We start from the raw sequence: 72,089 nt of genomic DNA on the forward strand, positions 1-72,089 counted from the left end.
AGCTGGCACTAAGACGGCGTTCCAAAGGATCGAGCTGCTGTAACACGACACGTCCGACACAATGAGCAGCGTAGACAAACCTGTCAGGTGAGTGCAGGTGTGTTTAAATGCAGCACAGAGGAAGGTCAGCGTGTGACCTGACGTCCCTCCTCGCTGCCTTCAGACGTGCTTCCCGAGTCTGAGAAACTTCAGGTGTGAAGCCATCGCTGTTCTTCACTCTGTCCTCTGTGACAAAAATAAATTAGAGATAAACAGTTTTTTCGTGTTGCTCTCAGTCGTCCTTGCAGCCTGTTGGTGGTTTCTCTTTTTACCCCTGACCGACCGCAAACACACCTACACCTCTGTGGGGACGTTAAGTGGGACAGATGTGCGGTGACACCGCTTGTGTCCCCCGTGAGGGATGACATCACTATCACCAAGGCTCTGTGTGTGTGTGTGTGTGTGTGTGTGTGTGTGTGTGTGTGTGTGTGTGTGTGTTTCACAGTATTACTTTCTTGGGTCTGGAACCATGTGTGTCTCTATTGTGTTTCCAAGCTGTGCTTTGGAGTCCTGCAGTGCAGCTGCAGGTGGCACAAAGACCACTGCTGCCCTCTTAGCATAACAACTGTAAATGGGGGTGGGGGCACATTTAGCCTTTGAAACCGCTAGCCTGAAGTTTCTTTGTTTTCTGCACAAAATGCAGCTGCTCAGACATGATCGGACTGATGGCACGTCACAGATGGAAAGCAGAAAGCTTCCAGAACCACAGGACTGCAGATTCATCAGTTTATGGATATTAGAGCCGACACTCAGACATGCTCACTGAAATCATACAAAAGGCGAACGTAGAGATAACAGCTGAACTTGAGTTAGGACTGTGGGAGGATGTGGTAACCTGAGGTTTGCTCCTTGTGCACGTGGCAGGTGTTCTGTGAGTGACGCTGACATGAAGCTTCACAACCTTCCATCCACCGTCACATTCAGCAGCTGTGGCGTTCCTGCCTGCTCTGTGCGCTACAGCGTTCTGGCGGATTCCTGCCATCGATGTCTCGCCAGATTCTGCAGTGAATTTTTCACCTATAGGCGCCACCCACTCCTCTCCTCCTGCTGCTGTTATCCCTTTTCTACCTGCAGCAGGTCTTTTTGTCCCCTGTAACTGCTGCTTATTGCAGTATTGACGCTTGGCTGACTGGATGAATGTACTGGGGCACAGAGTGTGTTTGTGCGTGGCACAGTTTTTAATTTGATATATCTAACTTAAACAATATGCATAATGTGCAGGTTAAAAGTTTTGCCTTCAGTCACGTGAAGGTAAAATGCTGCATTTTATTTAAAGAATAAATGGAAGTTAAATCTTGTTTTTCTGGTCTTGTGTGATCGTCTTTGCACACTCACATGTTCTAATCGAATCTTTTTCTCAGCCACATGTTTGTTATGTGACACTTTCAGTGTTGTGAGCTGGAGCTGAAGAGAAACAGGACAGGAGATCAAATCGCTGTGCAGTCCCACATGAACTGAATAAATCTGGTCAGCACAGCTGTCGATGACTCCATGAGTCCATTCACAGCATTTTTTCTCTTTTTTGCAGGATTTCAATAATTGTATTTATCTGTCGTCTTTAAAATTCACCCCAGTAAAAAGTTGACTTGTAAAAATGCTCCAAAATGAACACCCTGCTTCGTGAACGAGGACCTCCACCTCACACTCTGTTTCTTTACCTCTTCTCTTCGTTCCACGTCTTCATCACGGTGCCATCATTTCTGCAAACTGTTAAACTTTTAATATAATGTTGCTCCTCCTGTAAATGCAGCAAGTTCCACTTGCATTAAAAAAGTTTGTCCTGCGGGATTCATCTGACAGAACTTTGTAAACACGTTGTAAACAAGAGCGTCGTGTATTTTATGGTTTTGTGTCAGCACAAAATGATCTGCAGCAATAAAGAGCATCAAACCAGAGTTTCTTCTTCATAAAGACATGAAGAAGAAACCCGTGAAGCGTCTGCGGGAAAATAAAGGAGCAGAATGAAAGGCAGCAGAACTCTAAATAATAAGCGTTAAGCTGAGAGTCGCTGCAGTTTTAGGAAATTTCACGTCTGAGCAACATTTCCATCGTACAGCTGTTTGATTTACTGTTCGCGTGCAGAAATTAGTCATGCAGCTTTAACTCCGGGAAAAAAGTAAACTTAAAAAAACGCGTCCACTCCAAGTTAAGAGATTCTCTTAGTTTGTCTTTAAAAGTCTTCAGACACCGAGGATCAAGTGGATGGCGGCTTTTTTATTTGATACGAGATCGTTGGCGTCTCAGTGACTCCTGCTCCGTTAAAGGAGATTTAATGTTTCTTAGCGTTGGCGTCCATTTGCTTAACTTTCCACCTGCAGAGAGGATTATGGGAATTTAGCCACTCTGAACGATTGTGAGCACTTGCAATTAGTCCAGCAAACTAACAGCATGTCACCCGGACTCATTCTGATTGACTGGAGGATTGAATGACCTCTGCTGTTTGACCACCAAAGCATGTGACCGCTGATGCAACAGCGCTCTTTGCCACAGAGCTTTTATTTGGAGATCTTTTCCTTACCTGAGGTAAAGAGCAGAGAACAGCACAAACATATTTTTACACTCTCCCAAAGTGTCAGCAGACAGCTACCGCAGGCAGGCAGCGACACATGTGCTCCTCCCTGTAAAATCTGGGCCATCGCCTGGTACCCGTGTGGCCCCTGTGTGGCAGCAGTGGCCCCTGTCACGCATGAAGAACGACCTGTCAGCGAGCGCACTGGGAAACACTGGCCCAGTTGTGAACGACTGCATGAACAGCAGAGAGGGAAGATGAAGGAGCTCGCGACTCCGTACTCGCAGACAGCAAAACATCTGCATTCAGGCTCACACCTGCTCAAGGAGCCGGTTCATCACTCACATCATCACAGTTCTGAGGATTATTAGAGTTTGATGTGAGTTACGCTCCGTTTTTCTCTTCAGTCAAAGACATTCAAAATCTATGAACGTGTAGTTTTGGGTGAATAAGATGCAAAGATTTTCCTTGGACAGAGACCTTATTTCTCCCACATTAGCTCCTCTTCATCGGCTCCCGGTTAAATCTTTTTCATAGCTTCTCATTTAAGTCCTGTCCGATCAGACCCGTCATATCTCACGTCAGGCACTCGGTGAGTGGACTCAAAGGCAGGGTGTTTATTAACAGGTAGATGATTTTAGTGAAACCCAGCCTGGTGAGGGAACATCCGGGAGGGGGAAGGGTCCAGGGGAGCATGGGGAGTCCAGACATGGGGGAATCCAACTCGAAGCTAGGAGCCTGGGTTTCGCTACCAAACGTACCAGCGATGACTGACAGTCTACCCAAGTGTTAAGTAGGAGCCTTGATTGCTCCCCCTCCACAGGTGGTGAACTTGCCACAGCTGAGTTGGGTGGAGACTCAGATGGAGTCCTGCCCACGGATGATCTTGAACACAAACAGAGAGACAGAGGAGCCAGGGTCCGGACACCTTTGTACTCTAATGTCATCCTAACAGAACTCTTGTTTCCCAGACTTCAGGCTTATTTGTGGTTCTGATAGTCGACTGGGTGGCAGCGCCTTCAGCTTTAGGCTCGTCTCCTCCAGCAACACAGACTTCTGCTCATAGTTGGAGTCATTGGGATTCCCTTTCATATTGTTATTGGCCTGATTAACATAAGTGCTTGTGACTGGGCGTTCAGTCATTTTACTGTGAGCCAGTAATTAAATAGTTTTGGAGACATGAGATTCTTCAGCAGGTGCTGGAAAGAAGATAAGATGCCGTGTGCCGTCACCCAGAGGTTTCTAAGCGACTGTGCTTTTTCTACTGGCTGACTGTTGATGGCGAGAGGCTGGAAGTGTTAGTTCGTTTACTTGATGGTTTTCTGAATGGTGTTCCAGCCGCCAAGGCCAAGTCATCCCTGAGGTCATGCCTTAAAAATGTCATTCAGGCTGCAGGATGTGTTGTTGGTGTAAACAGAGGGGAGAATAGTGGATGAAGCTCAACTTTGGGGGAGTCCTGTGGTTAAAAATCAACTTAGTGGATTTAAAAACCATTTCCAGCCTCCAGCTGTGGCCTTCAGAAAACTCTTAATCCCTGAAATCAGTGTCAGGCTGACCCACCGCTCGCCATGCAGCAAGATGTCTGTATTTATGCTACTAAAAGCAGAAGAGGAGCTCATGTAAATGTTTAGTTGGGGGATATACTGAATTTGATCGTCTGCCCCATGTTGCACCTTGTTGATTAACCCAAGTGGATCCATTCATGCATGGACATCATGCTGCAGAGGTAATTATAAGTTATTTATTTATTAAAATAAAGTGTCCACTTACCCTGTCCAACAATCAGTGTAACTTGCCTGTTGTAAAAGTTGTTAGCGTGTGTCTTTTATGGAACTGGGATTATTGTTAGTCCTCCCACAGCCTTAGAATAAAGCCGGAGTCCTGAAAAGCCCTGAAACTGGGGAAAGCCCAGTTTACCCGAGCAGAGCCGGCTTTGAGCCCATTGTTGTGGACTGACGCTGCTCAAAATGGTCACCAGCTCCTGACCTGTGGTGGGAGTTTGGTGAATGGGACTGGGGAGGGCTGAGCTGGTGGTTGGACTACAGCTTTTAAACTGGCTAAAGAAACCACTGAGGTGGTCTGCAGAGGAGGCGGGGGTGCATACTACTCCATATTTTGCAAAAATCTCCTAGAAGAACAAACTGGCTGGTTGACAGCTCAGTCGGCTGTTATTATGCCCCCAGTGTGTCCAAACGCTACAGTAAAATCAGGTCCAGGTAAATAAACCAGTCACAGTGCTTACAGCAATCATTTTGTCTCGGTGTGAAATCTGTTGACCACATGTTTCCCTCAATCTAAGCCAGTGATGTGAAACTCCTCCAGATGAAAGACTACGTCCTCAGGGGCTCCCATCTCAGAAGAGACCGGTCGAACCTCGTGGGAGTAGAAAGTGTTCAGCCAAGTTCTGTAGTGATCGAGCGTTTGATGGCAGGTTAATGCCGATGGCTGTCCGCGCCTTTAGGCCCCGCCTCCTTTTCTTTATGCTGAGTCAGAATAAATCCACAGATTATTTAGGAGGAGGGACGTGTGCGCTGCCTCCAGCTGGTAGTAGCAAAGCTCCAACAGGTAGTCCTGCAGTCAGGTGAGCTTTCCTCAGCTAGCTGTGGTTATCTTGATAATTAAAACACCATAGCTGTAGCTGCACAAACAGTCATAAAGAAAAGACAACTACAAAAACATGCAACGAGATGCCAAAAAATGCAGACACAGACTGAGCTGCAGTCACACTGGTGAAGCGGCGCCCCCCAGCAGGGAGCAGCTTCACATGCTGTAACTCCCTCAGAGTGTGATTAGGGAAAATAAACACCAATGAGAAAGCTGACATATGGTTGCTGACGTTCTCGTGCACAGTTGGTGTCTTACGAGCAGCCATCGTCTGCGGACTCCAGTCGATGTCGGGTTTGTACAGCAGCTGACGGACCGTTTAGGTCTTCAAATCACTGACTGACTACATGAGATGAGATTATTGCTTGTCAACAGAAAGACTGAGAGATGAAATTTTAAAACTATTAAATATGAAACTAAACACAGCACAGTGCAGATTTCTTGAGCCTTCACTTCTTTATATTTTGCTTCCAAGGATCCAGACTTTAGTTCTCCAGCTTTCTGAGAGAAAGCTTTCCTTTGGACATTGGTTCAGTTGTTGTTGAGCCACAAAGCAACAATCTAAATTTAACCTTTTTGTTCAGGAGGTCACTGGGAGTCTCTGTAAAGCACGGTGGAGGCTCTGTCATGGTTTGGGCTGCATTGTGTCTGGTGTGGGGGTGTTTGTTAAAATTGAAATTAAGAACAGAAATGGCTTTTTCAGCACAACAATGATCCCAAAAACACTGCCAGTGTACCTGGATTGAAAAACACACAGTGGAACAGCACAACATTATCATGGACTGACCTCTCCAGAGCTGGGACGTCAGCGTTGTTGAAACAGTGTGGGAACATCCAAAGAAGAGCTTTGAATGTCCTTCAAGAAGCCTGGAGAACTACTCCAGGTCTGAAGAAGTTGACAGGTACACTTGCACTGCTTGCACTACCCCGGATCCAACGCCACCTCCAACGCTTACCTCCCCTCTGATGTGGACATCGGGTCAGTTGGATGCGCAGTCGATTGCAGCGGTCCCAGATCAGATGTACACACTGGGACTCTTTCCCATGTTGCTGTCTGTGTTTATTGTGCTATGGTGTGTTGATATCTGTGCATTCCTGTATTATCCTTCTGTGTTACACATTTCGATGTTTTTTTCCTCGCTACCTGGCCTGACCTGTCTCCCCAATGTGATGTTTGTGTATTGTATGTACGGTCGGCAAGGTCTGTCATCTCGGTTGTGGGCAAAAGACCTGCAACTGACAAATAAAGGCTATCTCATCTCATCTCTCATCATCTCATCTCATCTCATGAACAATCACAAACAGTAAAAAGGATGGAAATACTGTGACTCATCCATTGGTTACACGTAGTGAAGCAGTGTCAGAAAGCCTTTCACTGTCATTACCTTGATGCTTTTAAGTCAGACACGATGAGCCGAGGACATCGCAAACTCACCAATGACTATACCTTGGATAACCCTTCTGTCTATAATATTAGCTCTACTGTACAAAATGAACCACACATTCAAATTTAAACTTAGCGACCAACCCAAAAAGTCACCGGTGTTTACTAAAATCACGAGGGAGTTTATTTATTTTATAAAAATTATGTTAGAAAATATATTTATCATTTTTAGCTTATGCTGCATCTCTTTGTTCTTGATCTATCTTATCACACAGGAGTCACCCCCTGCTGGCCAATAACAAGAATGCAGATTTAAGGCACTTTCCTGTTGCAGCTACATCCACCTTGTACTCTGTCTGTAGTCGGGTTGACCTTATTAAGTCATGTCAGTATTTTGCTGTTAGATAGCTGCTGTTTGCTACTTAGATCACACACCCCTACTAGAGCACTAAGATCATCTTCCCAGTCACTCTTGGTACTGCCGAGATCCCGGCTGAAGACTAGAGGTGACCGCGCGTTTGCCTCGGCTGCACTCGATTTATGGAATAACCTCCCCATCGCTATAATCTGATTGCATCCATTCCTTCAAATCGCGGTTAAAAACCCACTTATTTAGCCTCGCCTTTTCTACCAGTTAACGCTTGCTTGATAGTTAGGTTAACGCTTATTCTTATCTTCGGCTTATTCTTAATTACTTTTAATTCATTTTCAATTTTTTTTGACTGTTTTATCCTCTACACTTAGCCTTCTTTTATGCTTTTATATGCGATTCTTTTGCCTTCGTGTGTTTTAATGCCATTCAACCTGTTAGCACGTTTTGGTACCCTGCCATAGCCCTCATCCTTCCCTGTTACTTCACCTTACACTCTTGCATGTTAAGCACCACTGGTTTTTAAATGTGCTATATAAATAAAGTTTGTTGTTGTTGTTTGTCCATGATAGACAGGCCGACACACATAGAAATATATTAGAAATGTTAGAAGTGTTTAAGGTGTTAAATTTGCTGCACGGTGCACTCCTTTCTGTTTCTCACTCTTTGTATGTATGTCACTCTGTCATTCTTCTTTCTCTCTCTTTGACCTGTCCCTCTCCTCTCATATGCTCTGCTGTCCTGAGAGAGCGGCGTGCGATCGTTGAGGGATGAGGTGTGGGCCTCTGGGTCACAGAACCATTATAGACCTGCTCAAAGTTAATGAAGTACACTCGCACACAAATGTGCATGCATGCACACACAAGAAGAACACATGTGCGTTTCTGAAACATGCAACACATGCGGCGCACACGCAGCGAGCGTGTTCAGAGGCATGTGCACGAACGCACACCATTAATCATTTTTTGCAGAGTGCCGAGGGTGTTGATCGGCACCGTGCACAGAGGCCGGGGATTCAGCCACATATGGCTCGGATAAAGTGACTGGCGTAAGTCACTGCTAATGTAACAGCTTCTTTGTAGTCTGTCTGCTGGCAGTCATAAAACCTGGCAGGGAGGGAAAGCAAGCAAGACCTGATTTACTCTGAGAGCCAGTCGCTGGTCAAAGTGTCAAAGTTTCAGTGTTTTAATGAGGAGGTGCCTCCGTACACCGGTGTGCTCCTGCCACGGCTCCAGGAGAAAATGAAGAGGGTGAGAACTTCACCACATCGCAGCTACTATACTGACGGTCATGGTGGGGAAACGATGGGCAGCAAAGTCTGCATCCCACAAAATGTTGAATCAAACACCATCTAGAAAGTCATTATTACACAATGGAGCAATAAAATATGTCCTTGGTGTATTTTGTCCAATGATCTAAACTGAAAGTGTCTGTTTTCATTACAGAAACACCCTTCGACTATCACAGGAAGATGATTGGTTGTTGTAGTTATTAGAATTAGTCTGTGTGCTAAATGGTCTGCCAATCATTTTAGAGCAGGTACAAAGCTCAGAGTTACACTTGAACACTTTTCTCCATCCTGGGCGGACTCTGAATCATTCTCGGTTTCCTGTTTTCCTTCTCTGCTTTCCCCCTCAGCACATTATCCACTTTCCAGGAAAAAAAGAAAGAAAATCCTTGTAGTCTTCAAACTGGGAAATAGTTTGTTACATGTTTGGTAAGTCAAAATTACAGAGGGCTATCCAAGCTGGCAAAGTAGTACTTACTGTAGATTCAGTTCAAATCATTTTTATTTATACAGCGCCCAATCACAACAACACTCAGCTCAAGGCGCTTTATTTTGTAAGGTAAAGACCCTTCAGTAATACAGCGAAAACCCCAACAATCAGATGACCCCCTATGAGAAAGCACTTGGAAACAGTGGGAAGGAAAAACTCCCTTGTAACAGGAAGAAACCTCCGGCAGAACCAGGTTCTCAGAGATCGGTTGGGGCTGAGGGGAAAAAGACAGATGACAACCCAACGATCAAAGATGGACATCGCCAAGAGGCCGTGGTAAACTGGTTTTTGAAGTCTTGTTTTAAAGTGATTAGGTAGAGGACCAATAAAGGCGTCCACGGCCCTCTTGGGGACATTCCCATACGGCTTAAAATCTGGGACTCTCCACCACTTGCTGCTCTTAGTACTGTAGAAGCTCCTCTGATGAAACGTCTTCAAGAAACTTAAAGAAGTCCAGACGCTTTTCTTTCCAAGCTCCTCAGGCCACGATGACCTGGATGATTGAGAACCTTCACAGACCTAAATTTTAGTTGTTTCTTTCATTCTTTTTTCCTTTTTTTGGTGCAGAAGTTACCATATTTACACAAGAGGGTGGAGGTAGTTATCAACTAGCAATGGCTAGCTTGGTTGGCAAGTCTATAGGAACCAAAAAGCACAGTTTAAACCTGGGACTGACTCACTGCTGGAGCCTCTGGTGGACATTAGAGGAACTGCAGCTTCTGGGACGCATTAGCCTTCTCTCTATCCCTGTACATTCTTCTTTGTGTAAATTTGTGCACTTACTCATTTCAAAACAAAGCATGGAAGGTCACAGTCCTCTGTCATTAGTGCAAACGCCAAAGTAAATCTTAATCTCAGCATGCCCTCTATGCCATCTATTGATCCAGTCACTAAATCTTTAAAGACATGAATCAAATGGTTTGCAAGGGGACATGGGAAGACTCTGGGTGTTGATGTCAGTTCAGCTTTGTGGCAGGCTTCTGTGTTTATCTGATAGCACATCTGTGATCAATAAAGAGCCAGTGTGCTAAGCCTGATGGGCCCAGGAAGGAAGTGTCACTGAACATCAGCCTGCCCAAGCCTTATCATAAGTAAGTTAGCATAGTTCCACACTTCATCTTCAGCTGCATCTTCACTGCTTATATAGGAGAAAAATGTGCTAATGAGTTTGAAGTGACAGACACTGGCAGATACATTTCATGAGTTCAGCCTGTAGAACAGCAGCAGAAGGAACCGTGTTCCTCGGTTCGGTCGGCGAGTCTTTTTTAATTGGGTCTTGCTGAAACGGTGGAACAAGATCACACCAGTGTATGTGTGTGAACTGCAGCATGGGCCAGTCATCCACAGCCCAGTCTCACACTGAAATGTGTAATACATACACACTTTTAATTGTCCTCACGCTGCCTACTGGCTCTAAAACTTTGTCAACTGAATTGTATCTACTTTATGTGTCTGCCTTTATAAAGCTATTATTAGCATGTACTTAGTTAAACACAGCCGTGTTGATGTGCTCAGAGACTATAGACTTAGATATCCTGTCAGTTTTTAGACTACATGCCTTGTTGGTTGTTGACAGCTTTAACAAAATGCACCACATGGAAAACTTCTTTGATATGAAATTAATTTAAAATTAACTGACTGCAAACACTACTGATAAATTAGATCGGCCACCCTTTGTTTGACTGGGCAAGTCTAAAGTTGTTTGCAAACAATGGATCAGTCCTGGGAAGCTGTTAACACCGAGGTGCTTCCTCATTAATCTATGATTGCATCACCAGTTGGAATTTTAGCAAAAGGCAGCATGTCGACTAAAATGATGGATTCTGTCAGTGTGGCATGAACAAAACACCCTCTGAGGGAAATGTGTCGCTAGACCAGGATTATAGGACTTCATAATTTGGGCTTTGATGTGGAATTGAATGTTAAAAATAAAAATGAAAATCTTGGTTATGCTAGTTGTTGAAGCCGTGGATCAGAGCACCAGGACCTAGGAATGTTCCTTGTACCTTAAGCTGCGTTTGGAGTGCAGTGATGTGGAGGCTGTCGGTCAGTCTATGTTCTTACGCACACCTATGGCCACCAGCTTTGACGTTGCAGATGCAAGTGGTGAAAATGAGGTTCCTTTGACCTTCGACTTTCTCTCTCGTAGAGAAAGGATGAGAAGCTCGGTCATTCGAGTGGGACTCTTAGGAGAGCTGCTGTTCCTCCACATCGAAAGGAGCCAGTTGAGGGGGTTCGGGTATCTGATTAGGATGCTTCTTTGAAGCTTGGCTCAGTCTCCTAATCTGCAAACCAAACCCGGATAAGCAGCAGAAAATAGATGGATGGATTCTGGTTATGCCCAGCCAAGAAAACACATGACTAGAAGCTGAAGCTTTGGCGGCTTAATGAGCATTCCTCCAACACATCATCCACCCTAATGTACTTTGGAAAAACTGTTGCCCAATGTAAGCAGAAATATTCCCTGCGTGGCTCAGTGTGACGAACCATTCCCACCACAGCAAAAACCTAGAAGATGCTTTTAATTTAGGCCCACTGCCAGACCCTTATGGCGGTTAATTGGCCCACTCCCACTAACACTTTACTCAGTAAATATTAGCACAAAGTGGGGACTGAATGCTGGAGCGACACCATAAAAAGCAGCTGGCCTCCTGTCCAGCCGTACGCTGGCGTGGTTGTAAACTGTAACCTCACTTTGATGATTCGGTCTGAACCTCGTTTCACTTACTGGGGACAGAAACTTCATCAGCATCGAGTGTTGCATGGTGGGACACGCTGAGTGACGAGCTTCACACCACCAACAAAGACAGACTAACATGGATCCTGATGATCTTTAGATTTGGTTAAAGCGCCTCTCCTTTAGCTGACCTTTATCAGGCCATACCTGGAAACTCAGTCATGAAGATTTACACCGCCTCTCTTGTTGAGTGTTTTCATGCAGTGCACTTCCACATGTAAACTGCGAGGAGCTGCTGATGAGAATATGGTTTCTATTATAGTGGCCATTATAGCCGTGTCTGGCCTTCATTTGGTCCCTCAAACCAGGCTTACGTGATGCTCCAGTGCAACTGGAACCACAAATGCTTTCAATTACCTGCGCAGAGAGGTGCGCATTTCAGTAACTTAGTGTTTTATAAGCTGGAAAAAATGTCTCATTTTACGCTGTGAGACAGTCCAGGTGAGGAGAGTTCACAGGTCGTGTCAGTCGACTTTTATGTTGGACTGTGATTTGAAACCTTGCAAACTTTAAGACATCCTGACTTTAAATGAAACATTTAAAGAGTGAAACATTATAGAAGCTAGTTTGAATAAACTGATGGTGAAGCTGTGATAAGATAAGATAAGATAAGATAAGATAAGATAAGATAAGATAAGATAAGATAAGATAAGATAAGATAAGATAAGATAAGATAAGATAAGATAAGATAAGATTAGATTTATTAGTCCCACATGTGGGAAATTTGTTTTGTTACAGCAGAAAGTGGACAGTGCAAAGTTACATGGCAAAAACTAGAAAACACTGGAGGATAAGATGATAAGAATACGATACTGTACACAACTGTAAACAATAGAATAGAATACAATAAAATACTATATACAATAGAATAAAATAGAATACAAATGCTATATACAGCTCAGATAGATATTTACAGATGTGACAGATACAGTAACAAACATCTGTATGTGTGCTGCACATCCATACACTGCTTATGACTGCGTGTGTGTTGCTCGGGTGAAAATGACAAAGAAATAAGTTGCCACATGTAACATCTCTTTTCTCCCACGTACTCTTCTGAGGAACCAAGAGGGCAGAAAATGAGACAAAATGTTCCCTTTTTCAGCACTTCACACACACACACACACACACACACACACACACACACACACACACACACACACACACACACACACACACACACACACACACAGGTTATGAATGCAGACTGAGTGTATGATATGTTGGTGGCTCTCGTTCACTCTCATCAGCCTCCTCCCTTGCCTGCCTTCCTCCTTCCCTTCCTCCCCCTCTGGAGAATGGCCGTGGATTGTCATTCACTAACAGTAATGAGGTGGAGGGGAGCCGCTGAAGTGCTGAGAGCTGACAGCAGAGAGGCAGAAGGCAGGGATTAAAGTCAACTCAATGGCACACTGTGCTGGAGATACAGCGGGGAGGGAAGGAGGCGGGAGGAGTCAGACGGAGAGGGGTTTGGGGGTGGAAAGGAGAAGCAGGGAGGAGAGCTTAAGTAAAGGTGATCGGAAACATGGTGAAGGAACAGCTGTAATTAACTAATAATTAGGTTTTCGTTATATAAATACGGCACCAGTCAAGTCATCTCAAGGTGCTTTCGACTGTAAAGACCCTACAGTGTTACAGCGAGAACCCAACAATCAGACGATCCCTGTGAGCAGCACTTGCTGATGGTGCGAAGGAAGAACTCCTTTTCAACAGGAAGTGTTAGGATGTGAGTGGGCCATGTGACATCAGGACGTCACATGATAGGGTTAGGCTAGGTTTCATAATGGGCTCACCGGAAACCTTGGCTGATTTTGACCCACGGGCATTTTCACACCTTGGCTCGTGTGATTAGGTGGAGGATCAATAGGGGGTCCACGGCCCTCTTTGGGACACTCCCGTAGGCCTGGGACTCTCCACCACTCGCTGCTCTTAGAACTGAAGAAGCTTCTCCGATGAAACGTCTTCAAGGAAACTTAGAGAAGTCCAGACGCTTTTCTTTCCGAGCTCCTTAGACCAGCGGTCCCCAACCTTTTTTTGCGCCACGGACCGGTTTATGCCCGACTATATTTTCACGGACCGGCCTTTAAGGTGTCGCGGATAAATACAACAAAATAAAACTAGTACTGGTTCCGAATAAAAGAAGATTTATTCATAACACACGTGAAAAGACCCAGGAAAACCGAGTTAACGATAAAAACGATAACAAAATAACGTTGAAAACCGATAAAAACCCTGAAAACTATACATTTCACACCTGAGCCTCAACTCTTGCGGCCCGGTACCAAACGACTCACGGACCGGTACCGGTCCGAGGCCCGGGGGTTGGGGACCGCTGCCTTAGACTACGATGACCTGAATGACTGACAGACAAGACAAAAGATGACATGAACAGTTCGTTTTGGATGAACAGATTCTTCAGACTGACAAGAAACTACAGCGTCACTCTGAGACAGGAAGTTTAGTTAAACTATAATTATCAGATATAAAAGGCAGAATTTAATATGGCAAATTTTAGACATGCTGGTTCTCAATGACTTCCTCAGGCGAGGAGGGAGGGTCGTTCTAAAGGAACCCTCAGAGGCTTTTTGTAAAACGTAAAGGAAGGTTTGTAATTGGCTAAAACACTCGGACTTACTGCAACCTGTGGTATATCTGAAAGTGGCTTTCAGGCCAGAAGAAGCCCTTGCTAATATATCATGCGGTCATCGTGGAAAGAATGTGCTGCTGCACATTTCTTTCATCCACAGTTCATACTGAAGCAGCACAGAACGTACCAAGGAAACATTTTGCTTTGATTCCATCTTTTGTTCAAACCACAATAACCAGTTTAACGTGGCTAACACCGACAAACACAGCTGGCCTCAAAGACTGGAAAGAACCTCATGATGATTAAACACAATAAAAACAGGAGTGAGATTTGTCCAGTCATCCTATCCTACTGTATGACAAGCGTTTCCCACTAACACTCATCATAAGCCATTAGAAAGCTGCTGCTGTAGCAGGTTATTTTTCATACAGTCCGTCGCCCCTCACCGCTCTCCCCTCGGCTCCCCTCTGATTGAATTAGTCTTTCTCCTGGCATTTAGCAGCTCACAGCGGGATCAGCTCAGTGATTGAAGAAGCTATTTATCTACCTATTACATACAGGCTTTTTAAAAACCTGTTTATACAAGTAAGTTCATCAAGGCAGTGACATTTACAATTTTACCCCGACACGTTTGAAATGATTGGAAACCACCAAAAATCTCCCAGAGCCATCTTCCAAGAGGCTTTTTCACTCAGTCACGGATAGTGCAGGTAAGCTGGTGTCATTATTTAATCAATATTCCTCCCAGAAAACTGCCTTTCTGTTGGGGGAGGGAGTGCGCGTGATTGCTGTTATTTCAACTTAAGAGCAGAAAGAAGAAAAGACTTTGATTTGCGCTCCCTCAAAACATGCTGTCAGCTTTTGTGGCTGAACGCCGCTGGTGTGTCAGCAGAGGGCGGACAGGCAAATGTTTGGCGTGGCAAGAGATTTGCGGGCTGGAGCCGGTTGATGGGATGGTCTGGCGAGGAGGCAGCTTCATGATGGAAGCCAGGTGTGCCAGCCAAGGAAAAGGCAGGAAGTGGAGGTCACCGAGCCCACGTTGCCATGCAAACCACACAAAACACACAAACAGAGAAGACGAGAGGGCGAGCGTGGAAACATGGCAGCGTTGACCCCGTCTTCAGAGGCGAAGGCTTCAAATGAATTCATCTAAAGTTGCGTTCATTTGCATCACTAGTTCTGGTGAAGTCTCAGCTGAATTAAAAGCATTAATGCAAAACTTTGGAGCACGATGATAATTTACTGTAGGCTGAGTTAATCATCCCCTCAGTTTGCTACCCGACCACAGTGGGAATGCCACATTAGCACTGGCACGGAAAAGACTTTTCCCGGTGCAATCAGATCCATGAATTATTAATTATATCGAGTCGACATCGTGATCTTCTGCTAGCTGAGGTAAGCAGAGTGCCTGCTATTAGTCTAACACAGGCCAAATGGATGACCACGTTTGAGTAAACACAATAAAAAAAAGAACTTTTGTAAATTTACAAACCCTCGTATGATCCGAATGTGAATCACTCTCCTGCTCTGCTTTGGTGAGGGAGACAGGAAGCAGCAGCAGAGAGAACAGAGTGATAACCAGCTTCCATTTGGGAGGCTAGGTGGGGGTGTAAAAGCCTCTGGTACGAAGCTAATGGTCCAGCAACAGCACTTTAGCCATCTCTCTTGACCACATAAAGCACCGGAGCCCTGCGTAGGTGGACACGCTTTAGGTCAGTGTGTTTTTGCAGCAGGAGATCCCCCACCCTGCTGCTTCTCAGTCAGAGAGATTTTGATGACCATTAAACTGCTTCCTGTTTTATGCTAACATGTTTCCATAGGTTTCCTGTTAGGATGCTGTCATCTTTATGTTCATTACACTGGAACATTTACCTGTATGACATGTGTTAAATGGCATTTTAGTGTAAATTTTAGTCTTTAGTTTTGGGGGTGTTGTCACAGGGTCACTGAAGGCCCTAAAATCCAGCCTTTCCCTCTCTGTGTGTGTGTGTGTGTGTGTGTGTGTGTGTGTGTGTGTGTGTGTGTGTGTGTGTGTATCAAGTATCAACACATTTCACTGAGTGTTAATAGAAGCTGCCGATAGTTCCATGACAAGAATCAACAACGAACTTCTCTCATTAACATTTAAAAATGAAGCGAGGCATCATAAAAGCTAAATATATAGTCGCAACAATAAAGGCCCGACTGAAGAGTGACACCGAAACCAGCCTGCTGCTCACATGCTTTCAACACATCAGGTCATAATGCAGATGAATGCAACCATTACCATCACTAAATCTTTGGAGTTGAGACAGCATTTTCTGTCATATTTCAGGGCAGCGTATAGAACAAAGTGACTGAGTGTACATCAGAAGTTATCCGGTTGTTCAGTCTGACGTCACTAGCCGTGTCTGGGTCTAAACTCCGCTGCAGGTCCATATATCAAACGATCACTATGGCATTACTGAGAGTTGAAAAACTGTCTAAAGTCTTTCATCTTTAATAAAATGATCAGCGTTCTGCTCTACCAGGTGTAACAATTGAGTTTAACATCCAGGCATCCATGAAAACGGAATTTATGACATTTAACGGAGTTAGAAGTTAGCAGGAAGTTAGCTCGCTAGCTTCTATCTAAATACAATATAGCATGTCCTGACTGCGGGGTTTTGGAAACAATGTAATCGCATGGCAGGATGCTGTAAACGGACCAAACTTCAGCCAGGAGAACAACTGAGATAATCCATCCACAATACGAGGTTAGTCATTCATATACTGCTGCATGGGCTGGGCTGTAGCTACATCCTAAGGTTTTAAAACTGAGCTTAAATAAATGATTAGCGGTAATAAAAGCCGAGGGAGGTCAACAGTGATCACTGACTGTTTTAGGAGCTTTTTGAGATTAAATAGAAGAAAATACAAAACATTAAACATGTTAACAACACAAAAGCCATATTAAACGCAGACTACTTTAGGCCCGGAAGTAGGATTCGTCACGTCATCACTTAATAATCAGATAGAGGGTGGTCTCTCCCAGTGCAAAAACCTAGAAACTCTTCTAATGGTCGTCAAACCATAGCTGTGTGGATATAGACTGAGATGGATGTCACATTCTGCGGCATCAACTTTAGCATTTTAACCACTGTGAGGTTTTTCTGGAACCACAAGTGTGCATTTCTTTATGAGAGGGAGGAAGTTACCAGCTAGCTAGCTTGACTTTGACCTGCTAATCAGTGCGGAGTAAACTCCAATTAAACTGTATTTTCACTCAGAAAAACTGGAGCTCAGACTTCTTGGATGATGTGTTACAACGCTTCACCTCACAGCAGCCATCTTATTGGTCAAATAATCTCATTAAAATTTCTTCAAAAGGCTCCAACAGCACAAACTTGATCCAGAGGTCCAGTTCAAGGTCTCCAGTTAGCTGAGGGGAAGCTAGCAGACAGCTAGAAGCTACAGCCGCTACATACATGTGATCCTCTGTGGAGGCGCCTTGACTGTGGTTGAACTTTCCAAGGACGTGTTAAGAGCGCTAAAGTGTAAAGAAAGTTGTTCCCTGGATGAATCAGAGTTTATCTCCAAACCATGACCTGAAAAATAATTCTGTGTGACTCCAGTCAGTAGAGAGGATCTTAACTGTAAACCTGTAACTTTGACCTGATGTATACGTAGTGTAAAAACATTTTCCACCAAGGGGTTCACAGAAAGTGTGTCGGGTTTCCTCCTGCTTCTTCCTCCAGCCTTGCTTGGTGCTGAGATGTTGAGCTTGACTTTGGATCCGTCTTTAAAACTTGTCTTACACGTAGAGCGTGCTCTTTAGGGAAAAACATTGTTAATGGTCTGTCAGCCTCTGTTTGTACACAGTTCATGAAATACGCTTATTCAAACACATTCATCACCAATGTCACTTACGCACTAAAATGCTCACTTGTTTCCTTGTTCCGCTCGAATGTAAAAATCATAAATAAAAGAAAGTAAATCACTCCGTCCTCGTGAGTGTGTTTGGATGCGGGGCGATGATGACGTTAAGGGCTTGATAGGTGGCATCTCTGAAATAACTGGGTCACATTAACTATATATGATGTTCATTTTCTGCAGTACAGGAGCCCATAGCACTTGTAACTGGGCTTTTGTATTGAACTAAGTGGGCCAAACACTACGGTAGCTTTCTGTAACAGATTACAGACGTGCAACACAACTCAATGTAAAACCACATAATGGTAATAAGAGAGGAGACCTGCTGTCCTCTAACAAAGTAACACCAAACAGTTATTAGAATCACAAACATATGTATTTGCTCTGAATATGACAACCAGAGCATCCACGTCGTGTTTCAGCGAGGAGCCGGCTGCAGGACGCCATATTCCCAACAGGAAACCTGTTTTTCCTGTTTTTCATTTACATGGCCAAAGTGGCCTGATGGCAATTTGTGAAATAAATGCTACCTTTAATTTATTAGAACATGAATTTCCCAACATTATTTTTTGCTCTTTGCTCATTTACTGATGCTATATCAATATTTTCTAAGTCTTTCCAGTCTGTTTCAGGGGTAAACCTGTTCAGGGCTGGCTGTCAAGAGCTGCGAAGGGAGATCTTATATTTATTTAAGCAGACCCAGAAGAAGACAACACGAGGAGACAGAACGACGCTAAACAAAACGCGAGCTGCCTAGTCAGGCTGAGGCACAAAGGTGCAAAAATAGACAAACCAAGGCTAAATCTAAACTGGGAAAAACTAACTTAACAGCAAAGCACTGGGACTGTGGAAAAAAAAACTAGGAGAGAGACGATCAGATGAACAAAGGCAGACTGAGGACTTAAATACACAGAAGGGCAATGAGGGAAGTGGAAACACAGGGGGAACACAGCTGATACAAATCAACGTGACGGCACCGGGAAAGCAAAACTAAACACACTGAACAAGGACCACAAGACTTATCAAAATAAAACAGGAAACACAGAGATGTAGACTGAGACACGAGCTTGACACAGAAGAAAGGCAGAAGAAAGAGAGAGCGAGGGAACACGAGAGAGGCATCCTGAAGAGACATCAGGGAAACAGAAATGTAAGTCAACAATAAGGAGAACTCAATAGTCAAAAAATAGAAAATCCAAATATTACAACACAAAAAACACCATAAACTCAAAAGGCTGGATCAAATGACCCAGAACTACGACACTGGTCTCTCGCCCATTTCCCACAGCAGGGTCTGATGAGCGACTGATGAGCAAACACCCAAATCACATCTTTGGTGATTCTTCATCCAGACATCTGCATGTGCATCCTTCCAGGGCATGTCTTCATAAAAGTCTACACCTTTTTGAGATCTTGTTTAAACAAGACCACCTTTACTGTGGAGCTCGATGCAATGATGAAGTTATTGTTAATTAAAGTTAATTATTTTTTACTGAGAAACGTTCGACGAGAAACGAGATAATTTTATGTTATTCACACGGGACGGTAAGCTCAGGCTACACAGTGTAGTCAGCGCTGCTGTGCTGCAGTCAACAGTGATGGACTGGTGCACTGCTGCAGGACAGTTTATTAACCTCTGTCTCTCTTCCACAGCATGTTTTTATCCTGTCTTCCTTCTCTCACCCCAACCAATCACAGCAGATGGCCCCGCCCCTCCCTGAGCCTGGTTCTGCTGGAGGTTTCTTCCTGTTAAAAGGGAGTTTTTCCTTCCCACTGTCGCCAAAGTGCTGCTCATAGGGGGTCATATGATTGGTGTCTTTTTATCTGTATGTATTATTGTAGGGTCTACCTTGCAATATAAAGCACCGCGAGGCGACTGTTGTTGTGATTTGGTGCTGTATAAATAAAACTGAATTTAAAAAAATCAAACCTGACAACCTGCGGTCGCTGCTAGGTGTGGTCATGGGTAGCACAGGATTGTGTTTAAAATCTGCAGGAGAATTTTAGAGCCTTTTTTGGGGGAAAATTCAGAAAACTTGAGGTGGTTTTAATAAGATTTGAGTGGTGATTTTAAACATGCTTATTATAGTTAATTTAGATAATTTTAAGTACCTGCCCACATAAAATCTGGAGGCATTTCAAGAGTGTGTGCTGCTCTTTAGTCTCACTGACAAACTCCACATTTCTATTAGCTTTATACTGGCTAAGGGTTGGAGAGCCCCACTGCACCACTACCTCAGAACTTACCAGGGGATAAAGTTGGATTTGGCAGCGTGGAGAAATAAGTCACCTCCTCGTCTGTAGCAGTAGTTAGATGCTGAAGCACCGACTCTTCTCCTGGAAATGATGTGTTGATGGGGTAGGCAGGCCTTGGTGTCTTGGATGTCTTTATTTTCTTATTAGTGACGAGGAACCTCCATGCTGTCACAGAATATGAAGTCATTTGATGTTAACGTGGATTAAAGTTCCTATTAGATATAATTGCTCATAAGCTGACGGTTCCAGGAGGTTACTCTGGATCTTACTGCTCCCACACTTCTCCCATACCGACTTCAACTTAGACTTTGGACCGCGGTGTGAGTCACTGTAGTGACTCTGATTCTCTGAGGACCACCAAAGTAATAACAAATTAAAGTGTATATTTATTCCTGCAAACAGTGTAATTAACATTTAAATGATGAAAGCCTGCAGCGATTGCCTGTGTTTGAAAAGAAGTTCACAGAGAGCCTAAAAATCCCCCAGATCAATGCAACTCCACAAACAACAGTGTGCCATTTACAGCACAGCTGCAAGTGGTGAAACCCCCGCGAGTGTCAGGGCTGGGGCGGCAGTCGTGTGGAGGGTGAGAAAGGAGGATCCAATAGCAGACAATGGCGGAGGTGCAAGTGGGTTTTATTTACAGTGCAGAAAACCAAGGTGTGGACAGAACCGAACATAAACCTAAACTGGGAACACTAATGCAAAATGGAGGACACGAGGCGAGGGGCAGAGAGACACGAAGAAACATGGAACAGAGCAGACTACACGAGAGGATCACAGAGAAACGCAGACGACGCCACGAGGAGCACAGGCAGACACCAACTATAAATACACACACCAGGTAATCAGGAAATGGCACACAGGAGGGGACACAGCTGGAACTAATGGGCATAACGAGGCAGACCTACAAAGTAAAACAGGAAACCCTAGACACATGGAACCAGACAAGACATTGAACTAAACAGACAGATTCACAAACAGATGGGGTGACATCATAGACAGAGGCACAGACGCAGACTCAAAGGCAGACTGAATATAACACATAGAACTCAAACCATCATCATCATCATACTAGAAAGTGAATACAAACTAAAAGCGCTGGGTCACTGACCCAGGACCATGACAGTACCCCCCCCCTCAAGGGCTGGCTCCAGGCAGCCCAACAGAAACACAAAACCCGCCCAAAACAAAACAGAAAACGACCCAACCAGGGTGGGTGGAGGGGGCCCAGGACGGAGGGACAGAGTCCAAAAAGGCCCAGATGGCCAAGTTCAGGAGGCCGACCATGCGAACGGCAGCGGGGCAGGTCCGGATGCCGGCCACGCAGTAGGCAGTGGCGCGGAAACAGTTCTGGGGGCCGGCTGTGCGGACGGCAACAGCGGCGTGGAAACAAGTCCGGAGGCCGGCCACGCGGAAGGCAGTGGCGGCGTTCAGGAGGACGTTCAGGAGGGCGTCCACGGTGGGGGAGATGCCCAACAAGCGGCCTGGCAGATGACCGACGATGTGGAGGTGGTAGTAGGGGACCCGAAGGCTGCGTGGCCCCTGCAGCCCCAGGCGAAGCGGAGGCTGGACCAGACGAGGCGGAAGCGGAGGCTGGACCAGATGAAGTTGGACCAGGCGAGGCTGACGAGGATGCGGAGGCCGGACCAGGCGAGGCTGACGAGGATGCGGAGGCCGGACCAGGCGATGCTGGACCGGACGAAGCAGCTGATGAAGCGGTGGCTGGACCGGACGAAGCAGCTGATGAAGCGGTGGCTGGACCGGACGAAGCAGCTGATGAAGCGGTGGCTGGACCAGGCGATGCTGAAGCGGTGGCTGGACCAGGCGATGCTGAAGCAGATGCTGAAGCAGATGCTGGACCAGGCGATGCTGAAGCAGATGCTGGACCAGGCGATGCTGAAGCAGATGCTGGACCAGATGCTGGACCAGATGCTGGACCAGATGCTGGACCAGGCGAGAGTAATGAGACTGCAGCTGGTGATGAGACTGCAGCTGGTGATGAGACTGCAGCTGAGGGCTGGACGGGCTCCTCGGGCCCCCCAGCTGACCAGGCAGAAGGCTGGACGGGCTCCTCGGGCCCCCCAGCTGACGAGGCAGATGGCTGGACGGGCTCCTCGGGCCCCCCAGCAAAAACAGTCTCAGAACCAGTGGGCACTGGAGCCCCTGGCACACACAGAACAGAACCAGCAGGTGCGGAGACCTCTGGCAGAGACTGAACAGAACCAGCAGGCACACGGGCCTCTGGCAGGAACGCAACAGAACCAGCAGGCACACGGGCTTCTGGCAGGAACGCAACAGAACCAGCAGGCGCGGGGACCTCTGGCAGAGACAGATCAGAACCAGCAGGCACACGGGCCTCTGGCAGGAACGCAACAGAACCAGCAGGCACACGGGCCACTGGCAGGGACAGATCAGAACCAGCAGGCGCGGGGACCTCTGGCAGGGACAGAACAGAACCAGCAGGCGCGGGGACCTCTGGCAGGGACAGAACAGAACCAGCAGGCACACGGGCTTCTGGCAGGAACAGATCAGAACCAGTAGGCACACGGGCCTCTGGCAGGAACAGATCGGATTGTGGCTGCGCGGAGCACCGACCCTGCTCAGGCAGCGACAGCCGGGTGCAGTCCTGAGCTGGGTTCTTAGCCTCCAGGGGTCCAGAGTCAGCTGAGGGCTGTAACTTAGCTTCTGGTGAGGCCCTGGAGCAAGTAACAGTCTCTAAACTAGCCAGCTGTTGAGGGACTATTGCATTTTTAACGTGCTTGACTCTCTGCGAATAATGCGTACTAGAAAAAGAGTCCAAAATGGGAGGCACAGGCACAGCCTCCCGTACAGAGGGAGTCGGTGAAGACGGAGACGGCATAGATGACCGGGCTAGCGGGGATGCCGGGGGCCGAGTTGAATGCTGTAGTGCATCTACACGAGCTTGCGGCAGTGCATCTACACGAGCTTGCGGCAGTGCATCTACACGAGCTTGCGGCAGTGCATCTACACGAGCTGGCGGCTGTGCAGCTAAACAAGGCAAAGACAGCCGAGCAGGAGAATGAACAGGCAACAAACAGTTCTCATTGTCATCTGCCGCACCAAACAAAGCCCCTGAATAAACTGTCCCACAGTCCAAAACAGACAAGGGGTCCTTCCCACTAACCACAGCCGGTGGCTCTGAAGTCCTGATGTCCGGCTGCGGGGTGACGCGCTGACGCCGCGATCGTCGCCTCCTCCCTGCCGACGGCTCCGACGGGCTGGGCAAAGTCTCCTCCAGCGGGCCGGGTAACTCCTCCGGCGGGCGAAGCTGACGTGGCCGTTCCGGGGCGGCTGTGGCCCGCTGCTGCTGGACAAAGCCTGTGGATCCCCGAGCTTGCACCACCCCCCGGGCTTTATGCAGGTCGCAAACGAAGGCTGAAACTCCCTTAAGCTGGCAGAGGTAGGGATTTCCCTCCAGGATTGCCTCGATGGCGTTTAACCCCACCACTTTTGCCCGTGCATTGGTGGTGTGGGTTACCCAGTCCATCAGGCGTTGGATGCGTGCGAGGTCACTCTCTCCGGACAAAGCTGCTGGATCCATCTTGTGGTGGCGTCGTACTGTCAGGGCTGGGGCGGCAGTCGTGTGGAGGGTGAGAAAGGAGGATCCAATAGCAGACAATGGCGGAGGTGCAAGTGGGTTTTATTTACAGTGCAGAAAACCAAGGTGTGGACAGAACCGAACATAAACCTAAACTGGGAACACTAATGCAAAATGGAGGACACGAGGCGAGGGGCAGAGAGACACGAAGAAACATGGAACAGAGCAGACTACACGAGAGGATCACAGAGAAACGCAGACGACGCCACGAGGAGCACAGGCAGACACCAACTATAAATACACACACCAGGTAATCAGGAAATGGCACACAGGAGGGGACACAGCTGGAACTAATGGGCATAACGAGGCAGACCTACAAAGTAAAACAGGAAACCCTAGACACATGGAACCAGACAAGACATTGAACTAAACAGACAGATTCACAAACAGATGGGGTGACATCATAGACAGAGGCACAGACGCAGACTCAAAGGCAGACTGAATATAACACATAGAACTCAAACCATCATCATCATCATACTAGAAAGTGAATACAAACTAAAAGCGCTGGGTCACTGACCCAGGACCATGACAGCGAGCATCCAATGCATCTGCAACTCTTATCTCAACAGAGGGAGAGAAGGCCTTCCTAACCATCAATAGCCATCTGAGAGAGGCTGTGTCCAAAGCTGTAGAGCGCTCTTGTGTCAGTTCTCAGACAGGCCTTTGTTTGGGTGTTTGGCCAAATGAAATATTTATTTTCCAATTGCAACAGTCATTTTTAGACTGAGGCAATAGATCTTGCAAGCTGGAATTCCCAGGCAAGCAGTAAAACATCTGGCGTGGTGGAGGAGCCGCCTCGATGGGAGAAAAAAAAAGAAACTCAGGAGATTGGAAATTTATTGGACGGCTTTGATGCCATTTGTCATGGCGTTAGTCAGATCTCTGGTCCTTTCAGCGTCGTCTATCAGACCCCAAAGTTTGGCCTTTTGCTGAGAATCGTTCGACGCTGATGTGATGGACGTGAGGCACTTTGGTTCCTATTAGTCGCTGATCAATACGGCACCGACTGTTTTTCAGAAGCTCCAACTGGAATTGATTTTGTGGAGACATTTACCGGATTTACTGCTGATATGCTTTGAATACATTTTCTTCTTTTTTGTCCCCTAATTCTTCCACTGCATTTCAGATCTTTAAATCTCTCAGACTAGAGGATTTTCCACCCTGATGAATGACTTCAGGAAACACCGATTACTGGAAATTAATGTGGAAATGGATAAAACTGAAGCATGGTTGTTTTTTTTTTTATGAAATAGACTTTTAACCTCCCTCCTCTTTACTAACAAAAAACTTTATTGTATCCAGGCATGCATGAAGTTTTTATATCCAGCATCAAAACTGCTTCCAAAGACTCAAAGTGAAAGCTTTACAGCCAGTCTGGTTTTAAAATCAGAACTCGCCACATTCGAAGCGCTACAAGCTTGATCAGCAAGACAGGAGCTAACTAGTGCATTAATCATCTTCAGGCACTACATGTTCCCCAAAGCTCAGCGCTCTGCTTGGATATGTTGCCTCTGGTGTGATAGAAAGACACATAAACAGTGTTTTTAATGGTTAATAATAACTGAACCTCCTGCTTAGTTAGCTTGGCAAAAGTCGCTTACATTAATATCATAATAAAATAATTCTAACACACAGCATACAGACTTTATTTAAACACAAATTCAAATTCTGATGAATTCAAACCACTTGAAAATGTTTCAACCATGGGTTGCTTTCCCCCCACATGTACAAAGAAGAATGAGTATAATCAGGGGTTAAAGTGGATTCAGCAGGTGGAGGAAACCTAAACATGCCTGTAGTGGTGTAGCAGTAAGAAAAAAGTCACTCAGAAATAAGTCACAATCATTTAATGTGAGTTTCAGTACGGGGGTGGTGGGACTCCAGGCCTCGAGGGCTGGCGTCCTGCAGGTTTAGATGTTTGATCCAACACAGCTGATTTCAATCAGTCAATAAATGACCTCCTCAACATGTCTTGAAGTTCTCCAGAGGCCTGGTAATGAACTAATCATTGGATTCAGGTGTGTTGGCCCAGGGTGAGATCTAAAACCTGCAGAACACCGGCCCCCGAAACCTGGAGTTCCCCACCCCTGGTTTCAGTAGATTTTGTGTCCAGGCTGTTATCAGCTGCGCTGCTCTTTGTGGTTTTAACTGAATTCATCAAGATATCTGTTACAAGAAACATCAAGGCTGATTTAAAATCCTTACAGCTGGTAGCGCATTTCATCACCTTAGATTTAATCCGATCTCTGCTTTTCTTCATGTAGCCTAACGCTGACCATGAACGCCACAGCTGCTCCGCACGAGTCCAACACAGAGCTTCGCGGTAAATTTGACTGACCTGCAGATGTTAGATAACAAGGCTTTAGTATATCTCAGCTTGTTTTACAGGACATCAGCACTTCAGCAACACATCATTACATTGTACATGTAACTGGCAGCCCAGAAATGTCACTGAACAGTGAATCTCTCTCCTGTCCCATTTTTCCTCCATCTTTGAGCAAACTTCTCTCACATTCTGTGAAACACAGCAGCTGGACCTTCAGCTCTGACACACTGTGTGACAAACAGTTTGTGTGTTTGCTGGTATTTGTTGAACTGTTAGAAACGCTGCATTTGAAATGACTTGACAAAATGTCACTCCCTTTATGCTCGCTCCTCTTCGTTAGCGCTAGCTAGATGCTGAAGCAAGACAACAGCAACGTATCAGCATCTGCACCCCAAACGCTGATGCTGATCATTCTGGTCCATTTTAAACTCTGAGTATCAATCATGTTTACATTTTGTGTTTTTTTTGCCTAATTCATATTATTGTGTGCAATAAGCATCAGTGATGGATACACTGCATTTTATGAGCTATTCTCTCCATCTAGACCAGGGGTGTCAAACTCAAATACACAGTGGGCCAAAATTCAAAACTGGAACAAAGTCGCGGGCTAACATTAATATTTATTGAAAAAAAAAAATCTTCCTCTAGATATAAGAATGAATCTTTTCTTATGGACTCAAACAAGTTTTGCTGAAAAACTGAATATGGAACAAGCTGTCAGGACTCTGTGTGCAGGCAGGCAGAGATGAGGATCCAAATGCAGGACTCAGAAAACAGAATGCAACTCAAAAACCTCAGCTTTATTGCTGGCAAGAAAACAAAACATGAAGTGAGGACTGAACACTGAGACCAAAAACACACAGGTATAATCTGATGGTACGACGCGACACTGAGCACAGGAAAACACAGGGCTAATATACACAGGGTGGTAATCAGGGAATGGGCAACAGGAGGGAGACACAGCTGGGAGAGATCAGGGTACGAGACGGGGGGAACCAAGCTGCACACACTAACATAAGACAGACTTTCACAATAAAACAGGAAACATGAATTACTAAACAAGCACGCAGACTTGACACTGAGAGACAGACAGACAGAATGACACATGGAACGTGAACTAAACTAAACGTGAGATATAACCGAGAACAAATCCTTAAGCAGGGATAAACAGAAACAAGAAACTAATAATAATCTTCATCATTACTACGAGAATAAGAAAACAATCCATGAAGCCGAATTAAACCGAAATATAATAAACTCAACATACTGGGTCCAACGGACCCAGAACCGTGACACAAGCAAAGCTTAATACTAAACAATATATATATTAGCTGTATAATACCAGTAGGCCAGCTCTAATAGTAATTTGGTATGGCTTCGCGGGACAAATGTAATTAGGCTGCGGGCCAAATTTGGCCCGCGGGCCAGAGTTTGACACCTATGATCTAGACTCAGATCAATCTGATGTTTGAAGGTGAGCAGCGAGAGGAAATAATGACTCCCCTCAAATGTTTTACCCAAAGTAATGAGCAGAGTTTGAAATATGACAAATAAATACTCAAGTACAAGTACAGATACCTTGAAGTGCAGTAATGCAGCGTCTGGACTTTGTTACGCCTGAAGTTAATATGACGGATGAAGATAAGCTTTAGTTTGCTGAAATAAATCTTTCTGCTTTTCACAACACCTTCCTTCACAATAAAAGCCTCATTTAGAAATGACTATTTTTAGCACCTCCTGGATATGAAATGATAATTTATTACCTTCTAATCATTTCCAGTTATTAGACATGAGAAACAGACGCTGAATCCACGGTGCCGTGTGAAGGTGAAGATTTTAAAGTGGACGTTTTCTTCGTGTTACTCAGCAGATGATCTGGAATCCAGATTAATGCATTTTAAATATGAATCTGACATCATTGACTGTTGATTTGATTTTCTTAGCTCTTTGGGACTAACACTTCAATAATAGCTGGGTTTCAGTGGGAATGGTCTAAATGTGAAAAATTTAATTCCTCACTATCTCACAAGGTGTGGTGGCTGATATTGTGAGGTTACACAGGCAGCTGGAGCCTATTTGATTGTTTTTAATGCACTGATCTGACCAATAACGTGGCTGCTGTGCAGTTAGTGGATTTCTATAACGAGCCCTGCAGGTTAAGATCAGATCCTCTGCAGACTCCATGAGGATGCAGGTCTGAAATCTCCTCACACACCATCGTTGATTTGTCTCTCGTCTGAACTCCTCTGTTCCCCTTTCATTTGGCATCCGACAGTCCAGCATCAGCTTCGTCTGGGTGTCACCGCTGATCAGAGCAGCGCAGTGAGCGTCAGTGTGCGAGCGTCCTCCTGCTCCACCTCGACATTAACCCAAGCCGACAGCTGCCTGGCCTGCTCCTCCCTGACAGCGCCAGGGCAGATGTTCCCGGGCCGAGACCCCTCCTCCCTGTGTCTGTGCAGCAGAGGTGTGGATGTCATTAGGAAGCTGTGATAATAAAGCCCAGGCTAACAGGTGTGAGACCGGCAGCAGTTGCCATGGGGCTTGTTTGCCCTGCTTGACCCGCCCACACACTCAGAAGAGGGCAGCATCAGGAGCGCTAAATGATTCTGCAGCACGGTGTCAAACACGAGTCCCGGGGCCAGAAGTGGCACACCAAGGGTCCGGATTGACCCGGAGGACAACTCTGCAAAGACTGAAACAGCAGCACTGCTGTGGTGAAGCTTGCATTACTCCAAGCAGGGCCTGATAAACTTCATTATTTAAATAAAAGATGTCATTTCTGAGTAATTTTTGCTCCCACAAAAATCTGCATGAAGCCTAAAAACACATTCGGGTCTCATAATGAAGGTGACACAAGCTGCTAAGTATGAATTAGTGTGTTGACGCTAATAATGGATTTCATTTAAAGTCTTTCATCATATGTGAGAGCTGCTCAGTCTGCTTTATTATGACTTCCTACTGCTTTGTACTTTCCTTATAGGAGAAGGAGAAGCATGGGGGTGCCGAGTCCTTCCTGTGGTTGTGTAAGTGGATCAAACTGAAGCCAGTGATAAATAATAAAACATACAGGAGTCTCTGGAGACGTGAAAAAGGGTCCGGAGCCACAGGTTCGAGCCCCCGGACTACACAGGAGTTCAACTTTTACACATTTAAAATACTTTTAGATCTAGAAAATCATTTAAATCATAAATGTAAAACATTAACACTGCAGGTGAGGAGGTCGAACGGGTCATCTAATAATGGTAAGGATTCGTGGTTCGATCCCTGGCTGCTGCTGAAGTGTGATTGTTAGAACAAAGTGCTTGACTGGACGCACGAGGGACCACTTCATTTCTGTTTTCTGTCAAAAATCATTTAGGAAGAAATAAAACTTTGGTTCTCTTGCAGAGTTTAAATTCAGGTTCATGATTTCAGCTTTTTAAAAATCGTGGCTCTGACTGCAGTGTTGCTCTGTGCTGGATCGTATTGAATCTTTATTTTGAGCATGTTAAAACAGAATAACAACAACGAAAGAGAAAAAAAGAGACAAACAAACAAAACAATAATAATTCTAAATAACTTACATGTTCAAACAGGAGCAGGAAGAAGCACGAGCTTCACCCCTCTTTCCACTATTTAGTAACTAATAGTCAACACTTCCTGTTTATGCCCTCTTCATCTTGTTGTTACATACAGTACAATCACTGCTGTGGAAGCAGTGGGTGATACACCCAATCAGAGCCCAGCCTCCTCCCATACTGTGGTCTGTTCCACAGCTTCACTCCACACACAGAGATGGAAAAACTTTTTTAGATGTTTTAAATTTAATTCCCCCTCGAATTGTATCAATGTTCCTTTTAAGAAAACCATTTTGGATGTTTTAAGATTCATCACAGATTTACTTTGACTTTATATGATTATTGCTATATTATTATTTTCCCGTTCACCTTCGTGGTCTCCCTCAGTCTTGACAACGTGTTAGGACAGCTAGATGACGGATGAGGGCGGCTGACGCTCCCAGTGAAGCTAAAGCAATAAGTGGGCCGGCTTTTGCTGCGTCTCTTTCCTTTGGCGGGACATCGATGGTTAGTTGTCACTCACATGTCACCATCCAGCACCTGCAGGTTTGGCTTGTTTTGTTAGAAAAAGGCAGAAATCTGTAGCTCAGAGTTGTGAGTCTGCATGTCTTCCTGGTTATAAGTGAGAAAATCAGCTGAGCTGCAGGCTCAGTGTGATCAATAATATACGATGGCAGCCTCATTAGTGGATCGTATGTGACATTAGCCTTACATAATAAGGATTAAAGATTCATGTGACATATGATGGGGTTCTGTTTTTTCTGCCCACTTGCTAACAGCCAACTACCAATCTGCTGCTTCCACACGCACCAGGAAACAATCGTCTGGCGATAAAGTGAAATATCGACATGCTGAACAAATGCATTTGACACATGGAGTGAAACCTCCGGCTGGTGTTTGCTGGTCCCTGAAGTCTAATATTCTTCAGAGCACAGTGAAAGTGGAGAGGTCACCGTCACCTTAACCGTCTCGCATGTTTAGCTTGTTAGCTGCGGTGGCTGTGGATGTTGTCACAGCAGCAAAAGCACTTTACAGACTTCTGTGAGGGGGAAGCTGCACAAGCCCCCCACTGGTTACAGTCACGATGGGTAACGTGCAAAGTCCATAACCAGACTGGATCTGATGGAGGCAGTGTGTGTGTGCATGTGTGAACAGAAGATGCAACCCTATGACCTTGGGCTTGCAGGTAAGTCGTAGATGTGCCGATATGATGAGAGGGGCATCTGTCTCTTCACTGCTTCATCCCTGCAGCCACTCAGAGATATCCACCTACTTTATGTGTGTACTCAATTATCTCCATCAGTCTGCATGCCTCCATCTCTCACTGCAGCCCTGCGCTCATCCCTGTTTCCTCCAGCAGCATCGCAGTAATGTGTCCACAGCCAGAAAGTCCACCCACCCGTCTGTCTCCAACTGTTTTTACTTCTCCCTCCTCCTCCACTCGTGTTTCTCTCTCCGCCTCTCCCTGTAAGCGTTGAATGCACGGCGACACCAGCGGGACGCGAGACGCCGTTATATCAGCAGATCTGTCGTTACAGGCCACCGCGTCTGGACAGAAACATTTCAATAACTGTGAATGAAAGTTGGAATCATCTGGATTTTAGTCCTGGCTAATCTGGAGAAGTTAAGGCTGTGATTAATTAAAGCACTACAAGCCGAGCTGCAGTTTGAGAACAATCCTCTCGCTGTTTTAATGAGAGGATTTCCCTGTAGGCAGGAAATGTGGAGCTTCAGAACCCGACTGAGAATCCTGATAGTCTTCATCGAGCGAATGGTGTGCAGTGAAAAGGAAGACATAACGACATAATGACATAACTGAAGTTAGTAACTCTGCAAGTGGGACGCGTCTCACTATTTTGATAACAAGGTGCATCCCACATCATGACACATCAGCATCTTTGGAAATATGGTTATGTCAGAGGTGACAATGTGAGCGTTACATTCATAACAATAAGAACTTTAATATGTTTGTCTGGATCAGGTCAGAGGTCAGGTCAGACAAAAAAGAAACAGTTACAGTTAAAAGTCTTTTTTAACTGCGTGAAAACCTCATGACTTCTCTTTGTCTGTTAACATTTTTGCATTTAGTGATTTTTCTAAACTGCTACATGAATCTTAATAAACAAGATGACACCAATATAAGAGGAAGAAGAATATAGATATCATATATTCAAGTATAGCCAAACGTTTGGTTTATGCAACTCAGGCAGATTTAATGTTCAAATCAAGACGGCCTTAAAGTCCTTTTTTAAACTCGGTCTTAAAAAAGAAAGCATGACCACGATGTCATTTGTTGTTCTGTGAGATTCATGAATGAACATTTTTTAGATAACAGGTGACGTTTCCCATCTTTTCCACGTATAAAGTCAACTTGTGTCCCTTTTACTGACCAGCTCCAGCTGTCATCGTGCTGTAAATGGGAAGAAACCGTAAAAGTTCTCACCTCTGTGGAAATGCAGAAACGCTACCTTCTAATTGTTTTAGACAACCAGAAGACAACCATCTGTAATTCAAACGTATCTGCAGACCCCGGCTCTCTGTGGGTCTCTGTTGTTGAGCAAATGTTTGTGCTGAATAGTGAAAAAAGATCAGATCAGCTGACTCAGTCGGAAAAACCACCACTGCTCCAGATGTTCACGTTTGACAGTTCAACACTGACCCACCACGCTCCCACCACGTCCACCCGCTGTGGCCAAGCTGCCTCAGGACATGACGGTGACCACAGGAGTTAATCACTCTGCCCTTTGAGCCCACGTCAGGAGCCTCACAAAGTCCTCTAGAAAAACATCCCATTTTCTTACTTTTACAACATATTTTAATAATAATAATAATGGATTGGATTTATATAGCGCTTTTCTAGGCACCCAAAGCGCTTTACACTATTCATTCAACTCTCACATTCACACACTGGTGGAGGCAGCTACAGTTGTAGCCACAGCTGCCCTGGGGCAGACTGACAGAAGCGAGGCTGCCATATCGCGCCATCGGCCCCTCTGGCCAACACCAGTAGGCAAGTAGGGTAAAGTGTCTTGCCCAAGGACACAATGACCAGGACAGAGAGCCCAGGGATCGAACCGGCGACCTTCCGGTTACAGATGCGATTCCCAACCCCCTGAGCCACGGTCAGACATTACATCCCCTGTGAAACAGCATCTTCGGACAGTAACCTCAGTAACACAAATATAGTCATAACTGTATTTGATCTTTAAACTCTGCCCAGCGCCCCAAAGCAGAACATTTCCACCACCAGCCTCCACATCTGGTTTGAGCCTCTTCTGAAAAGCAGCCTTTGGTCTGCAGCAGACACGTCTACCATTACCGGCCCAAACAATCTTATCTCCGATTCATCTTTTCAAAGCACATTATTCCCAGAGCTCCGCTCTTTGCCTGCATGTTCACTAGCAGGCTGTAACTTTTCTCTGATGTTCTTTTTGGACAGCAAAGGCTTTTTCCAGGCGCGTCTCCCACACAGGTCATATTTGTGCAAACAGCAGCGACCCGAGTCATGTCAAAGTGGCGGCTGTGCGAGTATTAGGCCAAACTCTTAAACTTTAATTCTTTAAAACCTTTAAACACGAGCATTGTAAAGCTCAGTGCATGTTTAATAGCATTTTCATGCATTTTTTAGTTTATATGAGCTAATGTTAGTTAACGAGCTGCATCCATAGACACGTCTACCTGCTAATTAGTTCTAAGCAACAAACGAGCAGCCATATCATTGGTCAGGTAATTGAATGAATAATGGATCCAGCAGCACAAACACAGTCCAGTTCAGGGTCCAGAGGTCGAGTTCAGGGTGAGGTGAAGTCTAGCAGACAGCTAACAGCTACAGCCGCCTGTCAGTCACAGAGGCCACGCCCCTCACAATTTAAACTTTAAGCTTTAAAGCTTAAAATATAAACATGTTTATTTCACTGTAGAGTGCACGTGCTTATTGGATAACAACTTGTCGTTAGATAATTCTTTATTTTGTGCTATAAAATAATCTCCAGCTTTGAATCAGAACAAGTGACTGAGCCTAAATATTCAGCAGGAAAGCCAGAAAACAGAAGGCCAGCGATGAATGGACAGGGTGATGGATGGATGGGTGGATGAATGGACAGATGACTGGACGGATGGATGAATGGACAGGGGGATGGATGGATGGGTAGATGAATGGACAGATGACTGGACGGATGGATGAATGGACAGGGGGATGGATGGATGGGTGGATGAATGGACAGATGACTGGACGGATGGATGAATGGACAGGGGGATGGATGGATGCAACCACAGCCGTAGACTCCTGGTCAGGTTTAAGATTTTTCAGACCAGGCAGCTACGCCCACGTTTTATACTGCCCATTAGAGAGACCAGCTTACTTTTAGAGTCAGCCTCAAGCAGACGTTGGAGGAGCTGCAGCTTTCGGCACTTCCGGGTTGGCTTGATTTTTGAAGTTGGGGTCCTTGAAAACTTTTTCAAAATGTGCCGTCATGTATAATCTACTTTCCTGCAGTGAATGCTTTCTAATATTTTGAGGGTTGTTTGAAAAATCTTTTACTTGATCCAGAGACACACACATAGGCCTTTTTTTCCTTCAGGCCTAAGACCCCACATACCTCGATGCCTCGGTGTCAGAGGTTTAAATTGAATCCCTTCCACCTGTGTGACTCATTATGGATTCACATTTTGACTTTGCCAATTTGAAGGTGTGAGTTTAGTGCGTGTCACTTTTTTCCCAAGATTTTCCTTCCAAATAAAGGCAATAAAAGGAACTACAACTCTGGATCGTTTCATCTCAGCAAGAATTTCTGGATGAAAAGTGTTTTATGCATTTTCTTTGCTGTCTACCATTCAGAACTCTGACATCTGTCCCAAATCCTGATTCATTTTAAGATATTCATGTTCAATGTGTGAAAAAGAAATTGGCCAGGAAGACACATTTTACAAAAAATGGATCTTGAAAAGTCTTTGATGTAGAAGCTAAAACTTCACAGCACTCATTATATGTTAAAGTAAAGATGGCTGAGCAGAAAATGTTCCAGTGATTCCACGTTTGGAGAACAGGAAGTTACACAGGACGGACTGACAGATGAAGGACACCGAGGCAGGAAGTAAAACCAGCCAAAACAGCCGAGGAAAGTAACAAAATAAAAGGGGAAATTACTGTGAAAGAAACATGAACTGCACACACTGGGAAGCCACGAGAACACGGATAAAACAGATTTTTACATGACCACAAACCCAAAATAAACACACATGAATGTAGTTTAACTTATATAACGATGATTCAGTCGACACGAGATTTGTTTTAATGGCTTTAGCTTTCTGCCATTTTTTTCCTTTTTGTTTTTGACAGGGCACAATCATCATCATCATCAATCAATCTGGCACATCCCGAGCTGTTTTCCAGCAGACGGGAATCAGGAACTCGGGCTCATCTCGTTGATTGATTCTGACTGACACAACGAATCCCATCTGGCACAGCAGAGGTACTAAAACAAACTCTCAAGCTAATCTTTCTGTAAAGACTTCAATACATGGAGCGGTTTGTACACTGACTCGTGCTCAGTGGAGAGGAGAAGAAGAGTTGGATTCACAGCAGCATCAGCGGGACGTGCAGACGAATGCTCGCATAGAGCCGACCTGACGCGACCTGAAGTAAAGTGTACGTGATTGATGCTATTTCGAGTGCAACTGGATAAACATATGGTCATAAACAGATGATATTTCAGTCGTAATTTGATTGTAATGAATGATAAATTAACTCTTTTCAGTTTTGATGTAATTCTTGAAAATTACATTCCCATACGACTGACCTGAGCAGCTGGGAGGAGAATCGGCACCTCCCAGGCAGAGGCTGTAGCTCTGACTCAGAAATGGGTGGTGTTCCCACCCTGGAGTTCAAGCTTCTCTGGTTATCCTGAGGGGTGAAGGACAGAGCGAACCAGAGGTCCACAGATGGATTGGTGCAGCATCTACAGTGATGTGGAGGCTGCAGGTTTGCTGTGGTGACGGTCACTCTACATTCCCTCACCTCCATGACCTCATGTCCAAGAACCACAGGCAAGAACTGGGAATTAATCTGAGGATGATTTTTGGATTCTTCGACCTGAGAAGCATTCAAAGCATGTCCATCTGGATGGACGGATGGGTGGACAGATGGCTGGACAGATGGATGAATGGACAGGGTGATGGATGGATGGGTAGATGAATGGACAGATGACTGGACGGATGGATGAATGGACAGGGGGATGGATGGATGGGTGGATGAATGGACAGATGACTGGACGGATGGATGAATGGACAGGGGGATGGATGGATGGACGGATGGATGAATGGACAGGGGGATGGATGGATGGGTGGATGAATGGACAGATGACTGAACGGATGGATGAATGGACAGGGGGATGGATGGATGGGTAGATGAATGGACAGATGACTGGACGGATGGATGAATGGACAGGGTGATGGATGGATGGGTAGATGAATGGACAGGGGGATGGATGGATGGGTGGATGAATGGACAGATGACTGGACGGATGGATGAATGGACAGGGGGATGGATGGATGGACGGATGGATGAATGGACAGGGCAATGGATGGATGGGTGGATGAATGGACAGGGGGATGGATGGATGGGTGGATGAATGGACAGATGGCTGGACGGATGGATGAATGGACAGGGGGATGGATGGATGGGTAGATGAATGGACAGATGACTGGACGGATGGATGAATGGACAGGGTGATGGATGGATGGGTGGATGAATGGACAGATGACTGGACGGATGGATGAATGGACAGGGGGATGGATGGATGGACGGATGGATGAATGGACAGGGGGATGGATGGATGGGTGGATGAATGGACAGGGGGATGGATGGATGGGTGGATGAATGGACAGATGGCTGGACGGATGGATGAATGGACAGGGGGATGGATGGATGGGTGGATGAATGGACAGATGGCTGGACGGATGGATGAATGGACAGGGGGATGGATGGATGGGTGGATGGATGGACAGGGGGATGGATGGATGGGTGTATGAATGGACAGATGGCTGGACGGATGGATGAATGGACAGGGGGATGGATGGATGGGTGGATGAATGGACAGATGGCTGGACGGATGGATGAATGGACAGGGGGATGGATGGATGGGTGGATGGATGGACAGGGGGATGGATGGATGGGTGGATGAATGGACAGATGACTGGACGGATGGATGAATGGACAGGGGGACGGATGGATGGATGGACAGATGGCTGGACGGCTGGATGGATGGACAGATGGCTGGATGAATGGACAGGGGGATGGATGGATGGATGGGTGGATGAATGGACAAGTGACTGGACGGATGGATGGGTGGATGAATGGACAGATGACTGGACGGATGGATGGATGGACAGATGACTGGACGGATGGATGGATGGACAGATGGCTGGACGGATGGATGGATGGACAGGTGGATGGATGGATGTTTGATAGTTCTGGATCTTTACCGCGTTTTGTGCTTTTTGTTCCTTCAGTTTATCATGAATTATCTTCACTCAGGTTCTTAGCTTGGGTTACACGTCCGCCCTCGTGTGTTCCCCGTAGTGCTTCAGTCTTGACTGTGTAGTTTAAATTACCGTTGTGTTTATTATGTTCCCTCAGTAGTTCCTGATTTTTCCTCCTGTGTCACTTCCCTGTGTTAGTTCTGTCTTTATTTCCCTGATAGTTATTGCTCCTGATTTCCTGATTTTGTTATTTTGTCTCTTGTGTTTTGTGTTTAGCTTTACTTCCTCTCCTGCCTCATTGTGTTGATTGTCTACACCTGTGTTAATTTGCTCCAGCTGTTCCACATCCTGTTGTGACGTCTGCTATCCTTTGTTCCTGGGTTCGTCCCCAGCGTGTCTTCTGTTTGGAGACTTTGGTCTTCTGCCTTTTTGGATTTCTGCGATGCCTGAATAAAACCCACTGCCTGCATTTCCATTCACATTCCTTCAGACATGATAGGATGGATGGATTCTTTCGAATATTTAGATTCATTTTATTAATACGAATGACCCTCTAATCACAGTATTATGCTTATACTGAAGCGAGAGAAATAACAGTCTAATGTGAGACTGCAGTTTAGTTCTTTCAGAAAAAATATGGCAACAGCACTGTTTGTACAGTTGGAGAGATTTCTGCTGTACCCTGATTCTTCCCTTAAGCTGCAACACTTCCCACTCAACACTTTGGGTCTCTTGTCTGAATAAAATCCAGATCAAATATTATTTTGCTTACCAGCAGTCAGATATGACTGGCCACATTACAAATTGTATCACTGTCTACATGCAAATTAGGGTCAGATTGCTGCAGCCCGGAGGATGATGGAAGCTGTTTTGTAATCTAACTGCTGCCAATGCGAGGAGGAAAAATACGCCCAGTCTCCCCTCAGTCTTTATTGTTTTTTAGGAAAATGGGTGCAGCGGTTTACTGAAGTACATGAACACAGACGAGAAGAGTTTGAAGTTTATCCTTCAGCACAGCCTCAGCTCTCTGAGGCATGAAGAAGCTTTATGCGGTGCATATTAATATTTATGAATGGGAATCATAAGTGCTTGGATGATTATGAAAATGCTGCATTTATTAAAACATGCAAATACAAAATACCTGGAAATATAAAATATGAGGCAAAAGTATAGTTCAGGCTTCTTGAAGGAGACTCAAAGTTCTTCTTTGGATGTTTCTGTCCTTTGTTCTGTTCTCTGTCAGGATGATCCCAAACTGCTTCAGTAATGCTGAGGTCCGGCCCCGGGGAAGTCGATCCATGACTGATCGCTGCCAATCAGATGCTTTCAGATGGTATTTCATGGAGGATCAAAGTCTGATGTTTCTTTCCGAGTTCATAATTCATCAGTTTTATCAAAGATCTTAAACACTGACATGCAGCTCAAACCATGACCGAGCCTCCACCGTGCTTCACAGGTGGATGCAGACTCTCACTGTTGGACCTCCTCATACATACTGTCCATGAAGTGGATCCATCGCTCCATCAGACCCGGTCCTCTGATCTTCAGTCCAGTTCTTGTGTCATTTTCCTCCCTGTTTCTTTTCCTAAGGAATGATGCATCTCAGGTCCTGTATCAGGTCTTTGCTGCATGTGTGTGTGTTTGTTTTGTTTGTGTGAAACTGCCATCTTTGCCATTTTCCATTGATTTAACTAAAGAAATGGGAATAACTGTGTTTCTGGAACAAAGAGGCTCAAATGAGTGAAAAAGCAGCTGATGTCCAAAGAAAACGTTTGACAGACCTTCAGAAAGCCCAGAAATCTGACAAAATTACAAGACGGTGTGTCCTTGGAAGCAACATATAAAGACATGAGTGTACTTAGACCACCCGCCTGTTTAATCTTCATCACAAAAATCTGTGAATACCTTTTTCTTCAACCTGCAGTTTTTATGGATTTTTCTTTTGTGAATAATACTAAGAAACCATAAAATGCCTTAAAGAAATCATAATTTAAGATGTAAATAAACCAGAAGAGACAGACTGAAACAGCTTTAAAGCAGCACTGCTTTCCCCTGGAGATATGTGGGGTTTTCAGCAATGTGAAAATAAAGAATATCCCATTACAAAGTGATTCCACCTCAATTTTGCCACCGCACACCTGATGTCAGACATGAGCTACCTGATCAGATTCTGGCCACTTTAAAACATTTCAGCCAATTATCACAACCCCGAACGGGCACTCAGCTCTAATATGTTCAGCGTCCATTAGCGCCCGACTGTCGCTGTTCTGTGTATTGGAAAAACTGTCAGGTCACTTATGTTTAAAGCTTGCATTGTTTGGCTCCATGGATAATGCCCCGTACCGAGGGTGGGGTTATTTGGTATGCTTAGTCCTCAAATGGTATTTGAGGACTAAGCAGAGAAACCACATGGATACCAACAGTGTTTCCACCTGTTCTTTTCCCCCTGCAGTTGATGGCAGCCCTGCATAGCGCCACCAATGGGTCACAGTCGGTGTCGTGTTTATGCGTATGACCTTTGGATCGAGTGGAGTTCAAAGGGCTGTGTTCCAATTTCTGCCATATCAGATTTAATTTAAAACTTAAAATTTACCTGATGATTTTTTTTCTATTTGAAGGCATCTGAGCTCACTGGCCAAGCCGAACACAGGAAGTGAGGTCATATCTGCTTGAATATATGAAAACCCAACAGCATTCTTAGAGAAGAAAGGGTTGGTGGAGCATCCATCCACAGTCTGCACAGACTAAAGCTGCTCCAGATCACCTTGAAATCAATAATTACAAAAGTTGTCAGAAAGATTTTCAATTTTCAAATCTGTTTGTCTCAAAAGTAGAATGGGCTGTGAAGCTGGCAAACAGAAAGTGACCACCGGGGGCGCCGCAGTAAGCACTGAATATTTTAACAACAGCTGTTGCCATGGTGCACTTGGTAAACGTGTTCTTCTTGCAGATCCCAGCAATGCTCAAATGTAGTTTTTTTGTCTTTTAATCAAAGCTCTGAATGCACTTCAGCTGCTCCGTGTGCAGATCTTAAACACACGTTAGTGGTTGTAATTTTGCCACCACGGCCACCTTCACGTATGTGCTGCTTCCACTCAAATCTCTTCAAACTTAAGGACTCAGAGCTTCCTTCACAGTCGCACATCTCCTGATCAAAACGACTGATTGGCTGCAGCAGCAGAACGATGTTGCAGGCTGGCCTCGTGACCTCTGAGTGTGTTTGTGCCAGTGACACGTGAAAAGGAAAGTCTAGAATATTCTTGTTAAAGACATGTGTTTGATTTGCTTTTTGACTCTTTTTATGGTTCCTGCAGGAACGTACCAAGTATATGAAGAAGGGGGGGATTAGACTGAAGTTTGTGTCCGTTTAAGAGCAGTTTCTCTGCCTGCATAACTACAGATGTTTCCCATTGTAACCTATTACAGGTGTCCATTTAATAATAGAGTAAGCATCCATCCATCCATCCTTATCCATCCTCAGGTCATGGAGGCAGCAGTCTAAGCAGAGACCCCACACTTCCCTCACTTCAGCCACCTCTTCCAGCTCATCCGGGGGAACGTTCCTGAGCCAGCAAGTCTGCCCTGGGACCTCCTCCCGGTAGGACATGCCCGAAAACACCTCGCCTTAGAGGCGTTCAATAGGCATCTTAATTAGATACCCGAACCACCCCAACTGGCTCCTAAAAATTACAATGAAATGCTAAATCAAGTTAGACCACCTCATGAAGAGGAGCAAGTTGAGGTGGTTTAACTTAATTTAGGATTTAATTGTAATCCTAATTTCCTGGGGAGGGAGAAGCTACTGTCTGCATAGACAGGTGATGGATGATGGCGGTGTGCCCCGTGCAGATCTGTTTCCTGCTGTATTTAGTTTTGCAACACTCTTTAAAGTTAGTTTTCATTCTTCTCTCTAGTTTGATTTTAGCATATCTCCAGCCTTTGCCAGCTTAATCTGTCCTGTAAATGCAGTGCACTCATCCACTGTGACATAAAAAAGGGAAATTAAAAAAAGGAAGATTGGACTACTGAACTGTTTAAAGGCCCGTTTATTTCCACCTCCCACACTCAGCCATCCTCCACAGTACAGTTAGTTTGGTGTGTCGGCTCTGAGCTAATCAATTCTTGCACTATATTACATATAAATACTCCCCAGGTGGATTCTGGGGGTGTAGTAGTGTTGAAGGAATGATTAAGCAGAGCAGTGGCACTGACATGTCAGAGAGGAGAAAACCAAACTGGGAGGCGTATGACGCGCTGCACGCTCGAAGCAGCTCGCAGGCTTTGCTCCACAAAACCAAGCACTGATGTGCAGCCACTTCATAACACAATGATGTCCTCCCAGTGAGAGAATGCTCTTTAGTTTCACACTTGTTGTGAAAGCATAATCACAAACCTCCTCCCTACTGTAAATTACTTCTTAATCCTGCGATTGATCTGGAAATGACTGCAGACTCAGAAATGATCCAAAGATCCTTCTCAGAGCCTCTGGCTCTGCTGGGCTCGGCGTCATTCTTCATCTCACAGACCGGCACCTTCGTTAGTATCTCACACACACCGTTCTTCATTCCTCTGGCCTCGGCCGCGAGTTCGCATCGATCGGGTGTAGCTGCAGAGACAGCACAGACTCCCGAGGACGTCTGCAGGGTTCAGCCTGTCTATGTTTGTCTAATATGTTTCAGAGGATGAAAACCTGCAGAGGCTTCGACGGCTGGCTGCGTGTCTGCAGAGATCACTGTTTAAAGTTTAATGTCACGGTTTTGCTCAAATGCTTGAATTAAAGCTGAAACTCTGCACTTCAGCCACTTCTAGACCGCTTCAGATACTTTAGGCAAAGATGGCATTTATCCACAAAAATCCTCATAATGAGATCAGCAGTTTTCACTGTGCAGCGGCAGATTACATGACTGTATGTGAGTAATATTTGTTTACTCTACCTTACTTTAGCTCTGATGTGAATGATCATTTACTGAAGTTTCTTGGTGTAAGGACTGAGAGACAGATCTCAGGACCGCACTATTGATCGCACAGTTAATGAAAGCCTAACGTTTGGTTACTTTGTTGAGGTTTGTAGAAGAAAAAGTTGCTTTTGGTGTCCTCACTGCAGCAAAAACGAGCCCCGGAAATTTAAATGATTACAGTTTAAGGTGGAAGCGTGTACTTAAGGTGAGGCTGTAAGCTAACGACACTGGAGAGAACCCCAGTCAGTACCTGGCAATGGTGGGAAGGAAGAACCTCTATTTGACAGGAAGAGCCCTCTAACAGAGCCTCGATCAGGGACAGAGTTTAGAAAATTTCCTCAAATCATGGATACAAGGGTGTGTGTGTAGGTGTGTGTGTGTGTGTGTCAGAGAGCTAATGGTGGTTTTGGGACTGAAGCAGGCATACCTCAGAGGGTCAGGCTTTCCAGTCATCAGTATTTCCAGCAATGAGACCCAAATGTTTGGCACGCTCTGCTCTGACATGAACTAAATGACCCAGATTTGGTTTGTGGAAGCAGATAGGGAGAAGGATTCAGAGGCGCAAAAGAAAAGCTAAAAAACTCACCAGAAAAGTGTTTTGTGAGGTCAGGATTGAGGATTGAGACCAGAAGTCTCTTTGCAACCACAGGTATCGCCCCCTGGTGGTGATTAATAACAATATAATCTTCGCAGATCCTGAAGTTGCACCCATCTTTTACACAATGATGACGTTAAACCTCGTTTATCAGATCAAGCTACATTTTGCCAGATTTTCTTTGTTTTAGCCCGCTCCTGTCACTGCTCTTCTCTGACTGAACACTCAAATGCATTGGAGACAACTCAGGATTCAACTCAGGATTCAACTCAGGATTCAACTCAGGATTCAACATTCATTAATTATACTTCGACGCACTAGAGCAGCCAGGGATTGAACCGCTGACCCCTGACTGGTTGACAACCTCACAACTGCCCGACTGAGATGAACACATTTTCTTTCTCTAAGGCTTTTTGGATCTGTGAACGATGCAAAGCTCCTCTAACACTGTTTACTGTGCAGCAGGCGATCTGAAGGGTTGTTGGGTCTCTCTGCAACCACGACTGGCACTGCTACACCTCAGCATACAACTATGAGGAGGCTTTGTTTGCAAAGGTAAGACTCTTTAGTTGGGACACAGTAGGACTGCACATTCTTGTGCTAGGCATTTTTTTGTTTTGACAGACGTGTCTTATTTTTAAAGTCTCTGACAGGTCGTCCAAAAAGTTGATTCTGTTCATCTGTAGCTGAAAACGCTACAGATGAACAGAATCAACTCTTTGGGATTTTCCTACCTGGATGATTGAGCTTGCATCAAGACCTCAGCCTCTATATCTGTGCAAACGGTGGTCTTGCTGGCTGATAATTATTGTTAGAAGTTTACTGTTTAGACTGTGGAGTCAATTCAAGTCAAACTGTTACAAGAGAAAAGAGAAAACAACTCTTTCCTAACAAAAGCTGCTGCCCTGCGTCACCTCACATCCCAGATAAGATCGCACTTCCCTCTGTAAGGAGCGGCATTCCTCCTCTGAGCACCAACAGAAAAGTCCGACCATATCAATAAACACAGATCAAAATGCCAATCAGCTGGGAGAATCAATAAGCTGCTAGTTTACAGGCTCCGCCTCGTGCTTGCTGGGAGCTAATATTAAATGCAGAGGTAACAAAATTAGTAAAACATGGCTGTGCATCATGTAAGCAGCGGCACAAACATTTCATATCTCTGAGTCGCATCATAAAGATACACAACCAGAGCAGGGTCTGGATCTTATCAGCGATCACAAACCGAGAGCTCTTCTCTCCACAATATTCAGTCCTAACAGCAGGATTTACCAATTAATTCACCCAGCAGCAAAACAAATAAATAAAAATGAACAAATAAACTGCCGTATGCTTTCTTTACATCTTTTGCACAGTTTGGCCTTCTGATCTCACATCTCAGTTTTTACTTCCCGCCTCTTGTCTCTTTCGCTCTGTGTCTACACGACCACAGGAAACTCACTGACAAAGGACAAAGGAACACTCAAACTGCCGAAGCGGTCGTATCTTAAATGGGTTATATTAGATACATTTAGGCAAACTGATTAGCAGGCCCGAGTTACTCAATAATGTCGAGAAGATAAACAGCATTTTAGCCGCGGTTGCAGGACAAAGTCGGCCTCTCTACTTCTGTCATTACAGAACGACTCTGCAGTCTGTTTGTTTGCCACTTTGTTTTGGTGCTAATGTCGCAGAGGATATGAACGAGGAAGCAGCTGCCTCGAGAAAACATCAGCATCGCTCCAGAAAGTCGCTCATCGAACTGGTGGATTAATCAGTTCATTCGTTACTGTGGTTATTGACTGAAAACAAACAGAACGACTGCAGTTTCAGTTCTTATAGCAAATAAGGAGAAACACAGAATGCATGAGAGTGATTCAGGGAAATCTTTTTGTACTGACTCACACAGAGATATCTGTGCATAAATCTGTGTGTCAGCCGCCAAAAACTGCAGTTCATCTAATGGCCCATTATTATCTGCCAGATGATGTCATTAAAAATGGCTCCAACAGCACAAACACGGTGCAGAGGTCAAGTTCAGCTAGCAGACAGCTAGCAGACAGCTAGCAGCGACGACCGCCTGTGTCAGTCAAAGAGGCCACGCCCCCAAAGTTTGCATCATCAGTGGTGCAGTTCCTCAGATTCAGAGGAGGATGCTGACCTCTGCTCATGCCTGTACTCGTGCTGTATATGTGAGCAGTGATATATATGCTGTTTTGCTTTGCTGAATGCAAATGTAATGTTGTTTATCAAGATGTTCTCAGCTTTTCTATATAAAAGCAAACATCAGCGGTGAATGTTTCCCATTGTTTTATTCATCAACACAATCAAAAGCTTCACCAGTGCTGCAGGAATCTAATCTCTCTTGTAAGCAAGATGAGATACTTTGGTAGAAAAATGTTTCCAGTCTTAGATGTCAGAGTTTCCTTGTTACTTTTATAGAAAGTATTTCTTTCGTGTTTGTGTTTAGCTGTACAAAAATATCATTTCTACCAGGCGTCTTTGGCAGTGCTCACTGTGTGTGAGAGAGAGAGTGTGTGTTTGTTTCAAGAAAACTGGCTCAAAGATGAGAGTGGTCTAACTCCGCCCCTCCGCCTTTCACACCTGTTCATTTCAACACTGCTTACAAGTCGGCGTTCAAACCTGCGTCTGAAAATGTGCCAGGCTGGACGGCAGCGCGGTGCTAATTACAGCAAATATGTTGGATTTGTACAGAAGCGTGAAGTCGTCCGTGTGTCCTGTTAGATCACCGCCTAGTCCTCGTATGGAACGCGAGACAGTCAGAACTCTGTTGGTGAGATGTTTGTAATTTTTACTTTCATTGTTGTTTTCGTGTCAGCGCGGTGGAATGGCGGTTAGCACCTCACAGCAGGTAGGTCCTGAGTCCAGTTCCACCATCAGGCCGGGGTCTTTCTGTGAGGAGTTTTCATGTTTTCCCCGTGTTTGCGTGGGTTCTCTGCAGGCACTCGGCTCCTCCCACAGTTCAAAGACAGTCTTTGTGCTGTGCAGTTAGTGGGGTTAGGTTAACTGGTAACTCTAAATTGCCCGCAGGTGTGAATGGTTGTCTGCGACAGATGGTGACCTGTCCAGGGTGTTCCCTGCCACTACTGCTGGGCTGTATGTCCAGTTTGGTTAGCTGTCACCAGTTTCCCACAGGATCTTAGCTGGGTCATTCTCGACTGTCCTAGGGAGCGTGTCCCAGCTTGACCTCCGGACTTCCAGGCCATACTGTATACAGCGGTCCCTCGTTTGTCGCAGGGATAGGTGAAATCTGTGAAGTAGCCAGCTTTATTTTTTACAACTATTATAGATGTTTTAAGGCTGTCAAACCCCTCACTACACATTTTATACTTTTCTCAGGCAGGCATGAACATTTTCACATGTTTCTCTCTTGTTTAAACACTCTTAAAGTTCAAACCTTCGTAGAAAAATAAGTTCAGTATTATTGAATGAAACCAAAGATCAAACCCTGTTTTCAGGTCCAGAACACGGAGTAGAGCCGCTGCCAGAGAATTCAACATTAATGAATCAATGGTACACAAGTGGAGGAAGCAAGAAGAATGAGCTGAGTAAAGTTTGACTGTTTTGTTTCGCTTAATGCGCCTTATAATCTGAAAAATACGGTAACTTCTATCTTCCTTTCAGGAAGTCTGACTTTCTGTGCGATGGTTAGCATCTTCCGCTGCCGTTTGGGTGCCGCAGGTGCCTTCAGCGTCACGTCGACATTGTTGTGTTTGTTGGGGAGAAGACTTACAAACATACAGTCCAGCACTTCAGAGTCACACTGCTAGCGATCAAAGATTTATGTAAATTTGACGAGCTGAACGCACTCTGCGCTGTACAGGAGACACGGCACAGTGGTCTACAGCCAATCAGGACGCAGAACACAATGCACTGTACAAAAACAAAAACAAAACCAAAAACATATAAAATTGCACAAAAAAAATCAGCGAAACAGCGAGGCCACGAAAAGTGAACCGCGTTACAGCGAGGGACCACTGTGGTTATGGCGTTCCATGTATGCCCTGCCTGCCAGCTGTTATGTGCTGGATTGTCTCAGGGGCATCTTTACACAGCCTGCACCTGGGGTCTTACCTGGTGTGGTAGACCCCAGGCAATCTCTCTATCTACTTACATATACATATGTGTGGTTAATGTTTTTAAAAATTTAGTCTTTTCTGTAATATTTCTGCTACCGAGGAGTTTTTATTAATATTGTTTCTTTATTCTGAAGAAGAGTTTTGGATTTGTAGATTACGGTTTGCAGTTCCTAAAGCAGACGTGTGTCTGTGCTAACTCAGTGTTACTGACACACAGTTTTCAGGTCATGTTCTCATTAAGACACTGGAGGAAGACCTCAGTGTCTTCTCCAGGGTCCTGCTCGTTACGTTCACTTCATCGACTTTATTGTGTCGCTGTTGCTCTGAACAAAGACACGACCTCCGATTAGAGAAGAAGCAAAGTTCTCCCCTGAGGGAGTATCAATAATGGAGGAGCTCCACCTCCCATCTCCCCACCTCTGTGTCTGTGTGTATTCATTGATCTGTTCACGCATGTTTGTGCTGTCTCATTTCCCTGCATGTGTAAATGCGCGTGTGTGTTTGTGCGTGTTCACATCATCCTTCTTTAGTTTCAGTGGGAAGGTTCCACTTTCCCACTGGTCAGGGGCTGAGACCTCAGTCCTCGGGGGTTAAAGGTCATTTTGGGCCTATAGCGGGACATCACGGCGGCTTAGAGAGGTCAAGAGAGGTCAGAGGCAGGAGGCTCGGACACTGACATGACAAAAGAACTGCAGATGGAAAAAGAAAAGCACATCATGAAAGAAAAAAGGGTCGAAACAAAGAGTTAAGGCGAGAGTGAAGGAATCCAGGGACGTGTCCCTTCACTGCCGATCTCATCTCAGCTTCTTTGCACGACTGACCGAACACTTTGGAGGATAAACGCTGACAAGTATTCAGAGTTTCCCTCAGTCTGTGATGGAGAACATGCCGGGCATCATTCAGAACACGGGGCAGCTCGCTTCTTTATTAAAACCAAGAAACACTGATCCATCGTTTGTGAAGGCAGCAGTGTTGACGGTCTAGATTACTAGCTGAGAGCACGCTGGTCATGGTGTTTGAAGAGTTTTGGAGTTGTAGACAATTATCAACAATTAAAAAGCTAAATTATGTCAAATACAGAAGAATGGACAAATAAACATGAGCCCTCATTCATTCAAAGGCAGTTTATTTAGACGAAGAAGCAGTAAAATGACCATTTCACTCAAACACAAGACTTTACATTGCTGGTGCAGATCCAGTCGTGTGCCTGCACCTTTTAGAGAGCAAGCTCGCATTTCAGGAGGTTCGAGTCCTGAACGTCGCATCAGTTCACGAGAGCTGTTTCCATTGGACGAGATGCTGTTAACAGTAACAGTGTTTATTCCACCTGAATGATGTAAAATCAGTTTTTCCTTCTTCAGCTGTGATGAAACTCTTCTGACAGGCTGTCTGTGTTGATTGTTGATTTGTGTCAATGCAACTTTACTTCTGATGTCTTGTTGAGCCTCCCATCGTTTCTTGTACTCCGACTGTTTGATGGTCAACAACTGAACCACTTATTTCTAAATCCCTGACAAACGTGTGGAGTTCCTTGGTTTTCATTTGATCTGCTAACATTTTTACGGACTTCCTCTTCTGGCTGTTACAGTATGACACAATAACAAGAAGGATGACACATCAAGATTATATACAAAACCGCTGGACCACAAGTGTGAATCATCTGGTAGTTTTTCCTGTGGTAGCCAGTCTCATAACCACTGAGCTGCGAGGTTCAGTTTTCCTGCTGGGAGCTTTATGGCAGGTGGACCGGCGTGGTTTTGGGATGGAAAACTGTGGAATCAAAACATACACATGCTACATTTTCTAGATTACCAGCGTGAGGTGTCCTGATAGAAAAAGAAAGGTTTTATAGATGTGGTCATTAAAATGTAAAATTTTAAAATTTCTCCTTCAAAGTTATCTCTTCGTCTCTGGGTGGGTTTCAGGTCTGTGCTGTTTGGTCCTCTTACACCTCTGCCTCTCAGGGGAAAGCTGAATTTCTTCCATTGGGTTAAAACAGCGAACCTCAAACTTGATTGTCATTTTGTAGATGCTGATGAAGTGGCAGGAGAGGCAAGTCAGCCAGTGGTCCACTTAATAATTAAAGCATAATGTGCTAATGTGGCAGAAATTCAGAAATTCCTACTGCTTTCAGCAAATACGCTGATGCTTCACATGGACACTGTGCATTGACGAAAAAACAAGGCTATTATAGTTCTGGTCTCAGTCCTCGCCTCACACGTCACTTTGGCTTAGACTTAAATCGTCCTACGCCATTCGGCGCATTGAGCAGAAGTCTCGGTTAGCTGCGACTGCTTCAGCCTCATCCCATGCAGTATCTAAGGCACATAAATGATCAATGAAAGCCCTCCGCCATGTTGTTCATGATCATGATCAGTATCTTCGTTGCTTGCAAGGGTGCTGCCATGTAGGTGAATTCATTCACCTCCTCCAGCGGGTGCTGTCCCATGATGATGGGATCCTGTGCTGCCACATAACCAATCCTCATGACCTTGGGGTTGTTCCCACTGATCTGCAAGCCCGCTTTGGTGGCCTCTTGCGCCAAGCTTGATGTCATTGTCTTCACGTTCTTTTGGATGTCAGCCAACAATCCGAGGTCATCCGCAAAGTCGAGGTATGTTGATGGCTGCCAAGGTATCCCAAAGCCATCTCAGTCCATGGCAGTCCGCATAACAAAGTCGATGGCAAGAAGGAAGAGGAAGGGAAAGAGAATACCTCACACCAGTCTCAATGGTGAAGAGAACCGTGTAGCCATCCTCTGTGCTGAAGCAGCAGCGATCAGTTTAGTTAAAACGAAATCGATCGATAGACGCCGCTGGCATTCAAAACTCGGTTTGATGATGGCGGCAAGATGAAGATCTGCTCTGTGCACGGCTGACCACTGGGTCTGTTTTCAACTAAAAATGCTGAAAACTGCTCATCCAAAGCCGGATTTTCAGCTTTCATCACAAGTGATGATGCTCCTCGCCAAATCTGTCTGTCACACGCCGGTGAAACTGCTGAAACTTACAGCAGATGAAATAACTCTTAGCGACACAAAGTGGGCGGGGCCTGGTTTAAACTTATGTCAGCTCTGAGTTGAGTGACTGAAGGGGCGTCCACTGGAAGTGACGGATGATGGCGACAGACAGATGATGTGGGGGTGAACACTTTGGAGGGTACCTGCTCCTGGAGTGTGGATTTTCCAGGACTGATCACAGCATTCACAGCCTGATGGAACATTTTAGACCATCACTCATGCATAATGTATAATCTTAATAAAACCTGAGCTCTACTGTATATAACTAACAGGATTACATCCTGTCTAACCTGTAGGACACTGACACTCTTGTTTCTTATAAATAAATATGTAAAAATGTGTGAGTGATGTGGGCGTGTTCCTGACTGGCCTGATTGGTGGATATTTTTCGTCCTGTCATGTCACAGTTAGAAATATTGATTGTGACTGGAGCTGGGCAGAAAGCGAGTTTTTCCTTTCATGAATAACTTCATTTTTTCTCCAGTTTAAAAATACACTGCAGCTGGAATACTAATCGTGTCAGCAGAAGCTTTCGTTGGACTTAAGTTTGCTTTCCATCGCTTGTTAGACAAACTGAAGAGGAGCGGCTGCTGTTTTCTCTCAGATTTACTGTGTTATTGGGCAGATGTGCCGTGGCTCCTGCTCAACCTGAGAACTGCTTTCTTTTATTGCTCTCCTTGACAATAAATGCAATCGGTCACCATAATAAACAGTTTTATAACAACATATAATCACAGTCTTTTGCTAAGCTTCCCCTCAGCTAACTGGACCTCTGGACCAAGTTGGTGCTGTTGGAGCCTTTTTAATGACATCACGTGACCAATAATAGGCTACTGTGGACTGCATGTACCATGCATTAAAAATGGTCATTTTTGGCTCATCAAGAGCTGTATGGTGGTGGCCAAAATGCTAAATCCAGAACCCAGTGGGGTCCATCTGTTACATACTGCTATATACTGTATGGAGTCATAGTTTCCAACCTCCAGCATGTAAGTTTGGGCCTCAGTCACACAGGCCTACACACTGATTGACAACCCTCGGCAACCTCTGGTTACTAGGGAGTGTTAGGATTTTTATAGTCCCAACGGTGACCTTTTCCTAAACGGTCCAAGCATCGCCCACCTAGACACCAACTACAGGCACTCAATCCCACCTGCAGAGTGTTTAATACGGTAGTCCTTTATTGATACCCGTGCTAATATATGCTAATCTATCCATTTATACACTGATAGGTGGTAGGGACAAATAAGTAAATACTTCAGCCTACTCCTTTTCATGCAAATAATGGAATGATATTTTGTAATGATTGTGAAGGCACATGTTTGAAATGTTTGAAATAAAAATGAACTGAACTGAACTGAACTGAACTGAACTTAATGTGGTATGCTATCAGTGAATGCCGTCGGTGTTTACTGATAGCATACTGTGGTACGGAGACGACTGTTTATAATATTTCTAGTGATACTCGAAAGGTCTCATCAAGTCCTGATTTAATTAGATTTATGCTGTTATCAGTGTTTGAATGATAGCATGGCTGTGGTGCCATATCAATGTATGCCCTCGGTGTTTGCTGATATCAAACTGTGGTATGAGGACCACTGTTGGTAATCTTTGTAGTGATACTCAGAAGGTCTCTCTTATAAAGACATTATTTTGTTTTATTTTGACCTGGTTGAATTCTGGCCGTTGCAAGGCCTGGGTCGTGTATCACCCAACAACAACTCCAGAGAGGCTGTCCTGGTGAGGCAGAAGTTCATGGCCCACTTCTCGGCGGAGGGAGCAGCGTCTTGGCAGCCAAAAGCCAAAACAACGGCTCTGAGCCACCCACAAACAGAGCGTTCCTGCCTTTTCTTAATAAATGGAGCTCTACTCCAAGATAAACTAACCTCTCTTTATTCTCTTAAATAACTGGTCTTCACTATGTTCCTATATAATAGTATATTTTTTCATTAGTATAATATGAAATAAATTCTACATGTGTCAAGTTGTGTGCCAATATTTGCTGTGTAGTAGAACTGAGACATTAGTCATTACAAAAATTTGTTTGAAATAATATTACAATTCTCAAACAGAAAAACATTAAACATAAATATAGAAAATATAAGTATTTACAGAGAGACAGGAATAAAAAGGACCCAGCTTAAAGTGGAAGAGAAGGAGCTTTGGCTGGACCCGCCCTGGTCAGAGCATCACGTCACCAGGCTCCTGATTGGTTGTTGCGGCGTGACTTGAAGCTGGAGTTCAGATTTTTCCATCTCGAGTGGTAGACGCGATACGTGCGAATGCACAAAATGTACCACACAAACTGCAGCGCATATTTTAATTCGCGTTTTTGCAACGCAAATCTGCTTCTGAAGTTTCGCGGGACCCCTAGTCGCGCTTCATCGCGCCCCTCCAATACAAATTTAATTTAAGGCTTGAAATGTCAATGAATTTGAAGATCAAGGCCAAAAACACTTGATTAAAATTCCCCCACGGTGAATTATTATTATTCCTTTTTTTCAGCTTTAATCTTTCAGTTCATTGTTCAGTCTCTGTGTGTCCAGCAGCAGGAAACTGTTCAACAATGAGCTTTAATAATTCTACGGGATGCCTCGCCTACTGAGCGCCAAATGGCACACCAAATTACCAACTAGCTATCAAGAGCAGAGCCCAGCTTTTAGCCACAATGGTGGGGGGTATTTAACGAACACCATTAGCCATGTATTTAAAAGTGTGAAACCAATTCATTTCAGCGAGAGTTGTGCAACCAGTGGGCCAACTCTGTGCTGACCTTCGAGAGAACACAGAGCTGAAGAGTCCACCAGTCCACCAAGCTATCATAATAACCGTGGACCATCGGCCACTTTTAAATAACCCTGCTTTGTAAGAGGATGAAGTGCTCCAGCAGAGAGGATGCTTTCCACACTGTTATAAATGTGATAACATTTCCTGAATAAAAGTGCTAGCATACTGATCAGCCGGTGCCCAAGCTAACGGACTTACAGTTTTGTCACTGCAACGCTCAAAGACTGCATACTGTCCAAAACGTCACTGTAATCTTCTGAGGTCGTGTTTTCAGATGGATTTTAACAGAAACAGTCTCAAAGACTTGTTTTTGTCTCAGTTAAAGCTTCGCAGGATCGCCCACTGACCCACGGGGACAGCATAAACCTGTGGGCCAGAAAAATGAAGCCAATGGCGTGCCAAAGCCTCAAAGCCTGCAGTTCCTCTAATGTCCAGCAGAGGCAGCAGTGAGTCAGTCCCATTACACATCCCTGTTTAAACAAACATATTTACAGCCTGATATACAAACTGTTTGATCTCTATAAATTATTTCCTCTTTCATAACACCTGTATAGGCGGGAAGATGTTTGTATAACTCATCTGTTTAAATTGTACTACAGCTTAAAGTTTGCGTTATTAGGGGCGTGGCCTCTTTGACCGACAGATGGACGATGACACAGGTGGTTGTAGCAGCTAGCTGCCTGCCAGCTTCACCTAAACCCGACGCCTGGACCGTGTTTGTGCTGTTGGAGCCTTATGGAGCATTTTTAATGACATCATCTGACTTCATACTGTAGTAATAGACCATCTGAGAAGTCTGAGCTCCAGTTTTGCTGCACTATGAAATTCTAGGATTTTATTTGCATGTAACTGAGCACTGAGTAGTTGATATCTTTTGCACACAGGTTATGGATGCAGTTTGCTAATCAGGCAAAGTAGCTGCTATCAGCTGATGACTTAACACCCTTTAGTCCAAATAAAACTAAGACAGTGAAAACTAAAGGGCTGAAGCTTCAAAATACAGAGTCCAGAATGACTGGGCGACATCATGCGGGCTATGTCCATCATTTATATACAGTCTACAGTCACTACAGTGACAATCACGGCAGATGGCCCCGCCCCTCCCTGAGCCTGGTCCTGCTGGAGGTTTCTTCCTGTTAACAAGGAGATTTTCCTTCCCACTGTCACCAAGTGCTCATAGAATACTTTATAATATAAAGTGGCTCCAGTTGACTGTTGTTGTGATTCAGCGCTATATAAATAATACTGAACTGAATTCCGTGCTATGATTGGACATCCTTGTGATACAAAAGGTGATTCATCCTAATGATATCAACTCATTCTTAAACCTTTCTTATTATAAATGTTCGTGTTGTGTTTCTGTTAAATAAAGATCTTTGTCTGAGTGATGTCCAGTGTGAAGTAAAAGTCCAAGAGTAACAGATGAAAACAGTCAAGAGTCTCTGCAAGACTGAAAATGCCTTAAACACTGAGCGTAAGGGCAGGGGGAACGGCGTGTTAAAACAGATTAATATTTTTGCGTGCATGATAAATAGATACAGTAGTTGTCTATAATTATTATATCAAGTGAGGAAGTATGGCAGGCTCTTAGTTTTCTGTGCTCCCACACTGTCTGCCTCTCCCGTCAGCCGAGAGTCAACAACAACAGCAGAAGCTTTTATCTGCACCTGCAAATCTGCTCGACGCCTACACTCAGTACAGATGCTTTCATAAATGTCCATGTGTCTGTGTGTATACGTGTGTGTCTGTGACTGTGTGTGTGTGTGTTTTCAGAGTGACTGAACGCGTGGGAGTCGACAACCAAGAGCGAAGCTACATTTCCCTGCTGCATAATGAGCCTCTCCTCTGGTCTGGGTACAAGAGGAAAAACAAAAAGGTTGTCTCCCACCTCTGACACATTTACCTAGATAGAGGCCTTACACAATCACACTCATTACCATGCTGAGATATCTTGGTTACAGAGCTGTGAGGCACCAAATAATGTCCTCAGTGCAGTCTGAATGGATTCAAAGCTTGTCCAATAACAGCCATTGCACTTTGCTGGCATTTTCCCTCTGCCCTCAGAACTCATCTCTACTTCTTTCTCAATTGAGTCTGAAGAGCGTCAGACGAGATAAGTCATTTTATTTCCAGCTGTCTCTGTGCTGCTCTGAATGTTAATGACCAGCTCTGAGGTCAGACAGCTGCACACGAGAAAGTGCAGACTTTTACTGTTTGTGGAGCGCAAAGATGTCGTCGACACGTGCGTACGGTGACACGTAGGGATGGGTATTGATAAGATTTTCACGATTCCAATTCCAGTTTTGATTCTTTATCGATTCTTTTTAAAAAAGGAGAACACTAAGGTCGATTAGCTCAGAACTTTGCTTTATATCTTCTCTTTGAACAAGATAGAAATTTAGGAGTAACATGGCCTTACAAACCCAACAGTGAGATCTTCAGAGATCCAGCCTACGGCTCTTCAATGGGGTGTCACAGGGTCCCCGGGAAAAACATTGTAAATGTAAAATAATAAAATAAATATTCTTCTGTAGCAATAACAAAGTATAACATAAATTATTCTGTAGCAATTACACAAGAATATCCAGTAATGTCCCTGCCTACAATTAAACACATTCACTTACTGAAAATCATCTGCTGTGGCAAACGGGTGCAAACCTTTGACCACAAACTGAGTCTCTGCTCGGTGACGTTCGTCTATCCTGCCTGAAAGGAGACGCTACCAGCAGACTGCAGCGAGAACTGCCAGCATCTGAGCCAGACTCTGTCTCTCTCATCATGGTCACTAAATGCACAGTGATGGCAGGTTTGTAATAAGGCAGATCGCACTAACATAATATGCACTGTTAGCTGATTATTTACCTGCCGCATTAACAGGAGAGGACGTGCAAACGTTACCGCTGCTGCTGGGTTGAGATTCACGAGTCCGGAGCGGAATTAAAAACACGACATTCATTTAAGGTCATCGCGTGTTTTGCGAGCAAATGCTTTTGCATATTCGTAGTGTTTCCTCCCTTAAATGAAATATCTACTTTGCAAGTATTGCAAGTTGCCCTGTTGTCATCCGTTCTCGTAAAGTATGACTAAACTTTTGAGCGTTTGAGCCGCCGTGCTTCCTGCCAGGTAAATGACGCTCCGCAACGTGGTGACGTCATTCGGGGCGACTGGAATCGATAAGGGAATCGTTTACAAAACTGGCAAACAATTCCAAGGAATTGAAACAGTGGGAACCGGTTCTCAACAAGAACCGGGTTTCGATACCCATCCCTAGTGACACGTGGACACTTTACATGCTCCTGCAACTCACTGCTTCCAAAACAGGAGGATCGCCTGTGCACAGGACAGCTGTGCAACACGCAGCTCAAACCATGACAGAGCCTCCGCCGTGTTTCACAGATGGCTCTCCCTGTTTCTTTTTACATAATGCTGACGATTTGAGCAAAACAGTTAAAATTAGGATTCAACTGATTTTCATTTTCATGTTCTCCCTGTTCAAAGCTCTTCTTTGCATGTTTCTGCCGTTTGTTCTGTTCTCTGTCAGGATGATCAAGTTCAAGTTCAAGTATTTATTTATTGTCATTGTCAAAGAACAATGAAATTGCGTTTGGGGCTTCCGTACAACCCGTAAAAAAAAAAAAAAAAAAAAAAAAAAAAAAGCATTACTGCTTCAGTAATGCTGAGGTCCGGCACTGTCACGCTGCTGCCAATCAGATGGTATTTCCCGGTGGTGCCATCTGATGGTACTTTTTACATAATTCACCGGTTTTACCAAAGATCAGCAACATCACTGGCTGAGATGGAGCCCAAAGCATGACAGAACCTCCACCACAGACGGCTGTAACGCTGACTGTTGGACCTCCTCGTACAGACTGACCATGATGTGAATCCATCGCTCCATCAGACCTGGTCCTCTGAGCTTCAATCCAGTTCTTGTGTCATTTTCTTGCCTCAGCCTTTCTTCCTGTTCCCCTTCAGACTGACCCACTGAGACCGTTTCTGATGAGGCTTCAGTGAACAGCACACGAACAGCAGGTCCTCGGTCACGTCTTTGCTAGGTTTTATTTCCCGTTTCCTGAAGGACACGACTTTCAGATACTGCGACAGATTTTTTCTGGTCTCACACATCTTCTTTTGTCAAGATTCGTCCGATTTTTAAGGACACACTACACGTCATGCAGAGATATGCTAAGTTTTCAGCTTTCTGAGAATCACCTTGTTGATGCAGAAATACAATTTGATGTCATCTTTTTGTAGTTTTGATTAAAGAAGTTAGAACAAATCATGTGCTTTTGTGACAGGCTGCTAATAACAAAAAGCCTAAAGATACATTTTAAAATTGGTTCTTTGCTAAGTTGAAAGACTCGTACATCAAAGGAAAGTGGCTCAAATGAATAAATAATAAGACTTTATAAAACATCTGAGCAGAACGGGTGATGTTGAATAAGACGGTCGACCAGGAGACCACCGTTTGTGTGCCGAGGTGCTGATGCTTCTGCTCTTTGCTTTCAGTCTCCGCATAATTCTCATTATTTACGGAGGATTCCCAGACACCCATGAGGCCAGTGCACCACATGGACGCACAAAGCTCTAAACAGTGTTTGTCACAGTTTTTTCTACACTTGGAACTTTAGGAAGTCAAAAAGAGCAGCTATCTTCATACGGGTCCACACAGAAGCCCCGCCCATCCACCTGGCAGCCAGCCAATCGGAAGAAAGATTTCTTACACAGAGGGTATTATCCTAAAGCTCGAGGAGGTAAAAGCTTGCTCCACACAGGGCATGAACTGAGCTATAAGATTAAAAAAGGATTATTTTGAAAAATCTGGATATTAGCTGAAAAAATGAGATGTGGCAGTTAAACCTGCTTTGCAGCATTTACAGCAAGTGACGGCTCAGTTTCTTGTGACTGAGAGCGATCGCAGACTCTCAGCTTGCTCGTATCAAACTGTGCTAAAAATACTCAGTGGGTGAGACACAGTGTGTTCAGAGGAGAAATGATCAATGGTGAGAATTTCTCCTCTTCTATCAGAGGGTGTTTGTCCCTCCTGCCTCCCCTCGGATTTACATCATTTGGTTGTGGAGCCTTTGTAGGAAGCTCTCACTGCTGCTGCTCTCATCTCTTGTTTGTGCATGTGTGGGTATGTGTGAAAGCTGAAAATACCTCTGGCTCTGTCTAATGATGAAGCAGTGCATTCATCATCCTCGCACATTACAATTGTTCAGATTCACAGAAATGATGTGAAAGTCAATATGCATTTTAAGCATTTTGTGCAGCTTTTTTTCTTCTGCAAACCTGTTTGTTTGTCTGTCAGCAAGATTACTGAATTTCATCATCTTTGGTGCAGAGGTGGAGGAAGCCTTCAGATTTCTCAGCAGTTTCAAAAATATAGCATGTTTTTGTCTTAAAACTCATGCTGACTTCTTTCAATGATCACAAGCTGCCCATCCTGTGAGGTGAAGGGACCACAAATACCAGCAGTAAATCGAATCGTTCGTGGTGGACGATGGATCCCGCTGAGGCTGCCCTTTGTCACATATTCTGTTCATAACTGAGCCTGGTTCTGCTGGAGGTTTCTTCCTGTTAAAAGCGAGTTTTTCCTTCCCACTGTCGCCAAAGTGCTGCTCATAGGGGGTCATATGATTGTTGGGTTTTTCTCTGTGTGTATTATTGTACGTTCCACCTTACAGTATAAAGCACCTTGAGGCGACTGTTGTTGTGATTTAGGGCTGTATGAATAAAGTTGAATTGAATTGAATAACTGTTACGGACAGCATTTCCAGGTGTAGTGAAACAGTCGAGCATTTCTCGCTCAGCAGGGTCAGCATCACGTCTTTGATTCTTGTTGGTTGGGGTCAAAAGTGAAGCAGCAGAGATGAAAATGTTCATGTCCAAGATTCAAAGGCAGGGACTGCCCACTCCAGGTTGGGTAGGAGCTGCTGACTCAGGTGAAGGCGCTCCATTATCTGCAATTCAGGATGCAGCAGTGGTGTGTGCACAGGCAAAGCTGTTGTTCTACCAGCTGATCCACAGTCCTACCCTCACCTGCAGCCACAGGCGAGTTTAGACCATTTTGGGGGGTGCTCACCCCCTAAACTTCATCACAGCACCTCTGAAAATAACTATAGTAAAAGCAGTTGAAATAAAAATGTATTTCCTGACCTCGTCTCCTAATGTTAGATTCACCAACTTGTCTCCTGCAGACAGGATAGAGTGAAAGGTGCCAGGTGTTCTTCATTCCTTAACAGTGCAGTGTCCTCACGCAGAAGTGTTGCTGCTTCCACAGGGTGGCCTGTCATTAACCGCCTAAATAAGATAAACACATGACACATATCAGTGATTCTGATTTAATTTTACCTGAACTGTAGCAAATGTGCAAACTGTTCTGATAATGCAGGGACGTTGCTGTGACTTATAAAGTGTCTACTTATTTTTATTTGTGCACTAAATAGCACAAACAACATTAGCTAGTGTAGCCTAGATCATCAACTAATGTATTTATTTCAGCTTGTTAAAGATTCTGTTCTGGTCCAATGAGGCTTCAGTGTTTTTAACAGTACGCCTCCTGTTCCAGGTGACAGGAAGTCAGAAGGATGTTACCTGTCAGTGTCCAGCAGCCTGTATTCAGTTTGAGATTGCTATACATTGATACGGATCAGTTTATGGCTTTTATTGGTTTGTAAATTGTGTTTCACTGCCACATTTACCTTTAAGTCTGAGAGCGCAGGATGAATACAGCATAGAGAGAAACAGGTGAGTTCAGGAACAAATTATAAAGCTGTAGCTTCTGTTTTGCCCACATTTATTGATGGTGATTTCACTTTACACTGATATAAAAATTCAACCTGCTCTAATAATAACCATCATCAGATTATATTGTTGTGTAATGTTGTAGTTGTGTGTGATTTGAATGAAGGAGTGAGGAGGATGGAGAGGGGGGAGAGAGCGACGGTGCAAGAGCAGGAAGAGCAGGTGAGTGAATGTGCAGGCGGTGACGTTAGATGGAAAAACAAGAGAAGTCGACGTGCAGTTCGTGGATGCTTTGTGTGCTTTCCAGCAACATATTCATTGATATGAACAGTAGCTTTGTCTCAGGACTGATAACTAAAGAGCCCACCCTGATGTGTTATCTTGAAATCTGTGATTATTCATTATGAATTATTCTTAGACACTGTGATAGGTCATCCAACTATTTAAGTTGCTTTTGAAGGAAAAAATCAGCAGAAATGAGGTTTGCAAAGTTAAAGAGCTGACGACATTTGAAAGTGTATATTTTGTTAATTTTAATTGTAAGGCAACTGCATGCATGACATCGAGGGGCCCCCGCCTACAGCCACGAGCTGTGAGCGTCGAGTGAGAAACACCAAGCTTGGGTTTGTAAATGGACTTACTGTAAGCAGTACAAAGGCTTAAAGTTTGGACCTTTTTGAAGAAAATATTAAATGAACGGTGTTTGGTCGGGTGAATAAAGAGATGCTTGTGTCTTCGCTGCAGTGTGTGACCACCTCGCACTTTCTGTCAGACAGACAGCGCTGAAGCAGGCCACCTATCACCGTAAAAACACAGTTTACTGGCCTACTTCCTTCAAAATAGGTCAGATCAAATCACCATAGGCCGTAATCTGCATCTCCAAGCACTAATTATAAAACCCCTCCTCTCACTCCTCAGCTATTTCAGTGCAGGGCTGCTCTGCTGCAGCATGTACAAGCTGTTGCTAAATGCTTAATATATATACCAATTAAATTGTACCTCTGTGTCTAATTTAGGGGAAACTGTCGGAGCATGTGGGTGGTCTGGAACAAAATACTTCAGTAGTTCTCTCTGGGAACCTGAGGAAGGCTGTGAAGGAAAAATGAGACTGCAGATAGAGATTCACTGGGCTGTTGGTCACAGAGATAAAAATACAGTAAAGTGATTAAACAAACCCCAGACAGGAGGTGAGGAAAATGAATCAGATATAACATTTGTCTTTAGGCAGTAGGTGTGTTTCAAAGCTTCGGTTTAAAAGTGACGTTTGTGGGTTTCAGCCCAAAGTTGGATAAGTCACTTCAGTTAATTCTGCTTAAAGGCAGCACGAGACCAACTGCACAACATCGTTACAGTGGAGGCAGAAAAAAATTCAAACTTAGCAGAGCATAGTAAATGAGCCATTTTACCTTATTATTTTTAGTTATGTGCCGAGTGCTTCCAGGTCACCCCAAGATTAAAAAATACAATAAATCACAGACTGTATATAAGTGATGACCTGCAACCTTAATCACTGATTTCTGGAGCTCACCTGTGTTGGTCCACCTGTAGGCCCACCACTCGCAGGAGGTGCCGTAGGGTTGGGTGCAGTGTGTGCCAGGCAGTGACCAAGAATGGAGCGCCTGGCAGACGACTGGGACGTGGAACCTCACGTCTCGGGTGGTGAAGGAGTCTGAACTGGTGCGTGAGGTTGAGAGGTACCGGCTAGAAATAGTCGAGCTCACCTCAACTCAGGAATCAGTCTCATAGAGAGGGGCTGGAGGGGGGGGGGGATGCTGGACAGACCTGGCACACATTAAACATATGGTGAGGACTTAGCCTGTGAAACTTCGGAGGCAGCTGATAGGTACCAACAGTGTGCAAATTCCCTGCTGACTCGGCCTCAGGATGTCTAGAGGCAAGAACCAAGCGCACCCAAATGAGCGCACCAGTGATCATGTGCGCATCACGCAGAGGGAGAGTGAGGGACGAAAAGCAGCAGCAGAGCATGGCAGTTGTATCGCAGTTTGTGTGATTCCGTGTGCGTTAATGAGACTGTAAGTGTTATTGCCTTTGACAGGTTAACTGGTATGATAATAGTTATAGTTGTTTGTGTATGTTTAAGCTAAAGTTATGCCTCAGTACACTGCTACCACGTTAGTAGGTTTATTTAATTATTTAATTAACTAGCACTAAGTTAATACCAGTGGCCAGAATCTCCCCCAATGATTATATCCCGCGGTTAAAGGATTTTTCTGTTGTTTATTGTTTAGTTTAGCTGTTGTTAGCTTGCCACATGCTTGCCTTAGTACTAGCAACTGGGAAGATATGTGCTATTTAGCCAACTTCTGGTCTTACGGCCATTGTGGACATTGTAAAATATTGCTGTGTCTGAGTAGATGATGTGTTCTGATTGTTGCTTGGTTGTCTTTGAGCCTGCTAATTATAGTGTTACCTGTTTCTGTTTCCAGACAACCATGTTTATAGTCACCGATACTGCACCTGCCACAATTATAAGTGCATATCTTCTGTGAAGCTTCATTAAAGACGGTGAACTAAACTCCTGGACTGCTGCAGTCTTTCTGACCGAAGACTTAGGCCAGACTTGTATACCCAGCACTTCCAGTATATATATATTCTACAAGTGGTCCTTCGAGCCGGATTATACAAGCTGCGCTATGGCTACACCCAGAGAGTTCAACGACAACCAGCCTGCACTGAGTCCCCGTCCCAGCAGGGTGCGACGCATTCCCGGACATCTGGAGGACTTTGAACTCACCGACCCAGCTCACCGTCTTTATAGTACCACAGTAAGACCAGCATCACCACTGACATCAACTTACGCAGCACCACTCAGCCCTGGGAGTTCCCCTAACTACCCTGCAGCTGGTCATTATGGTACCGCAAGTGCAGGGGAAAGATGGCAGGGGCTGGAAGCACGTTGGCAAACGATAAGCCAGCAGATGAAAGAACTTGAAGTGGAAATGGACAGGGTCAGATTGACTTCGTATCCACAGAGTGCACATCTGCCTCACCCTTCATACCGCTATGCAGCATTTCAGCCACATTACAGTAGCCTCCCCCATTTAGAACTGGGTTACCCTGTTCGGCCCCCCAGTCCAAGAGCTGCACCTAACATCCAGCACGAGGTTCTGCACGCTCCAACACAAGCCCCTGCTCCTCAAGTGCAGGTTGACACTGCTGCATCAAACCCAAAACCTGCTTCAGAAGCGATGTCGGTACCAGCCCCCGCATCCACGGCTCCTTCAGCCTGCTCGCCGCCGTGGCTAACACAGCCTGCATTGCCCTTCTCACTACCTCCTGCTTCTCTAATGATGCCTCAGCCAGTGTCCCCTATCACACCGCAGCCAGAACCACATGTGCCTCCGCCAGTGTCCCCTATCACACCGCAGCCAGAACCACATGTGCCTCCGCCAGTGTTCCCTATCACACCGCAGCCAGAACCACATGTGCCCCCGCCAGTGCCCTCTACCACACCGTTACAGCCTGAGCATGTCCCGCCAGAGCAGCAGTATGATGCACTCCCCAGGGCCTGGCAGTCTGCTCCACTGCCATATCCACCTGTGCATCATCCTAGAAGACCCCGTGGTCAGCACTATAATCCAACACCTCACCCAGTAGATAGTTCACATCAGCCGAGTATGATGGAGATGGCGATTGCTTCATCATTTGGCATTCCTAAACCCAAACTGACTGTATTCAGCTCAGGGAAAGAGAGTGATTTTCTTATGCTCAAAAAGGGTCTAGACAGCTTACTTGGTCCGCACAAGCATTTAAGTGAAGACTATAAGTATCAGATCCTGCTTGACCATCTCACATTCCCCTCGGCACTTCAAGTGGCAAAGAGGTATGTCAACAGTCAGACCCCATACACAAGTGCCATGCAAGCGCTCACGCAGAGGTACGGACAGCCAAGGCAGCTAGTGCAGGGGGAACTGAAGGCCATTCTGAATTCCCCACCAGTCAGGGCTGGAGATTATCAAGCATTTGAGGACTTTGCTACCGCAGTTGGAACTCTGGTGGGAATGCTCAGCACCATGGAGGGCCCCTCATCGTCAGAGTTGAAGTGTGGGTCTCATGTGGACACCCTACTCACCAAACTCCCCACTAACTATCGAGATGCATTTGCTGAACATTGCTTTAATCGAGGAATTATCCAAAGTGGCAGTGATCGTACATACACTCTCCCTGATCTAGCGGAGTGGCTGGAAAGGAAGGCCCAGACATTGCAGGTGTCTCGCCAAATCACAAGCCCCTTCCCAGCTATACCAGCACATACTGAGTACAAGGACCGGAAAGCAGGGAGACAACAGAGGGTCAAACCTGCTACTATTCTGCTTGGGGTTCAGCAGGGATCGAAGCCCGCTAATCCTTCTCCGAGCCCTGCCACTGTACCACACCTGAAGAAGAGGGACCGTTTCAAGCCCTTCTGTCCTTATTGTAATAACCAGGAGCACTACCTCAATGCCTGTGCTGACTTTGCCACGCTAACCTGTACTGCCAGAGCTACCTGGATAAAAGAGAAAAAACGATGTTGGAAATGTGGGAGAGGACATTCCCCAGTAAACTGCACTCTGAAGAAGCCCTGTGCAACATGTGGAGAACAACATCTGCACATACTACATGAAGTTGCTACTGCTGAGAGCATCCTGACCGTGAATACGTCCTCTAACATGCTTTTCTTGGACCAAGTCAGCCATTCTGGGCGAGTAATGCTAAAGGTTGTCCCCGTGCGGTTGCATAATGGGGAGAAAACACTGGACACATATGCTGTCCTGGATGATGGCTCTGAAAGAACAATCATACTACCTGCTGCCATCCATCACCTTGGCCTTGTTGGAACAGAAGAGATTCTGTCCCTCAGGACGATTCGACAAGAAATCGTACAGCTGAAGGGAGCCACTGTATCCTTTCAGGTGTCAGGTATGACAAACCAGGGAGTGAAATACGACATTCACCAGGCTTTTACAGCCGCCGAAGTAACTCTGGCAGAGCAATCACGTGCCGCTGACCTCCTGACACAACGATACAAACACTTGAGAGGCTTATCCCTGCAGTCTTTTGACAAAGTCCAGCCCCTGCTACTTATCGGTTCTGATAACCCTCACCTGATAATACCTACCCAGCCTGTGCGTACCGGTCCAGTTGGTGGCCCAGTGGCTGTGTGCACAATGCTGGGGTGGGCGATTCAGGGACCAGCAAGCTTTTTGCAGCAATCAACAGATGAGAGAAGCTGTCTGCATTTGTCCACTCTCTCCTCCTCAGATGAGCTGCATCAACACGTCCAGAGACTCTGGCAGCTGGACACCCTACCCTTCCACACCAACAAGGAGGTGACGCGATCAGGCGAAGATAAAGCAGCCATAGAACGACTGGAGCAAGGGACTGTCCGGGTCACCGTCGATGGAGTGGCTCGCTATGCTACTCCACTGCTGCGAAGAAAGAATGCACCTGTTCTTCGGGCACCTCCCACAGCTGTGATGGCACTCCTCAGAGTGACAGAGCGACGTTTGTGTAACAGTCCAGATCAAGCTGCTGTCTACAATGAGGAAATCCACAAGTTGGAGAAAGCTGGTTATGTAGTAAAGATCAGCATGAATGAGGTGAGCAGCTCTGCGGAATCATGGTTTATCCCGCACCACATGGTGTACCACAACAACAAGCCCAGAATCGTCTTCAACTGCTCCTTTAACTACAGGCAAGCTTCACTTAACAAGAACCTGCTTCCAGGCCCGGTTCTTGGGTCAACACTGCTTGACGTGCTGTTGAGATTTAGAGAGTATGCTGTAGCTATCAGTGGGGATATTCGTGGCATGTTCCATCAAGTGCGTCTTCTGCCTGAGGACCAGCCACTTCTACGCTTCTTGTGGCGAGATGGGGAGAGGGAGCGCAGCCCAGACGTGTACGAGTGGCGTGTCCTTCCTTTCGGGACCACATGTAGCCCATGCTGTGCTACATATGCCCTGCAGCGCCATGTAAAAGATCACAGCAAAGACAATGGAGAAGTACTGCACTCTGTGCTCCATGCATTCTATGTGGATAACTGCTTACAGTCTCTACAGTCTCAGACGCAGGCAAAATACCTGATGGACAAGATGAGAGCCCTCCTTGCCAGTGGAGGATTTGAGATAAGGCAGTGGGCTAGCAACGCACCTGAGGTTATCTCTCACCTACCAACTGAAGCCAAATCAACTGAGTGTGAGTTATGGCTAACCACTAGCAAGACTGATCCAGAAGAGTCTTCCCTTGGTCTCCTGTGGCGCTGCAGCTCTGACACATTGGGATACAAGCACCGTGCCATTCCACGTACTGCACCAACCCTGAGATATGTTTACAGAGTACTGGCAAGCCAATATGACCCATTAGGTTATATCATACCCTTTACAACACGAGCCAAGGTTCTAGTTCATGCACTCTGGAAGAAGGAGAGGGGTTGGGATGAGCCGATTGCTGACGAGCTCCTGTCCGTGTGGTTAGCATGGGAAAGTGAGCTGCCATACCTGCCAAACCTCAGCTTGCCAAGGTGTTACACTCCTGGTATCTCGGCTGGGAGCCCTGTGAACCTACACATCTTCTGTGATGCCTCAGAGAGAGCCTATGGTGCGGTTGCATACCTGAGAGTAGAGGCTGACAGCAATGAAGTTAAAGTGGCATTTGTGATGGCCCGATCTCGCGTGGCACCCAAAAGGCAGCTTTCAATACCTCGCCTGGAACTTTGTGCTGCCCTAGCAGGAGCACAGTTAGCCACAGTTCTGCAGACCGAGCTTACCCTGCCATTACAGACAACTACTCTGTGGACCGATTCGACCACTGTCCTCCACTGGATCCAGTCTGAATCCCAGCAGTATAAAGTGTTTGTGGGAACCCGAATAGCAGAGATTCAAGAGCTTGTTGGAGCTGAGAGCTGGAGATATGTTCCCTCTGAAGAGAACCCTGCTGATGACATCACACGTGGGAAATCCTTAAAGGATTTAATTAAGCCAAACCGCTGGACAGATGGCCCAGCATTCCTCCATCAGCCTCACGCTAGCTGGCCTACGCACCCCATAGTGAGCTCAGTGCAGGAGGAAGAGATCCGCGACACCACCTTCTGCGGCAACATTTCCACAAGCAGCCCGCTGATACCTGATCTGACCCAGTTCAAATCCTGGACTGAGCTGGTACATGCCACATATCACGCCCTCCACGGGGCGGCCGCTCTACCCATGACTGCCTCCAGTCAAAGGGAGGCAGAAATTGCCCTACTGAAAAGGTCACAAAGTGAGAGTTTCCCAGCAGAGTTGGCTGCATTGCAGTCAGGTAAACCTATCAGCCCTAACAGTCGCTTACTGTCGCTTTCACCTGAATTAGACCATACTGTAGGGTTGATCAGAGTTGGAGGTAGGCTCCGGAGGGCTGAAAATCTGAAAGAGGACACCATCCATCCTATAGTTCTTGCACCAGACCACCCTGTCACAACGCTGTTAGTGCAGGACTATGATAACCGTCTGTTACATGCAGGTCCTGACCGTATATTTGCAGAGATGAGGAGGATCTACTGGATACTTCGCGGCCGACAGATCATCAAGAGGCATCAACGCAGCTGTGTGGAATGTTGTAAATAGCGCAGCAAACCAGTCACTCCCCAGATGGCCGACCTACCAGCTGCACGATTACGCATCACTAAACCACCATACTGGTCCACTGGAGTCGACTGCTTTGGTCCTTACACCATAAAAATAGGACGGAGGCATGAGAAAAGGTGGGGTATTATCTTTAAATGTCTGACCACCAGATGCGTACATCTAGACCTTTTGTGCAGCATGAACACAGGTTCATTCTTGCTTGCTCTTCGGGGCGCTTTGTCGCAAGGAGGGGAAAACCCTTTGGGCGGGTAACTAAAGTAATCTCCAGTGATGATGGCAAGATACGCACAGCTGAGGTTGACATCAAAGGAGTTAAATACATTCGCCCCGTGACTATACTCATTACTCTTCCAAAAATGCCAGAGAACTGAAGGGGTGTTATATATATATATGTATATATATTATCCAGCAGGGACATTTGTGTTCTGCAAATTCCCTTAGTGAATTTGGGGGCGGCTGTGCAAATTCCCTGCTGACTCGGCCTCAGGATGTCTAGAGGCAAGAACCAAGCGCACCCAAATGAGCGCACCAGTGATCATGTGCGCATCACGCAGAGGGAGAGTGAGGGACGAAAAGCAGCAGCAGAGCATGGCAGTTGTATCGCAGTTTGTGTGATTCCGTGTGCGTTAATGAGACTGTAAGTGTTATTGCCTTTGACAGGTTAACTGGTATGATAATAGTTATAGTTGTTTGTGTATGTTTAAGCTAAAGTTATGCCTCAGTACACTGCTACCACGTTAGTAGGTTTATTTAATTATTTAATTAACTAGCACTAAGTTAATACCAGTGGCCAGAATCTCCCCCAATGATTATATCCCGCGGTTAAAGGATTTTTCTGTTGTTTATTGTTTAGTTTAGCTGTTGTTAGCTTGCCACATGCTTGCCTTAGTACTAGCAACTGGGAAGATGTGCGCTATTTAGCCAACTTCTGGTCTTACGGCGACCCCTTGTGGACATTGTAAAATATTGCTGTGTCTGAGTAGATGATGTGTTCTGATTGTTGCTTGGTTGTCTTTGAGCCTGCTAATTATAGTGTTACCTGTTTCTGTTTCCAGACAACCATGCTTATAGTCACCGATACTGCACCTGCCACAATTATAAGTGCATATCTTCTGTGAAGCTTCATTAAAGACGGTGAACTAAACTCCTGGACTGCTGCAGTCTTTCTGACCGAAGACTTAGGCCAGACTTGTATACCCAGCACTTCCAGTATATATATATTCTACAAACAGGCCAAGCAGGATGTGGCTCGAGGACTGGCTGAAGCAAAAGCTCAGGTGTGGGAGGAGTTTGGAGAGGCCCTGGAAAAAGACACTGTATATAGTGCAGGTGGAGCACTGGTGACTTCAGCATGTCTTCCATAGAGGAAGCAGAGTCTAGGGACAAGGGGGACGACTCGTATATCAACGGGGGTGAGGTCACTGAGGCAGTCAACAGTTTGTACTGTAGAGCTGAACATTTAAACATAACTGCCATTCCTCACAAGTTAGAACTTGCAGAACACATTAAAGAGCTGAGTCATTTATACATCTGAAACTCCAGAGACCTCTGCTGATCTCAGTAAATGAGCAGGATCGCAGATGTGAGTAAAAAAGGGCGACACGCTGCAGAGGGCGCTCCACAGGAAAGCAGACCGCTCTCATCTCCTCTGGTGGAACATTTATTTATTTTGTAATTGACCGTATGTTGTGCATTTGGGATTATTTCATGTTAAATATGGAAATGAAGAAGCACAGCTGGCCACAGTGCCAAGGGGAAGGAGGGATTTAACTGTGGCACGTTTAACTATCCAGATTGTTGTATTTGATTGAAACATCACTGAGATTGCTACAAATAGACCGGTTGGAGCAGGACGCTCTGTTTTGCGTAACTATTTATAAATCCCCGTAGAACTGCAATCACATAAGCTAGCGCAATATTTTTTGTCAGCACATGAAACCAGAGGAGTTGTACTTACATCTTATGCCATCAGCTTGTCCTCGATCACGGTTTCCTTCCACATATAGCTTTGCAAAAAACTGCATAAAAAGCACTTGCAGCAACAAAAACACAATATTCCAGAAACACACTTTGCCGATCTGATCAGCTGTTCGTAACACTAGTTATAATAGATGTCAGCGCGAACTATCCAATGTCCGCCATTACCTGGCCGAAACCGGAAGTGACGTCATTTCGCGGAAATTGTAGTTCTTTTACCTTCAGGGCCTCATGAGCCTATACTGGTGTTTTTAAAAGTCATGTTTGAATTCGTGCTTTTCTGTATCGTTTCTGGGATGCTGAGGACTCAAATTGCAACGCTGGAAATACTTTATTTTGGTGCAAATGCAGTTTTTGTTTTTGCAAATTTGCACTATAATATTTATTTTCGTTTTCCTGCAGTATATAAAAATTGGTGTATCTTAAAAATAAAACTATGAAGAGACTCAAAATAAATTTCCTGTTGTTAGAAACTATTTTGTGCAACTTTTTTGTATTTACAGTTTTGAGGGATAAACCTCTTAAATTTCTCTAACTAGAAATATATGTTAAAAACAACAACAACGATTTTCATTTTTTTGTAGTGAATTGCACTTTTTGCAATTTATGTAGTTACTGTGAACTTAATGCAGACATATTATTAAAATTTGGGCTGTAACGGTTGTATTGATGTATAGCAAATTGAAATGCTCCCAAACATGGCACTGCAGCATGTAAACATATAAAGATAAGCTCTGGTGGACTCTATGGTGGGTCTTAAAGGGTTAAATAAAAAAATTGAAATTCTAAGCTTGTTTAGTTCATATTAATTTTATAAGCATTACACTGACAGCAGTAGTAAATAAGCCAATAAATACTATAATGGTCCTCAAAGTACAAAGGATCACAGTGGTTCCTGCTTTTTTTTAGAAATCCCAGCTCGCTGACACATATTTTCAAATAACATATGTAATATAGCGACAGGCTGGAAGGCTGACATAGGATAAACTAAACAAAGTCCAGAGACAAGGTCTAAAATGTTCACGTGTCCCTCTGAAATCTGGTGTCATGTAGTTGGGCATATTTCAAACGTACCTTTGTTAAAATGCACCTTTCAATCTCACTTCAGCTCTGGATATCACCTCCCAATCTTCAAATTTACTTCCAACTCACGGTTAATGTGAGGTGAGCTGTGAACTGTGTTGACTTCAGCAGCGAGATGGGAGGAAATCTGGGGATTTACGTTCAGTGCTGAGGTCTTTAACAGAGTCAGTGAGTGCACACATCTATCTCTTGAAATTACAGAGTAAAAATTCATCCAATCCATCGATCTTTTTATGTATCTTATTAATATTTGATGGTGTTGAGCTGCTACGTAGCTCTGAGAAACACAAAGCTGGCCAGCCTCCAGGCTACCAGACAGGCTGAGTGAGAGAAAAAGCAGAGGGAGGGGGAGTGAGAGAGACAGAGAGATATAGAAGAAGATATAGAGGAAACATGCATGGACACTGTTTATGCCGAGGCTGGAAGAGCACATCCAAAACACCCCAGCAGCGCGCCGATATTTCTCCAAAATTCCAAACTGTGCTTTTTACAAAGCGATCTCAGCTCAGCCGCTGTGTGGATCCACACTGTGTCCTCTCACACATGCACCGGATGTTTCCAAGGTCACGGGTGTGGTCATGTGATCACATGGGGGGATACCATTAGGAGGAGGGCATGTCATCAGTGCCAATGATAACACAGACTCTATATAAAAGATGGTTGCAGTTACTTATAAGTCCTTTGAGCTGAGAAACCACGTTTGCCCCATCACCTCCACCTACGCACAATCAACTGTGAACGTGTAAGTGTGAGGGGCCCAGATGAAAGAATTTTCACATTCAAGTTGCAGCCCAGATGTTTGCCAGCTGTGGTTCTGGGTGTGGAGACCTCTGCATCAGCAGGTTAAGGCAAAGAGAAGCTGCAAGCACCCAGGGAGTAATTGAATTAAAAGGTGATGATACCGAGAGTACTGTTTAATTTTCATGTGCGGGGGATTGGTTTGTTATGTGGTTTTGTACTGGTCTGTCTGATTACAGGGGCTGGACCGTGGCTGGAAAAGCTCTTTTGGATGAAGGTGCTCCCGTTCTCCTACGGTGGCACAAAGTTTCTGGAACAGATGGTGTTCCGGGTCTGCAGGGTCTGTGGCAATCCTCCCTGCCCTTTCCCTGAGCCGGGAGTCCCGTAGTGCCTAAACGCAGGGCAGCTCACACACTCGAGCTTGATGCCACACTCCGTTCACCGGCACACCTGTTTATCACTGCACATACGAGCTGATTTTGCATATTCCTCCTCTCTAACACCACCATAAGAGCCCCTCTGACTTGCTTTGAGTTGAACGGGCTACTATTACGGTGCAGGTGTGTGCATTAGTGCGTCCGCAGTTCCAGCAGAGCATTGGTGTGGCTGCTGGTGGCTGACTTGTGTTTGTTTGGCCCGGCGCTATCCGTGGGCTCTGGGGAAAAGGAGGCAGCAGAGCAGACAAGCTGCTCGCTCTACCACGCAGATGGTGAGAGAGAGAGAGAGGGGAGGGAAGGAGTGAAGGAAGGGGCGGAGATGGAGAGAATGCAGAAAAGAGGTAAGAGGTGAGGGGTGGGGTAAATATGGATTATTAGCCTTGCAGACACTACACTGTTATCACCCTGTGAGTCTGCGTCTGAGTGCTTTTATAGGAAATGTCCTCTCGGTGTTCCGACTGGAACAGAACTAGATTTTTAGAAGAGAAGAAGTGAGACGTAAACACACCACACACTCATCTGCTGGGACAAGAGAGGCAGGCTCTTTTAAGCAATTAGCCAAGTGGCAACAGGTGTGCTCCCTCTTACCCACCGAGCCAGAATGAGGAGGGACAGGCAGAGTGGGGAGGTCGCCACACGGCTGTTTCCTCAACACATCACTGCAACGTTGGCAACTTGCAGCAAAGGGGAAAAAAAAGGAAGTAGCTTCTGAGTCAAAAAAGTGATCCCTATGGAGAAGTTCCACAGACAGATTCGTTTTAATGGCCACCAGGGGGCGATAGCCACTGGATACAAGTAGTAGCTTGTATCCAGCGAATGCTCCTGAATTTTGTTACTTTTTCCAAATATGTAACTTGGTAACTGTTCCATTTGTCGTAACAGAAGAAATAAAAACATCCAGATGC

The 72,089-nt window shown here is 45.2% G+C and overlaps 2 protein-coding genes across 2 annotated transcripts; both read right to left on the reverse strand.

The window, feature by feature from the left end:
• Positions 1 to 18,773: 18,773 nt before the first annotated feature.
• LOC147338463 (uncharacterized) lies at positions 18,774 to 23,720 on the reverse strand. Its single transcript, XM_086297543.1, has 6 exons — positions 22,632 to 23,720; positions 21,362 to 22,514; positions 20,413 to 20,502; positions 20,147 to 20,320; positions 19,830 to 19,889; positions 18,774 to 18,799 (listed from the first exon to the last, which is right to left on the reverse strand). The coding sequence occupies exons 1-6, from the start codon at positions 23,718 to 23,720 to the stop codon at positions 18,774 to 18,776; spliced, it is 2,592 nt and encodes an 863-aa protein (XP_086153669.1).
• A 9,961-nt stretch (positions 23,721 to 33,681) lies between these two features.
• Positions 33,682 to 40,749, reverse strand: LOC147338464 (uncharacterized). Its single transcript, XM_086297554.1, has 5 exons — positions 40,658 to 40,749; positions 38,617 to 38,727; positions 37,058 to 37,133; positions 35,778 to 36,936; positions 33,682 to 33,887 (listed from the first exon to the last, which is right to left on the reverse strand). The coding sequence occupies exons 1-5, from the start codon at positions 40,747 to 40,749 to the stop codon at positions 33,682 to 33,684; spliced, it is 1,644 nt and encodes a 547-aa protein (XP_086153680.1).
• Positions 40,750 to 72,089: the final 31,340 nt, after the last annotated feature.

The sequence above is a fragment of the Aulonocara sp. 'chitande type north' Nkhata Bay genome, linkage group LG1, assembly GCF_057382095.1.
Source record: "Aulonocara sp. 'chitande type north' Nkhata Bay isolate Kocher_YH1m ecotype deep benthic linkage group LG1, A_spYH_male_GT1.1, whole genome shotgun sequence".
Classification (NCBI taxonomy): domain Eukaryota; kingdom Metazoa; phylum Chordata; class Actinopteri; order Cichliformes; family Cichlidae; genus Aulonocara; species Aulonocara sp. 'chitande type north' Nkhata Bay.

Coding starts and splice junctions, on each gene's coding strand:
- LOC147338463 (XM_086297543.1), bottom strand. CDS start 23,720: ATGGATCCAGCAGCTTTGTCCGGAGAGAGTGACCTCGCACGCATCCAA. Junction 22,515..22,631: donor CTGTTCTGTCCCTGCCAGAG/GTCCCCGCGCCT, acceptor TTCCTGCCAGAG/GCCCGTGTGCCTGCTGGTTC. Junction 20,503..21,361: donor CCTCCACCCACCCTGGTTGG/GTCGTTTTCTGT, acceptor GGTGGTCCTCAG/AGAATCAGAGTCACTACAGT.
- LOC147338464 (XM_086297554.1), bottom strand. CDS start 40,749: ATGTCCTACCGGGAGGAGGTCCCAGGGCAGACTTGCTGGCTCAGGAAC. Junction 37,134..38,616: donor ATGTATGAGGAGGTCCAACA/GTGAGAGTCTGC, acceptor GTAAAGATCCAG/AACTATCAAACATCCATCCA. Junction 36,937..37,057: donor TCCATCCATCCATCCGTCCA/GTCATCTGTCCA, acceptor CCATTCATCCAG/CCATCTGTCCATCCATCCAG.